Source organism: Ruditapes philippinarum, unplaced genomic scaffold, assembly GCF_026571515.1.
Source record: "Ruditapes philippinarum isolate M1 unplaced genomic scaffold, ASM2657151v2 ctg535_1_1_1_1, whole genome shotgun sequence".
In the NCBI taxonomy this organism is placed as follows: Eukaryota; Metazoa; Mollusca; class Bivalvia; order Venerida; family Veneridae; genus Ruditapes; species Ruditapes philippinarum.
Window position 1 is genome coordinate 3,496 of NW_026852088.1, and position 60,948 is coordinate 64,443.

General features: G+C 32.4%; 2 protein-coding genes across 6 annotated transcripts; one reads left to right on the forward strand and one right to left on the reverse strand.

Moving 5' to 3' along the window:
• Positions 1 to 7,630: 7,630 nt before the first annotated feature.
• Positions 7,631 to 18,123, forward strand: LOC132748860 (uncharacterized). Of its 3 annotated transcripts, none has more exons than XM_060738524.1 (4): positions 7,631 to 7,694; positions 11,080 to 11,133; positions 13,160 to 13,290; positions 16,433 to 18,123. In XM_060738524.1, the coding sequence occupies exons 2-4, from the start codon at positions 11,090 to 11,092 to the stop codon at positions 16,564 to 16,566; spliced, it is 309 nt and encodes a 102-aa protein (XP_060594507.1). In that variant the 5' UTR covers positions 7,631 to 7,694; positions 11,080 to 11,089; the 3' UTR covers positions 16,567 to 18,123. The 3 variants fall into 3 exon arrangements, with proteins under 3 accessions (XP_060594507.1, XP_060594515.1, XP_060594501.1); XM_060738532.1 differs by having other exon boundaries at positions 7,631 to 7,664; XM_060738518.1 differs by having other exon boundaries at positions 7,671 to 7,823.
• Positions 18,124 to 20,768: 2,645 nt separating this feature from the next.
• On the reverse strand, positions 20,769 to 43,130 carry LOC132748879 (uncharacterized). Of its 3 annotated transcripts, none has more exons than XM_060738558.1 (11): positions 42,823 to 43,130; positions 39,499 to 39,754; positions 35,691 to 37,372; positions 35,250 to 35,358; positions 33,923 to 34,129; positions 33,063 to 33,166; positions 32,734 to 32,867; positions 30,824 to 30,989; positions 29,651 to 29,929; positions 26,118 to 26,237; positions 20,769 to 25,576 (listed from the first exon to the last, which is right to left on the reverse strand). In XM_060738558.1, exons 2-11 carry the CDS (start codon positions 39,717 to 39,719, stop codon positions 23,934 to 23,936), a joined length of 4,665 nt encoding a protein of 1,554 aa, XP_060594541.1. In that variant the 5' UTR covers positions 39,720 to 39,754; positions 42,823 to 43,130; the 3' UTR covers positions 20,769 to 23,933. The 3 variants fall into 3 exon arrangements, with proteins under 3 accessions (XP_060594541.1, XP_060594533.1, XP_060594524.1); XM_060738550.1 differs by lacking the exon at positions 42,823 to 43,130 and adding an exon at positions 42,618 to 42,767; XM_060738541.1 differs by lacking the exon at positions 42,823 to 43,130 and adding an exon at positions 42,451 to 42,610.
• Between the last annotated feature and the right edge of the window lie 17,818 nt (positions 43,131 to 60,948).

Below are 60,948 nucleotides of genomic sequence, written 5' to 3' on the forward strand. Positions count from 1 at the left end.
ATTGTGTTAAAATTAGTGCAGTGATTGTAAGATAAAAGAAATAACAAATAGTGTGGTTCAAATGAGTACATCTACTGTTAAGTAAAAACTAAAAGAAAATTTAATCTATTTTTAAAAATATTTCCATGAAGTAAACAGTTGTGGAAAATGTGTATTGGATCAATCAGTGTGCTACTGGCATTATTTTGATGCATGTTCAACTATATTTGTATGTGGAACAAAATTTTGCTAATACAGCTTTTCAAATGGAAAAAAAAACATAGGTTTTCTACCTAGGTTCTACATAGGTTCAGAAACCAAGAGTTTTTGACAAAATATTACTTTCACCCCACATGATCTATGTCTGGCCCCCAGTAAAATATGCATGAATATGTTGTTTTTTTCTTGTGTCATTTAGTAGAAAATACTTACAAGCTACGGTATGTTTCTTTATGCTTAAAATTGGTTTCCCTTTTGTTTCAAAGCGTTTTCATTAAGTACTGCAACCGTAAAAGAGCACCATGATATCACACACTTTTGGTTCTTTTTTGTTTAATAGGAATAAACAGTGGCGGATACAGAACAGGGTTGTCTGGGGGGCTGACAAATGGGTGGAAGATTTTGACATAAACAAAATCAGGTGAAAATTGTGCATGCTTGAAGACAGGGCCAACATCATGGGACAAAAATTGTAATTGATGTGTCTAATAGCTCATCGTATGAGTGGCAATGTACTTTTTCTTGTATGTGTATACTACTGGTTTTGTAAATATTTAGAAGAATATTGAAACTGGAATTAAGAAAAATGTGGATAATTTCGGTACCCCATATGAGGGCCTCATAACTACGGTATTTTATGTTTTAAAACCATTTATTTTTCCCCCAAAAATTTCGTCGTGGAAATTTGGGGGTACCCAGGGATTTCCCTTACAACTAGTCCCGGGTTTGGACCTTTTTTCTGGGCCCGGGTATTCCTTGGGTTTTCCATTCTAAGCTAGGGTTTGTTTTGAACTTTTTTCTTGGGGAACAGTATCGCAAAGGGCATGTGTTTATGGGGCTTTATTATTTTGGGCCGTTTTTTTTTTACCTAAAAAATTAAAAGGGAAAACCCAACCTCGGTTATTTACTCATAATTTGCGACTGCACTGGGAACCATGTATTTAAAAACTTATGTGAAAAATTTGGAAAGACAGAGTTTATTTCACTAAAAAATACCCTTTACCTTTATCAAATTTAAATTTTTTTTTTTCATCTTTTACTAATGCAAAAAAATAATGTTTATGCAAGCCAATTTTTCCCAAATTTCAGCCTTTGAAAAAAACTTTTACCCGCCCTTTTTTTCTTCCTTTTATTTTAAAAAGTAAATTTATTCAGTGACCACCCAAAATTTGCAAAGTGGGCCCCCAATTTTTCCCCTGTTTCAAAAAGGGTTTAAAACCCTTTTATTTTTGAAAACGGTAATTGGTTTTTTAATTGATTTCTGAGTAAATTTTCATAAGGGTTGGGGGGGTCTGTTATTAAAGTTTTAAAAGAAAAAAAGAAAAAAATCATTTCTTAAAATCAAACATTTTAAAAATCTTTTCTTTACACCTTTTTATTTTAAATAAAATTTTTTTTAGCCCCTAAGACAAAAAACAGATTGCTATTCATCCCAAAATTATTGGTTTTAAAATGTTCAAAACTTAAAAAAACAGGTGCACCTATTAAGACGAATGCCAGGGGTATGGCATTCCCAAAAAATGGACAGTTTTTTATGAAAAAAAAATATAATTTAAAATTTTTACCCAAATTGTTACAATTTAAAGTTTGCTCATTTTAAAAACTTTTTTTTGGGGTTTACATAATTTCATTACAGGGGGAATTCCTTTTTTAAAAATAACCCGCCTAAGAAAAGGGCTTAATATTAAAAAGAACAAGGGGTGCCTCCGGGGCAGTTTAAATTAAGGGACAAAAATTTTATTTATTTTAACTTTTTCAACAAAAAAAGAAAAGGGTTTGCAGTGATAAAAACATGCCAATGAGTAAATTTATATTTTTATTTTTTTAATGATCAAATTTAAAAAAAAAAATGCACTGGGGTTAAAAAACAGGGTTAAAGGGCGTTTAAAACTTTAAAGACTCTAGGAATATAATGGGATGATAGTTTAAAAAATTTGGAAAAAGCCCGGGTTTTCCACGGGACCGGGTGGCAATTTTATAAAGGGGGGTTTTTTTTTATAAAAATTTACTGACTTGAAAAAAAAAAGGAATAAACAACTTTAATTAAAATTTAATCCTCTTTTTAAAATTACCCTTTCAGGTTTTGTTACTCTGAAATTCTCGGGTCATTTCGAAAAGTAAACAAAAGGGTCGGGCCCAAAATTTTTTATGAAGTAGTTAAAAAAGAAATTCAAAAGCTACCGGTTTCACTGGGGAAAAAATTTTTTTATATGGAAAGGGGGCCATTTCATTTTTAAATAGCAAAATATATCATTTAGAATTCTTTTTATTTTTTATCGGGGAAAAAAAAAGGTGCTTAAAAAAAAAACATAAAAAAAAGGGTGGTTTTAATAATTTATTGTTTATTTTTATGACTCCCAGGGGTCTTTTGTTTTAGAAACAAATTTTTCCCCCCCAAATTAAGGTGAAATAATTTACCATGTGGCTGGGGTTCAAAAAATAACCCCTTCACTTAATTTTAGTGTTTTTTGGGGATTTTCTGGGGCCTTTTTTATCATTGAATCAATTTTTTTTCTTATGGAAAGGGAAAAAAAATATCGATATGGCCCCTTTACACAGGCTCCCCCTTTTTAAAAATTGAATGAAAATGACTTTTTTAAATTTTTATAAAACTATTTTTTAAATGCAACTTTAATGGGTTTCCAATTTTTTTAATATTTTCCCCCCAAAAAATTTTTGTCAAAAAACAAGTGACATGTAATGGGATTGAATGACCGGGCGACAAACCTTGGGGATTTTTTATTTTCATTTGGAAAAAAAAATTTTTTTGTAGAAAAGCTAATTTATGCAATGGGAAAATAGGTGTGGTAAAAAAAAATAAAAATAGGATATGTGAAATTTTCCTTTTAGAAAAAATCTTGAAAAAAGTTTAAAAAAATTTGAAATCCAAAATTACTGGGGGATGTCAAAAATAAAAAACTCGGGATGTGTTGAAAAAAAATATCGCGAGATTTGTTTTGGGGGTTTTACCGGTACCGTGGGGGTACCGGGATCCCTTGGGGGCGAATACATTAAATTTATTTAGTTTTAATGTTTAAAAATAAACAAAAATGTTTTTTTTTCTTAACTAAAAAATTTTTTGAAAACTTTTGACCCCAAAAAAAGTTACTGGGAGGGTGTTGGAAAAACCCAGGAACCCGGGGCGAGTTTAGGGCCCAAATTTTGGGGCATATTTTTTGTTTTTTACCCTTTTAAAAGAAAAGGGATGATGGGTCCTTTTGGAAAACCGTGGCCCCATTATTTATAATTAGTTAACGAGTTTTTTTAAAAATTTTTAAAAAAAATTTGAAAATTGATAAAAAGTATTAAAACCCTTTTAAAGGGGCAATTTTTTTTGTTTCAAATAAAAATTTTAAAAAAAATTGTTTTTTTATCAAAAAATAACAAAAAAGCGTTCACATGGGCCCCCCCCAATTTGTTTTAAAAAATTGAAAGGGGGACCCTCCAAAACCCCTTTTCCAAATAAATAAAGGGCCGAAAAAAAGGCTTTTCAATTTTTTGGGGTTAAAAATTTTTAACAAATGAGGTGTTGTTTTTTATCAAAAAAATTTGAGGGCATGAAGAAATTTATATTTTTTCTATACCAGTAATTCACACGTAAAAATACTTCCCAAAAAAATAATCATACAGAAAAAAATTCCTTTTTTTTTGGGGAAAAAAAAAATAAACATTTGATTCGGGAATCTTACATGTAAAATTTACAATAGAATACTGTAGAAAAAAACAGAATCCCTAAAAAAATTTTTCAACACAAAAAAAATTAAAAATTTTGCGGGCTCGGTTTGTACTGGCCCTTTTAGGGAAGGTACTGAAAGTGCAATTCCCGTTCGGCCCCCAAAGCCCGGGTTTAAGCGAATTAAAACATGACTTACACCCCCCAGACAAGTCGGTGCGTTAACAGTCCCTTCGAGCTTATTCGTCTGTCCCGGGAGCATTGTAAGTTTCTTATATATTTATCTAGTATGTAGCCCTGTTTAATGAGGTACTAAATACACCCTTTGGGCTTTTGGGTCAGTTAAGGCATCCCAAAAACCTTAAAACAAAAGTATGTTTTGTTTTATCTATCTATATTAAGACTAACTAGTAACACTCTTAAACTGTACTGTACGTAGCTCATACATAATTTTCAGAAGTAGGCCTACATGTTTGATGATTTATCCCATCAAATATTAAAAGGTAATGTTCAACAGCAATTAAGTGCTTAACACATGAAAAGAAATAGCTTTTGACTTTTAATCAAATGATCACTGATAGTTTATACTATTTCAGTAAATGGATAGGCAATACCATACCAATGAAATATACCTTCATAATATGTACTTTTTATACGATTTATATATATTTTAAAGATGAAACATGCGGTAATAATTTGGTGTTACGGAAATGAACAATCTGATACGGTAATAAAGACAAGAATTTATTCAGCTATGCATTTTATTTTTATAACACGACAACTGTGAGAAAACTGATAAAATCGGACGACGCGAGTCTTATAAGGATTTTGTAGCTGTGCACAAGTTCAATAGAATCAGAAATTTTCTTAACATTATTAGTCATATCACCATGTTATGCTGACAGGTGGCAACCTTTTCGCTACTTATAAAGAAAAGTCTGAACACTGTTACTTAGAAAATTGGTTAAGTATATGCCACCGAAACAAAGTCAGGCTAGCAGCTTATTCGTAAAATGAAAATCAGGCAAAATAATTAAAGAAGATGGAGAAAAGGTAATCTCTAAAGAACGCTAACAACGGCAAAATCGAAAATGTTGCGGGCTCATTTTGAATGTGCCTGTTCAAGAATGGTACTTGAAAGTGCAAGCTTACATACTACATGTAACTAATGAACTGCCGACGTTTGCACTGAATCCAATCTGATCAACCACTCTCCTTCCTCGGTACGTGTCTGTTAGCACATCGACAGAGTATTGAAAAACCATTGAAGACGACAAGTCCGCATTTGTCTCCAGCTCGAGGTTACGTATTTTTGGGCGTCACGACATAGCTCGTATGAAGTTAGCTGCCAGTGTAAGTAGACATTACTAGGAAAATAGAGAGAAACGGAATCACTAAAGAAAGCCCAACACGGTAAAATTAAAAATGTTGCAGACTCGGTTTGATTGAGCCTGTTCATGGACGGTACTGGAAAGTGCAAGTTACCGTCCACGGCCCCTAGCAAGGGCTTAAGCTGAATTCAACATTTAAACATGAAAATGGTGAAATTCCCCATGCCAGTAAATGAATGCGTGTGCCCTAAACGAGAAACCAATGAACGGAACTAAATAAAATGGAATTTTGAATAGGGATCTGAGGTTAAGAAGCCTGCATATCACAGACAAGACGTCAAAAGACAAATTTAAAAAGAAGGCAACATATCCCAATGTTACTTGGGTGCGTGAGCCCCTAGAATCAAGAGACAGCTTGAAACTCCCTAATTTTTGAATTTTTCTACCCTTCTGATATCACTAGGGAGGCTGTTATAGACCTCAAAATGGAAAGGGTTCTGACAATACCTGGTGGTTTGTATAGCTACAGGATTTGTAGCATACATGACCATACTTGCAGTTGAAAACAAAATTGGCAATATTGAGATATTGTACAAACATTGGCAATTGTCTTTAACTTAAATCTTCTTAAATGGAATGTGGGAAGTTAAGCTTTTCAAGATGACATTAATATGATGATGTCGTGAAGTGAAGTGATTAAAAACAATGCATAAAGCCCTGTATTTTTTTCAAGTTTTACAGTGTTGGTTTTCCTACAGAAATGCCACGTTACTGGACAAAAAGCAATGTAAAATAAGAAAACCAGCATAAACTACATATTGACATGAAATTAGTTTTAAGTCATATTAAGCAAAAAATAGAAAATACATTTTTTATAAAAAAAAATTATTAAAATGAAGAATTATAATCTACAAAATCAATAAAGTATTTTGGAATTCACACCTACAGATGAGCCAAAAATTTTCAAGAAAATCAAACTTGAAAAAAAATATTCAGATTTTAAGAAAAGTAAAAAGATTCAAGATTCAGTGAATGATTTGCATATTTTGTGCGATTTATGACTTGATTTTGTATTATTATCACCATAATTCTACTGCGTTACTAACGTAATATTTTTACCTCTTTTTGGTAATTTTGGTGTATTGTTAGTGCTATTTACAATGTGTTAATTTCTTCCTTTGTTCACTTCACAATATTTTGCTTTTAATACCTTTTCAAAATTTTCACGAAAATTAGCAAGAATCTTGAAGTATGCTGCTTTAATCTTTGAAAACATTTAATTATCGCTTATGCAAATAGTTGATACATGTACTTGCATTTGTTTGGATTTAAACCAACTTTCATCCTCTAGGATAGAATTGATTACTATAGCATTTTATGTCAGAATGACAGATTATTACCATTAGCATAGATTATTACCATTAGCATAATAATAAAGAGTGGGTTTTCGATGTAATAAAATATTATCATTAATAAATATGTTGAAAAATCAGGGGCTTCATATTAACTGGCTGGTATATTATAAATCACCAAGTAAACCTTTTGTTTCCTCTTTTGGAGATAACTGCTCATAATTTTACAAGCGATATCGAACAGACCATAACTTATGTTAAGACCGATTTAGTAATGTGTAAGAGACAACAAAAATGTACATGCAAAGTTGTTGTTTTTTTTTTTTTTCGTTTTTTTTTGTCTGTTTGTTTGTTTAATATCGTTCGCCTTGAAGGACTCTCATTACATCTATATCGTACGTCGGCGCAATCACACTTGATTATAACGCGACGGGAATTAAAAATAGACAATCTGATCAAGTTAGCCTTGCTTTCTTTTTTTATTGTTATTTTTAGTCTTTACAGTAGCTATACTGTCTTGTTATCCTTTTTATTTTTTCTCCGGGTGTAAAAATTTTTTGATATTAAATTGGCGTAACAAAGTTATGGCAAAATGTTTGGATATGTGAAATAAAGAGGTTATTAATATTGTTGAGTATTAATGCTTTCGATGGATCACTTTGTTTCCAGATTTTTATACTTCACAACAGCATGTGTCAAGTGTCGTGTGGCAGCTGTAAAAAGTTGCCCCGTACTTCATATATGATGCCAGCACTATAAGTGTTGAGAATTGAGTACCGCTCTTGATGCCAGCACTATTAAGTGTTGAGAATTGAGTACCGTTTCCAGATTGTCATTAATGATTCTATTGAACTCGGACACAGCTGCAAAACCTACTGTACATTACTGATATTTAGTGTATATAAGAATGTCAAGGTATAATGACCACATGATATTTAACTTGAGACTTTATCAAAATGATAAACCCACCCAAAGTATGAAAGACATTAGTGTTATCTCAATTAAGCCATACAGTACAGTATAGAAGTATTTTTTGCATAAATATTTTTTTCGCGTAAAAATGTGAAGAAGGCCTCATGCTTGTCCTTTACGCACTTTACTCAACTTTAGGTTGAAATGTTTCTTACTTACACTTTTGAGGTCAAATTTGTTTTGTAATCTTAATCTTTTTGAACTGCAGTTTGTTGTTAAAATTGTGTGGTGACAGAGGAGCACCTGAAATATTTTGAAAAATATACCCGAGGATCATTTGGAATTGCATGTATAACGGTAACATTGCGCAACTAACGATTCGCCCCAAAGCGACTCGCACCACCATGACCACTTGTACAGTAGTCCAATAGATTAGACGTTACAGGCTTGTTATAGTTTTATGTTGGTCAAGCCTTTACGTCTAATAGTTATTGCTCAAAAACGCGTAGCATTTTGAAAAATTAAAAAAATGTCTGTTGACTTGCCTTTGAAGCTTTATTCAAAAGCTTATCTTCTGTTCTTTCAATTGCATGGTCTATCATTAACAAAAACTCTTAAACAATGTACTTAAATAAAAATATTAATATCAATCTATTTTGCCTATCGGCCATACTGGTTAATAAATAAAGCGCTTTACAGATTGATTCGAATTTTTTGAACGGAAAAAATATATTTGAACACACTGACGGTGCATGGGCAATTATTTCGTTGAAAAAAATATTCCGTTAGAAACTTCTGTACTCATTTAAACGCTTGCATTTGAATTAGCCAATCAGATTTCGCGAACTGTATGGCGGCCATTTGTATATCAGCTGTACAGGGAATTTAATTAAATGAGATGACTTAATCATGATTTTTTGGATGTGACAGTTTAATTATTTTGTTAAAAGGTATTTATTTTTTAGTTTTGTTCATAAATAGGTCATAAATAATGTAAATACACGCTGTTTTAATTGTTTAAATTCATATAGATCTAAATCGATTGTCTAATGTCAATTTTTTTGCTACACGATTTTGCAAAGATCTGTTAAGACCTAACGTAACATGGAAAATGAAAAATGTAAAATATCAGATTAATGAATGATAAATATGAAATAGGTTACGTATAGGTCTTATAATTAGGACTACTTGTACAGTAGAGTAGACTATATTCGCGTCTCATTGCCCTTTGATTATTGTCATGTAAAGTAAAGTCTGGAAATAGCCTTGTTTTACTTTTGGCCATTTCTGGCAGACTTGTCATTGAAATGAATTTTGATATGCCAGAACCAAACAGGGCTTCATGACGTGAGTTCTGGGGGACACCGGTTCAGACTGGCAGGTTGTCTGAGATGTGATATACTGGTTGGGGACCACCAAACCCGAAAATGCTTAATTTAGTATTTTCTTTGTCCAGTGGTTGTCAGTCACTTTATTATCAACAATAAGTGCATGTTTCTTTTAAAATTAAGTAAATAAATTTATTTCAACCTCAGTAAATGGTAAACTATATTTTAATGTCTATTTCAAGAATGTTGACGTTGAATTTCGGGGGTCAAGAAAGCAATGCTGACCTCCATAATAACCAGCTATAAATTCATTTGCATAGTGAAATAATAGAATATCCCAACAGTGTTCAATCTAGCAGCGCGCCATTGCGGCCATATGACCCCCTGAAAAGCGCCGCCGGCGCAAACAAAATCAACTGTGGGCCCGACGGGCGCACTCATAAAAATGCCCGCTAAATGACATTAGAAATGCCTTCTTAAACCTGATTAAAGTACATAAAAGATAAGTTTCTTGTGAATAATATTAATAAATACTGAATTCAAAACTGAAGTTTGTATTGAAAAACAGAGCATGTTGGTAAGATAGTTTTAACCGCACTCGGTAACCATTTCAAACCTTTATCGCTACGCTCTCTCGGTACGCGTCTGTAAAATACTATGTAGACTTGTTCTTCGTACCGTAACTATTACTTACTTTTGAGTCACCAGTTTTTTTAAGTCAAAACAAATTGTCACAGATAATCCCAATGAACGTGCGTGTAGTTTATAGTTTTTTTTCAACGGTCAAAACAAATAAATATGTTAACTTTCCAAAGGAAAAAATATATATATTATTTTGTGAAAAGTGCGAGTTAATTTAAGAGAAGTGTGCATAAATTATTACGCAACACGCCTTCATCCAATTAAAAAAGTCTTAAAGATGGAGCAAACAAACACGATTGGCTAGGGAGTGTCTGACAATTAAGGGTAAATTAACTTTGATTGGTCTTTTGGCTGGTCGGCGCTAAAACATTGGTGCAATATCATTAATCATACAGACATCTTTTAAGCGTGACGTAAGAACTGCTGCCCAGACTAAAGATCAAAGGTACCGGTATGTCAATATACATTGTCTTAGCACACTGTTGACACTTTTTTTTTCGTTGGATATATTTGAGAAGGGTAAATGTTTTTAGCGACTATTGTAAGTTTATATTCTTCATAACCAAACTATTTCAAAATATGATTTTTTTTTATATGGGGCCCTAAAAAAAAAAACTGAACTTTTTTTTCAAAATCCTGGTTTAAAAAAATTAAAATTTAAAAATTTTTCAAAATTTTTCTTTGAAAATTTTTGTCATTGCAAATTTCTTTCCAAATAGTTTCTTAAAATTTTTAGGCCTGTACAACGCCTTTTAAATTTTAAATTTTTTTTAGGTTTTAGTGGTTTTGGGAATTTTGCATACCCGTTTTTGGGGGCTAATTTTGGTTAGGGGAACAAGTAAATTTTAAAAAGATTTCAAAAAAATTTATTTTTGAAATTTTTTGTTCATTTTTAAAGGGGTGGGCCCCCTTTTTTCTCAAATGACCCCCTTTTGAAAAGTTTATGGGCCCAAAGGGCCCCCTGGGAATTTGTTCTAGATTGAACACTGTCCAAAACTTAAGCTTTTGTTGCAGATATATTGTATATCGTGTTACAAATCAAAAATCAAAGCACCCAAGCTTTTAATCTGAATTAAATCAACGTCAATGTACATATCTGTCCCGGACACCATGGTACTGTAGTGTTGACAATTTAGGTAATTTTTTGATACCCTTGACGAGCCTCAGATATAAGTGTAATACAATCAGAAATAAACAAACGTGTTTGTTAGTAAGGAGAAGAACCTAGCCGAACTGTGTCAATTTTTTTTATCTCTAGGTTAAAAATTATGAAATCTGTACGGAAAATGTTCAAAAAGTGTCCGGTTGATGGTCCCCGACCAGTATGTATATAGTAAAAACTTAAAAAATCTTGTTATAAAAACCCCAAAGAGCTAGAGCTTATATATTAATCATGAAACATCTTCTAATGGGTGTCTACCAAGTTTGTTCAAATAAAAGCCCCTGGTTAAAAATTGGCCTTGGCCCAGGGGCCTATATACAGGTGAGCAATTTCAGGGCCATCATGGCCCTCTTGTTGTGAAATTGTTATCAAATTGGTTGAGGACAAGAATCAGACCTAGGGACATAATTATGTTTTAACCAAACACAGATTCTTGTTGTGGTTTCATAGTTTGTTGAGTTAAATTTTATTTGCCTTCCAGATTTTAAAAGATGTCATCAGATAGTGGAAAGAAGAAATATATAAACGAGAATAGGTAAGACTACTTAAATAATTATCAAGGCCCACATTCTATGATTTTTACTTAAAATATATTTTATCTATATTAAAACTTCATGAATGCAGTTATTTACAGGATCAGTAATTAAACTATGAAAGCTTATAAATGCCATGATTTCATGAAATTTTGGGGCAGAAATTTGGTCCCATTTCTATATTTAATATAATTTTATACCCCCACCACAAAATGGGGGGGGGGGGCTATAATGGATTCGCTTTGTTGAGTCCGTCTGTCCGTCCGTCTCCATTATTGTGCCCACTCTATAAATCTTATACCAATTGAAGGATTTTCTTCAAACTTGGCTCAAATGTTCACCTCAACAAGGGGATGTGCATTACCCATGTTGCCCATGTGTCAGCTCAAGGTCACAATTGAAGGTCAAATATCAAACAATCAAATATTAGACAATATGTCCTGTCCGCTCTGTAAGTCCTACACTAATTGAAAGATTTTCTTCAATCTTGACTCAAATGTTCACCTCAACAAGGTTATATGCAGAACCCATGTTGCCCTTTTGCCGGCTTAAGGTCAAGGTCACACTTGAAGGTCAAACATTGACTTAGAAAATATTCTTAAATTTTAACAAACATTGGGAAAATGAAAGGTTATTTGTAACTGTGAATATGATTTGACAATATATATTATACTATTACCTGTACAATTTGTCTTTTTTTCACCAGAGATAATTTCTTTTTATGTGTATGTATTTGTGCCACTAAAGTTATTCCCTTAACCACCTTTCCAAGTCGTCTTCTGTCAAGGACATTGGTGGGGGTATGAATTGCATTCAGCGATAGTTCTTGTTTCCCCTTCTTTCAGATTATATATATTTTTTTTTAATTTACCTGCCTAAAGCAGAAAACCCTCAACAATAAATTGAAATTTGCTTATTATATGCCGAAATAAACTTAGGTATATATTGTGGTATGGCTTTGACTGTTGTCCATAGAAAATTAGTTAAAGTCTTGATCAAGTCTGAAGGATTTCAATGATTCTGTAACTTATTTTTAGCATTAAAGTATGTTTTGTCAAAATACAGGTCACTTTTGATTTTCTCTGCAATCATTTTCAGCTATTGCTACAGTCATGTGACCTTGACTTTTGAGGTAGAGACACAGATTTTTCACATGACATATAATTTTGTGTACAGAACATTTGTGCAAAGTTTTTTTTAATGATATCCTTCAATGCTTGACAAAGTTAAAGTCTGGACATGAATGTGTACCTTCAACCTCTAAGTGTGACCTTGACCTTTTGGGTAGTGACATGGGCCTTAGACGCGACACGTTGCCTTGATGTGGTTGAAATATATGCTAGGTTATTTAAAAATCCTTCCTTGCATGACAAAGTCAAGGCTGGACACACATGTGTGTACTATTAATCTCTAATTGTAGGAATTTGAACCTTTAAACTGTGTGTGTATGAAGTGTGACCTTGACCTTTGAGATAGGGACATTGGTCTTAAGACGCTACACATATGATCATACTAATTTGGTAGACATTTGTGCAAAGTTTTTAAAATCCTTAAATGCATGACAAAGTGACAGTCCGGACATAAATGTTGTCTTGGCTTTTTTTCCTTCTATAGTATCAGGAGCTGTTTCCCTCCCCCCCCAAGCAAACTTTAAAATCATGCAGTTTTCCCCATAAATTGAATTTACATCAAGTTTTTTCTTCCCTTTTTGCAAATTTACCATGTAATTTTTTCCAAAAATTAAGGGCTTCCCTAACCTGTGAAAAAAAGCCCTGGTTGTGTAAGTGTAATTTTAATTTGCCATCCTTCCGTGGGCATAATAAACACTGTTTGCCTATTTGGGTATAGAATAGAATTATTTATCATAAGATTTCATTCATGGGACATTCCTGTCATGAGTCATCCAAATTGGCTTAATTGTTCAAGATTAGGAAAATGTTGTTTGAAGTACAAAGAACAGCAGATGGTAAGCGACCTTAATACAATGTAGCTCACTAACATTAAATAACTTTTATATGTCTTTTTCAGGTTCCGCTTCAAACTTCCACATAGATATGTAATTTATGACAAGTTACACCGAAGTACAGTATTTGTCCTTATATCAGGTTCTTTTATAATTTGTGTTAGGATGGCCATTGACTTTTACCACCAGCAGAGAGGTAATAGATATTTCCAGCTAATTACATGTATATCTGTATAATATATATTTCCAGCTAATTACATATATATCAGAATAATAGATATTTCCAGCTAATAACATGTATATCTGTATAATAGATATTTCCAGCTTATTACATGTATATCTGTATAATAGATGTTTCCAGCTAATAACATGTATTTCTGTATAATAGATATTTCCAGCTAATAACATGTATTTCTGTATAATAGATATTTCCAACTAATTACATGTATATCAGTATAATAGATATTTCCAACAAATTACATGTATATCTGTATAATAAATATTTCCAGCTTATTACATGTATATCTGTATAATAGATATTTCCAACTAATTACATGTATATCTGTATAATAGATATTTCCAGCTAATTACATGTATATCTGTATAATAGATATTTCCAGCTAATTACATGTATATCTGTATAATAGATATTTCCAGCTTATTACATGTATATCTGTATAATAGATATTTCCAACTTATTACATGTATATCTGTATAATAGATCTATATTTCCAGCTAATTACATGTATATCTGTATAATAAATATTTCAAGCTTATTACATGTATATCTGTATAATAGATATTTCCAGCTAATTACATGTATATCTGTATAATAGATATTTCCAGCTTATTACATGTATATCTGTATAATAAATATTTCCAAGCTTAATTACATGTATATCTGTATAATAGATATTTCCAACTAAATACATGTATATCTGTATAATAGATATTTCCAAGCTAATTACATGTATATCTGTATAATAATATTTCCAGCTTATTACATGTATATCTGTATAATAGATATTTCCAGGTAATTACATGTATATCTGTATAAAAATATTTCCAGCTTATTACATGTATATCTGTATAATAGATATTTCCAACTAAAATACATGTATATCTGTATAATAAATATTTCCAGCTAATTACATGTATATCTGTACAATAAATATTTCCAGATTAATTACATGTATATCTGTATAATAGATATTTCCAGCTAATTACATGTATATCTGTATAATAAATATTTCCAGCTAATTACATGTATATCTGTATAATAGATATTTCCAGCTTATTACATGTATATCTGTATAATAGATATTTCCAACTAATTACATGTATATCTGTATAATAAATATTTCCAGCTTATTACATGTATATCTGTATAATAGATATTTCCAACTTATTACATGTATATCTGTATAATAGATCTATATTTCCAGCTAATTACATGTATATCTGTATAATAAATATTTCAAGCTTATTACATGTATATCTGTATAATAGATATTTCCAGCTAATTACATGTATATCTGTATAATAGATATTTCCAGCTTATTACATGTATATCTGTATAATAAATATTTCCAGCTTATTACATGTATATCTGTATAAAAGATATTTCCAACTAAATACATGTATATCTGTATAATAGATATTTCCAGCTAATTACATGTATATCTGTATAATAAATATTTCCAGCTTATTACATGTATATCTGTATAATAGATATTTCCAGGTAATTACATGTATATCTGTATAATAAATATTTCCAGCTTATTACATGTATATCTGTATAATAGATATTTCCAACTAAATACATGTATATCTGTATAATAAATATTTCCAGCTAATTACATGTATATCTGTACAATAAATATTTCCAGATTATTACATGTATATCTGTATAATAGATATTTCCAGCTAATTACATGTATATCTGTATAATAAATATTTCCAGCTAATTACATGTATATCTGTATAATAGATATTTCCAGCTAATTACATGTATATCTGTATAATAGATATTTCCAGCTAATTACATGTATATCTGTATAATAAGATATTTCCAGCTTATTACATGTATATCTGTATAATAAATATTTATAACTTATTACATGTATATCTGTATAATAGATATTTCCAACTAAATACATGTATATCTGTATAATAAATATTTCCAGCTTATTACATGTATATCTGTATAATAGATATTTCCAGCTAATTACATGTATATCTGTATAATAGATATTTCCAGCTAATTACATGTATATCTGTATAATAGATATTTCCAGCTAATTACATGTATATCTGTATAATAGATATTTCCAACTAATTACATGTATATCTGTATAATAGATATTTCCAACTAATTACATGTATATCTGTATAATAGATATTTCCAGCTAATTACATGTATATCTGTATAATAGATATTTCCAGCTTATTACATGTATATCTGTATAATAGATATTTCCAGCTAATTACATGTATATCTGTATAATAGATATTTCCAGCTTATTACATGTATATCTGTATAATAAATATTTATAGCTTATTACATGTATATCTGTATAATAGATATTTCCAGCTAATTACATGTATATCTGTATAATAGATATTTCCAGCTAATTACATGTATATCTGTATAATATATTTCCAGCTAATTACATGTATATTTCTAGCTAATTACATCTGTGAAATAATTTAAATAAATTTCAATAATAAAGATAGCATGCTGTTTTGTCCACAGGTTTGGAAGAATGACTTAATATATTTGCTATTAATATGTACATGTACAAAAAAAAACATACATACCAAAAAGTCTTGCAGCTTGCATTGTCTCTTATATGAATGATTGAAATAATTATGTGAATGAAAAAGTCATATTAGAATAGTTACCAAGCTTCCCTTATATTGAATGTGGTACTTACCAGACTTCACAAATATATAAAATGTTACCTAGGTGTCAGTTTCTTTCTTGGACCAGTACCATGGCCATTTAATACATGTATTAAGGCATTTAAAATATGGTTTGTACATTACTCATTAGAAGATCATTTATTTATCACATGAGAAAACTAACACTGCACAAATATTAAAAACCATGTTATATCCATTCTATAAGGTTATTTGACTTTATAATGTGTGCTGAAAGGATTCATGTATTTACAAACAAAAAATAGGAAACACTAATGTCAATGAATGAAAAAATGTGTTAGTTATTTCATTTTATTTAAGAAAATGATTTGCCCCAAGACATATTACATTATTTATACATGTAGTTGGAAGTTTATTCAACATAAAGTAACTATTTATTTTGTTTATTATTTCAGTAAGAAAACCAATATTAACTGAGATAGCAAGAATAGATCAGGAAGTTGCAATGAAAAAGATGCAAGCAGAGAGAGAGGCAACTCTTAATATACAACAGAAACTACAAGACGAGGCAGATACACTTGATAAATAATATAATACAACATAGATATGAAGACAAAAAATGGTGAAACGAATATGTGATATCATCAGATCATTTAATGCTCAACTGAGCATGAAGGTGTTTTTTTAGTTGAGCTTGGAGGGGATTTCATTGTTTTTGATGACTTTCTGTCAACAAATGATCCATCATCCACAATTTGTTTGACTATCATTTCCTCTGAAACAAAGGGCACATTTGAATAAACTTGTCATGGAAATTTGCATTTATTTTGATATTTTTAAAACTAGTACAGAATGATACTTTTTAAAAGAATTTATGTATGAAACACAAGTTATTTTTAAGAAAGTTAAGCCTTATTTATATAAGCATTATGGTATGGCGTTGTCTGTCTGTTGACAATTGGTTACTGTAGCACAACATTTGAAGGTTATCAGTGATTATGTTTTGTTTGGCCTGTAATGTAAACAAGTTATATCAAAACTCTGTCAAGCTGCAATCAAATCATTATAAATAGAGTTATGCCTTTTTAAAGCAAATTTTAATGTGAAATTATTATATATATTTTTTTGCATTTTTTCTTTAAGATTTCATTGATTGTGTTTATATTTGGCATGTAAATTTGCTATATCAAAACACAGATCAAGTTACATTTTTACTAGAGTCAACTCATTATTAATAGAGATATGCCGTTATTATATAACAATAAATTTGCTATCTTTCTATTTTGCACATTTTTGTCTGTATTACTTTCTTGTAAACTTGCCTTCAGGTGTATACCTCTTGTTGTTCAACTTAGCACACAAGCTCTGATGTAAGCTGTTGTGATCGCATTTTGTCCAATGTCTGTTGCTTTTGACAGTTTCTTTTAATAATATTTCTTTGATGAACCTCTTATTTTTGTTCAAGTATGGCCCTGATAATTCATACTGGTCATTTATTTTGTAATGGCTCCTAAAAAATTACTAGGCCTAGAGCCTAGTACTTGTTATGTACCTGTATCTGAACCTCTACCACACTTGTTTAAAGCATGGCCCATGAGTCAACATTGTCCGATATTGGCACTTTAAATAAATCTATCATTTTCTGAGGGTTAGGGTAGGTCACCCAAGTTAAAAATTTCAAAAAAGATCCTTTATACATTACATACCTCCTGCATCTAGGTTTTTTCAACTGTATCAAATATTTTTTGAACTGCTATGCCAATGTTAGTACGAGTTTTATCAACTTTTTCTGTTCACTTAGGTGAGTGAAACAGACACACAAGTGTCACTTATTAATGTATGAATAAGTGAAGCCATTTTGACGAGTTACTTCAGCAAATCTTTTAAATGAAATGACAATAAGAAGTGTTCATCATATGTTTAAAAGAACTCACTGAAGTGTGAATTATATTGAGTTTCTTTTTATTTTAAATCATTGTAAATTTTGTAAAGTTTGTGATGATTATGAATGTAAAATTTGATATGTTATTACTGTAAAAACAAGATAATGTTTTGTAAATTGTTTTAGTTTCAGTTTGAAAATATAATTTTTTGTTATACAAAAAATTGTATATAAGTGAAAGAAATAAAATTCTAAAGTTCTCAACCAGTCTTGTATTCAGAATTCCATGTATACATTAACAAGCAATTATCATAGTATTGCAAGCAATCCATAAGTCCCCTACCAGTTAGAACCCATCAACATTCTGAAGGGCCGTTGGCCATTCACTAATGTTTCAATTTTTCTATACACTGTATTTTAAGTAAATTTGTTGGAAAAGTTCTTTAAAAGTGATCACAGGAAACAGTTTTTATGAACCAGACAAACTGAATGACACTTTAAAGTTAATATTTGAAACATCCCTGTTACCAAAATATAACATTTTTAAAAGCAAAATTCTTAAAGAGGAGATAACTCTTGAATTAAAGATGCAATTTCATAAAAAAATTTCAGCTCTTTGACTAATCACAAATATTGTTATATTTGCCATGTTTTAAGCCTATTTGTTGCCAAGGCAACCAATATTCATGTATAATCTCCAGACTGCCATCTACCCATATGTCAAGCTTCATAAAAATATTTCCAGTACTTTTTGAGTTATCACTGGATTCAGTTTATGTGTAAAATTTGCCATATTTTCAGTCTATGTGTTGCCATAGCAACCAGAATTTTCAACATAGGAAGAAAAGAAAAAGAGATGCATAATCTCCAGACTGCCATCTACCCATATTACAAGTTTCATAAAAATATTTCTATTACTTTTTGCGTTAACACTGGATCCAGTTTATGTGTAAATTTGCCATATTTTCAGTCTTTTTGTTGCCATAGCAACCAGAATTTTCAACATAGGAAGAAAAGAAAAAGACGTGCATAATCTCCATACTGCCATCTATCCATATATCAAGTTTCATAAAAATATTTTCAGTACTTTTCAAGTTATCGCGGGATCCAGTTTTGTGAACAGACAGACGAACGGAGGGAAAACCTAAAGTCCCCTCCGGTAAACCGGTAGGGGACTAATAAATTGCTAATGATCCACGTTTAGCTTTGATTGATTTTGTCATCAGTCTTCATTTCAATATACATTTTGATAATGTGGCACATCTTTAAACATACCCAAAATAAAAATAGGATGATGAACATTGTTGAAGTACAATGCAGACATGTCAAATACATAATCTAGAATCTCGATTGGCTAAAACACTGTATGCCATATATATATACTGCAAAGAACTACATGTGTGCATAAAATTAGTTATAACATTTTGTTTTATGGCATATTTCTTGATTCAATTACGAGTTATCCTCAGATAAACTCATTTTGTGTACAGCTTTTTTTAAGCGAGTTAAAGATTAACTATAAAGTTAGTAATACTTCCATTTGTGTTAAAATCGTGCATATGAAAATTGATACTTGTAATTGTGTCGGATAAATATTTATGATATACAATATTTAGATATTTGCTCCAGCCCACTCCACAAGATGTCGGGTTCATAAAGATGTTTACAGAAAACTTATGTGCAACTTTTTCACCCTTTCTCTATTTACACTTTCTAAACCCAGACAACATTGTGATGGTATTTACAGAACACCCATCCCATGCAACATCAGAAATATTATGAAGTTGAATGGCACCACATCAATACTAGTTCATTTTACCAGTTTCAAACCTTAGCAGAACACTTACTCGTCTCTTTCTCAAAAAGGTGTATTTTGTTTAAACATTTGAACCACAGTTTTAACGTTATTCCTTGCAGTTGAAAATAGTGATCTGGAGTAAACATTCTTAGATTTATGTCCTTTAATCGGCCCTCTCAGTATTTTGTGATTTCTGGGGGTACATTGTACAGATTGTACAAGACATTCAAATGAAGTCGACAACACTCTGATCAGGACAGTCTCCATCAAACTTTAAAATACTTGTGTCTCAATCTAACTAAAGTTCAGATCTAATTATTTTTTACATGTAATGCTTAGCATTATTTAGGAGCTGATTTTAGATAAAGAGGGGTTTAACTTATAGAAACATTGGAAGAATACACTTTTGAAGCAGATAGTTATTTAATCAGATTGACTCGTATTATCTGTATATTAGTCAAAATTTACTCAGCAGATGAGTTGGTAGGTTACTAAAAACTTATTTCAATTTTAAAATCTTTTTCAGGTGACTGTAACTACTTTATTTACTTATATCAGGATGGGCTAAATTTGACTATTTCTGTCACAAAAGCTACAATAATTTTGCCATGTCTGGTCATCAGATAAACAACAAAATAGCATTTGTAATTTCCATATAGCTATCTATTTAAATATCAATTTAATCAACATAACATTTAAAAATTGTAATTTAATGTGTAAGACAGTCAGATTGACTGACAAGAGGACACAATTATATATAGACCTCTCCACTGAAACAAATGTTTTACAACTAGTTAGAAACTACATTCATGATACAATAAACAAGATAAATCATTTCAATTAAATAAATATCATAACAATTTAACAAGAGAGCCATAATGGCCCTGCATCACATGATCACCCTGTATTGTTCACCAGGGTAAAAATTATGATTTTCTCAAATCATATGGTATGTCAAGTTATCTGAAGTTTCTATTGTCAACAAGAAGTTGTTAAAGACAATGTAGCAGTCTTCTAACAGTATAATACTGTACAATACCCTACCACAATCATTTATAAATGTAGAATTGACATTAAGAATTTGTCTCAAATTTTAGAGTTGACACATTACTAGGAAGAAATCATGCTTGAGCAATTTTAAGGAAATTGATATAATTTTTACATACATGGAACAAGTGTTAACTTTATGAGTTATCATATCTCAGTTATGCGTCAAATTTCATTTTTACTTTTTAAATAACCATAAAAACCATGTCTTCTTAAAATGACATGCATAATATCTATATCAACACACCCAGGAAAGCATCATCAACCCAGCTCTTGTTTTGTTTGAGTTATGGCAGGATCCAGATTTCTTCACAAGGACGGAATGAAACACACAGATGGAAAGATACAAAAATTAATTATAATTTGCAAAATATGCATATGGCCCTCAATCCACATACCAAGTATCATAAATTTGACTTTTGTCCTTTTTTTTTTTTTACTAATGACAGGATCCAGATTTGTTCCATCATTTTACATCACTTCCATAACCATTGCAATCACAATGAAAGATTTTTAATCTTCATCTGGTCCTCTATACACATATCAAGTATAATCAACCTAGGATTTGTTCTTTTTGAGTTAAGACTAGATTCAGATTTCTTCAGACAGGAAGTGATGGAATGAAGGTATATCAGTGAACAGTTTGGGACTAATAAGAATACTACAGACCAATTTTAATTAACTTCCTGTCTAATAAGAGTGTAAAATATACATTGATAAAATGTAGTCATAGAAATAAACAAGTAATTTTGTTGAATTTGTGATAGCCAATGATGATAGCTAATTCAACGGTTGTGTTGAGGGGTGTTTAGAAAGTTTGTTCCATTTACATGTAACAAGAGACACCGGCAAAAAATGCTTTTTTTAAGGACCATAACTCAGCAAAAACTCATTCAACCTAAACATTTGAATAAAATTGCACCAGTAGTTGAAGAGTAGACAAGACAAGTTTTGTGAAAGATGGACAGACTGACAACGAAAGCTTATACCCTGTAGCAGACAGATAAAAAAAGAGTCAAAAAAATTTAACAGTTCTGCAAAATAGTCCTTATTGTGTCTGGTTTTAATCTATATTTAATTTTTTTTGTCAGATCTGGGTGGTTTGTTCCTGGGATAACTAACTCAATTACAAATTAGTGGACTACTAATCCCACATAATTTCTCAAACAGCAGCAAGAGACAAATGATCATAAGACTCAGTATCAGAGATCAACTATTGCTGAAAAATTAAAGCTTTGCTCGAGGATCGTACCAGCGACCCCTTAATTACACAATGTAATAGTACACAACATCTATTGATATATAATAACAGTAAAATATCATTTTGTTACTAAGAATTACAGTTACATGATTCAAGCATAATGCATGCAAATTAATGCTTTAATTATCAAATTCATTAGATCCAAATATGCATCAATTAACATATAAATAAAAGGTCTAACAAAAATCTTTGGATGGAAATCATTAAATCTAAAACATTTATATACAGCTAAAAATACCTTTTGATAGATTTGTTATCCACATTAACAGCTTGGTACAAATGGCAAGTTATGACAAACTCTGTTTAAAGGTCACTATAAGTTAAATAACATGATTTACTGTCATAGAAATACAAGTAAACAATTTATTCGATATGTGTTGGCCTAATCTTTTGATAATTTATAAAACTTGTCGCACTAAATTTCTAAGATTTCTAATAAATAGAACTCTCTGATTTACAATGTAAAAGGCATAAAAAATAAGAAGTAATGCTTCTTTTAGTGTCTTGCCCAATAAGCAAGTTCAAGTTAACTTATATCAGTCTATCTTCTTAAAAAGATTATTTCAGAGACTTATTTAACAAATCAGTCAACCTAAATGATCTTCACCTAAAAATGACAGTTGCCTCAAAAGCTGACTAATCTCCCTAGACTAGCCAGAAAATAAGTAAAGTTTATACAAACTAATTTAGTTATTCATTTCAGGAGCCAATTAAATATTTTGGGTAATTTTAAGAACAAAGGCATCCAAGGAGAAGTGTGCTCAACTTTTCTGAGTACTTGACAGTATGATAAAAGCATAGTAGAAAAATGAAGACTGATTAGATAGGCAAAAAGTATTTAAAGTTTGTAAAAAATATCTTTGAGGATTTTTATTTTCAGAAAATTAATAAATATAAAAAGGAAGATTAATCAAGCAAAAATTACCTTCAGGGTTATCTGCATTTTAAAATTGCATTCAAATTTGGAAAGTGAACAACAATACCAATTTTCATAGTTTTAGAGAAACTAACCTTAACAAAAAAGTTAACAAGGACACAAAAATCTATGTGAATGAAAGGCCCATAATGTTGCAAAATATATTTTCATGAATATCTGCCTTTGTGATATGTTGTTAATGAACAAGTATACAAGTTTGAATTGATTAACTTAAGCAGTTTCCAAGAAATTGGATCTTAACCTATTACAGGTGACAGTACCCTTAGACCTTTTGACCTCAAAATCGGTGCGACTCATCAAGGTGCATCAACATATAAAGTTTTAATCTTTACGTTTCTTTAATATTGAAGTTAATGATCATAAATGATCAAAAAGTTAACCAATGACAAGTGGATCATGACACTTCCTCCAGCTAAAAATGTTACCACCCAGACTTGGTAATGTTCTATCCATTGGACAATATTTATATATTTTTTTAGCACTTGCAGCTAACCAAATCTATTTTACCAAACTTGATAAGACAACAAACTAATGATGTTTTGTGTCTCAAAGAAAATGTTTCAACAGTCCTAACTTACGACACCCAATTTACAACATATTACATATTAAGAGGATTAAGCTTATACCATTGTTTTTTGGTGATTGAACTAGTTCTATGCTTTAAGTCTATTGAAAATGTAACAGGTAAAGATGGAAAGTGCAAACACATCAGTCTCCCCGTGTCCTACTACCTTATGACCTTTTATCAAACACAGCCAAAAAATTACTCAAGACTGCCAAAAAGGATGCTACATACCAAATTTGAAATAAATCTAGCAAATTGTTTCAGGAGAAAAGACATTTGTTGACACAGGGCACTAGAGCATCCCCTTCCCAAAGTTCCCATACTAATAAGTCACCCTGAACCTTTGGTTCTGATCAGCTAAATAGAAGTGGACTTGGTCCCAGCAATATTAATATCTTTTAAAATTGTTTCCTTTATCAGAAAAGAAGGAAAATTGAGAAATAAATATTTTGAATTAAAATTATTGTCAAGACTTTCCAGTGACAACTGTGTTAGTACTAGTCTGTGAAGGGTAAGTAGGCGGAGGTTGTGACTTTCCATGTGATGAAATAGTTGCCTCATAAGGTGGTGGATCATTTGAATCAGTTAAATCAATGAATGTATCATTTATCTGGTTTACTTTATTTTTTTTATTTGTTTTAGCACTTATACCCGAAACAAAAGTTTGCGCAACATTACTAGGTAAGCCATTAGGACTTGTAATAGTCACATTTGGCGGTGAAGTCCATACTATGTTTTTTGATGGCAAACTTACAGGAGCACTTGTTTTTTGTGAGGTAGGTACTGTTGTTTTGATCATCTGTGTTATTTGTCCAACGTTCGGTATTGCATGAATAACTCCCTGATTGAATCTTCCAAGCTGAGCTACTGGTCCCTGATGTAATATTGTGGAGAAACCAAGGTTTTGAGTAGACGGGAGTGTAACATTCACAGGCATAGGATGCTGAGTAAGAATTGCTAAACGTTGTTGTAAAATTTGTTGTGCCAAAAGATGTTGCTGCTCTCCTAATTGCTCTTGTTGCTTAGCCAAGTGTTGGATCAACTCGTCCTGGCTGAGAGGACGAGAGTTTGGCACAGTTACTGACTGTGGTGGTTGAGAAGAATTAGAAACAGTAGATGCAGGAACAGAGTTCTGTTGACGAGGTGTATATGGAGGTAATGGTGGAAGATGGGCTGTTGCTTGTTGAACAAGGGCAGATAATTGCTGTGCTGTCAATTGTTGCTGGACTGGAAGAGTAATAATACCTGCAGTCTGGTTTCCAGTCACTGTTGTGTTGCCAATTGTTACAGTCTGGGAACCAGGGCCAAGTCTAGCTGAGCCTAAATGAGGGGTAATGATGCCTTGAGGTGTAACTGTAACATTCTGTGGAACTAAATTACTAGGTACTTGTCCAGCAAAAGAGACTTGACTCTGAGTTATTTGTCCTGGAGGTTTAGACATAACACAAGTAGATACAAGTCCTGCTCCTTGCTGGCTTCCTGATAACTGTGAACTTTGCATGGCAACATTAGGCTGGTAGTACATAGATTCTAAATGCACAGACTGAGGCCGTGAAAGACTTTGGATGGACTGGTTTGTGGATGACACTTCCTGAGACTGAGATTTACTTTTAGTTTCTGCTGCAAGCATCATTCCAGAATTAGACAGACTCCTGGCAATAGCTTTTATACTTTCTTCAGCATCACCATTACATAAAGCTTCACCAATACTATTACTAGGACCAATGTTTTGTTTCATGATTTCCTCAGCAATTTGTCTTGCTAGATCATCACTTTCCTCTAATATAGGTGCAACTGAGGTTTGAGGCTGGTTAGAAACATGAGGGTAGGCATTCTGAGATTGTTGAGCTATATGAGTCTGGGTATATAAAGGTGGAAAGACCATCTGAGACTGTGCATCTTTCTGATTTGATTGTGAAGTTCCTTGAGGAGATTTGGAATAGTGTGGTATCACTGATGTCTGGGTTTGTTCAGGCTGCATAGCTGTTACAGGTAGGTTAATAGCAGACACATTAGGGTCTTTTGTTATTTTCAGTTCTCTGTTGGCCAAAACCAATGACTCCTCAAAATCTTGAAGTTCATCTGTGCCTGGCAGTCCGCTGTTTTTACCTGAAGTTGACATTGCAATATATAAATGCAAATTAAGCATTGAAAATATCTGACTCTTCAGTCTGAATACAATGAAGGTATCTTATCAGATTATTTTAAGGCAAGTTTCTACAACATCACTCACCAAGATTAAATGTGAGAAATAGTTACTATAATTAGAACAAATTGAATGTGTCTTTTTTTGACCCCAGTTACATGATATTAATTTCACTTGTAGAAGTCCACTTTCAAATGAGCTACATGCCAAATATCCAAGTTTCAGGCATTGCAGCTTTCCACAAGCTTTAAATGTGCTTTCTTATACATGTCTACATTCAAAAAGGGACCCATAGGGCTGGGCCAATTTTGACCCAAGGGTCAAGATTTATAAAATTTCAGTAAAAGACCAAACAGTAATGCTACATGTCAAATATGTAAGCTAATGTTACATAGAGCACAAACATCATATAATCACAAAAGTTCACTTCTGAGCTGTATGTGCTTGACTGAGTTTATAGAAGGGTGAAATGTGATTATTCCGATAACCTAATATTAAACTTACTGTTAAATATGTCAAAAGCAACATCTGGCAGCCTACTGAAAACCTCCTGAAAATCATTCTCCTCCAGTAGCTTAGAAGCTGTTGTGTCCAAATCTCCAAACATTTTCACATTTTCTAATTCTGGAAGTATATAAAAATTCTGCTTACTTTATCATTTATCAAAAATATATGATTTAAAATAGGTAAAAAACTAGAAATGTGTCGTCATGCCACGGATGCCCCCGCATTCAGCCAAAATTTCAGATGTTACAATATTTAGTTCCAAATTTGTTTGCACAAACTATTTTTTTCATTTTAAGTTCAAAGCCCCTAAAACTATTCAATGCAAACACAAACCGTTTTATACAAAGTTCAAGGTACAGAAACTATTCAGTGTTAACCTTTTGTAAATTGCATACTGCATATTTGTAGCCAAAATAATGACTACATACATTTCTACAAAAGTATGACTGCTGAAACTAAAAATTCAACATTTTTCCAACATTCAAGAGAGATAACTTTGTCCAAAATCATTGAACCACGACCAAATTCGAACTTGAACTGCTTATTCCTAAGATGTATGTATATGTCAAATTTGAGTTGAATGTGTACAACCATTGGGGAGATAATGAACGGAAACTAAAAATTTCTGATTTTTTTCAAAGTTCAAGAGGGATACCTCTGTCAGCTATCATCAAACCATGACCAAATTCAAACTTGACCAGTGTATTCTTATGACATATCCATATGTTAAATTTGAGTTGAATATGTACAACTGTTGGGGAGATAATGAACGGAAACTGAAAATTTCCTTTTTTTTTCAAAGTGAAAGGGGCATAACTCTGCCAAAAATCATCGAACCATGACCACATTAAAACTTGACTTGCGCATTCTTTTGACGTCTCCATATGTCAAATTTAGTTGAATGTGTAATACCATTGGGGAGATAATGAACAAAAACTGAAAATTTCATATTATTTTCAATGTGAAAGGGGCATTACTCTGCCAAAAATCATCAAACCATGACCAAATTCGAACTTGAACAGCACATTCCTTTGACATATCCAAATGACCAAATTTGAGTTGAATGTGTAATATCGTTGGGGAGATAATGAACGGAAACTAAAAATGTCATTTTATTTTCAAAGTGAAAGGGGCATAACTCTGCCAAAAACCATCAAACTATGACCAAATTTGGCAGTGACCTGCACATTTCTTTGACATATCCATATATTAAATTTGAGTTAAATGTGTAATACCGTTTGGTAGATAATGAAAGGAAACTGAAAATTTCATATTATTTTCAAAGTGAAAGGGGCATAACTCTGCCAAAAATCATCAAACCATGAATAAATTCGAACTTTACCAGCGACTTCCTTTGACGTATCCATATGTCAAATTTGAGTTGAATGTGTAAAACTGTTGGAGAGATAATGAATAGAAACTGAAAATTTCATATTATTTTCAAAGTAAAAGGGGCATAACTCTGCCAAAAATCATCAAACCATGAATAAATTCAAATTTGACCTGGGCATTCCTTTGACGTATCCATGTGTAAAATTTGAGTTGAATGTGTAATACCTTTGGAGAGATATTGAACGGAAACTGAAAATTTCATATTATTTTCAAAGTGAAAGGGGTATAACTCTGCAAAAAATCATCGAACCATGACCAAATTCGAACTTGACCTGTATTTTCTCATGATATATCCAAATGTCAAAGTTTAGTTGAATGTGTGCAACCGTTACTAAGATAATGAGCAGAAACTGATGATGACGGAATGACAGAATGACGGAACAGGGTAACACTGTATGCCCCAGCCATTATATGGTGGGGGCATAAAAACGTGTTAAGAACAGAAGGCATAATTTGACAAAGGCTCCATCTCATCAAATCATAAATATAAACACACTTAAAACATAAAATCATTATTTTTTCATCAAAATTGGTTAATTTAAGATCCTGTTTTATGTTTGTCTGATTTTTATGCTCTTTTTAACACGTTTTTGGAATTATTGTGGCGATAAGTACACTTAACCAACTTTCATGAATAAATAATCAGAAATTACAGATTTCTCAGCAAGTGACCAACTACTAATTCTACAGTCTCATGATTCTTGAATGTGGTGAGAGACAAATGTAATTTCATAAGATCATGTCATTTATTTAAATTGTAAGCTAGTTTGTAAAGTTTAAAGTTACTGATTAACTTCAGGGTTGTTATTAGTTAGGCAGAATACTCAAATGTATTTTGGTTCCCCTTGAAACTTAGAAAACATTTGTTGATGCATGTGATAAAACCAAAAATGGCCACCTCAGAAAATTTTAATAACAACCGTTTTACTAAAGAGAAATTCAACTTAAGGTGGCCAAATTTTTTTCAAACAAAGAAACTCTGAACATTATCAAATTTTCCCTGACAAAAAAATGTGTTTTTTCCCCTGAAAATCTTATTGCCAAAACCTTGCTTATATCCAGCCCTTAATCTATACCTCTAAATTTACAGCACACATGACATCTTTACTTTGATTTCAAGAAATTATATTTAGAATATGGTCAATAATATCTATGGGCAGGGATCTGTTAACTGGCCATAAATAAGATAGACCTTCACTTATATGAACTAAACATTTCCTGACAATCATTGGTTTTATTTATTTTGTATTTTTGGTTTGGTTTTTAACATAAATAGTAGTATATATGGTAATTTTCTAGCTATACTGGTGAAGGAATACCTCAGATGCCCTTCCATGCATTATTTCTGGCACTAGCACAGTCATTGAATTTAAGATTTTTAATTTACTGTCCCAAATTCCAGTTTTGAATTTATTCTACTATATATTTAACTAAATTTTCTTAAAATTTACACTGGCCAAACTAATTTTCACTGGCCGTGGGCAACCAGGCCAGTGCTAAATTCAATGACTGCTAGCAGGCACCTGAGAAGAACCATGTATGTTCTTTAAACCAGCTGGATAGCTTTCTTGGCATGATTTGAGCCCACAGCTGTGAGGGGCAAGTGGCTGATTGCCACTCGACCACACTCAATTTTATAAACAATTTGATGAAATGTGTCCAATTTTTTAGCTTTTATCAAAATTTTCACTGAAAAATCTTTGCAGGATTTACACAGTCCGATAAGGTTAGTAACACCTCTTAAAAAGCCAGATTTACCATTTGGCAAAAATATATATCTGTATAATCATAAAAACGATCAAACAAAGTGGTATTTTCCAGAAAAAAAAAATATGAAAACAAATGCATTCTGATACTGAAAAATGTATTTCAAATATAAGAAAGGAACTATTCAAGAAAAACTATGTTGTTTTTTTTCTTCTTCAGATCAAAATTTTCAGATTTACTTCAAGTCCCTTAAATTCTCTGATTTAAAAAAAAAAAATTAAATTCTCTTATATTTCCTGCTGGCTTTTTTCTTTTTGCCCATCTTCCCTGTTTTTCAAAGTCAGTGTTCATTAAGTGGCTTGCTGTAAAATGTTAATCTAAACTGAACAGATTGTTCAATTACTACCCTTTAGAGAAGTAAATATATAAACCTGATAAAGTTGCGAGATTGTCTAGTTCCTCCAGCTGCATTGTTGATGATAATTTTCTCTGTTCCTTTATCACAACAGTGTCTAGTTTAACCCCATCTTTTACAACTTTAGGAGATGGTTTGTTGGTATCTAATTCTAACTTGTTAACTGCTGGTATGCATGGTTTCTCATTTACATCAGTATTTGAAGATTGTGATTCAGCTTTATCAGAGTCTGAGTCAACATTCATCTCAGATGTAGGCTGACATGATACCTCCTCTGTCTCACTCTCAACTGCCTCTGAAAAATGTAATAAAAATAATTGAGCCGCGCCATGACAAAACCAACATAATGCGTTTGCGACCAGCATGGATCCAGACCAGCCTGCACATCCGCGCAGTCTGATCAGGATCCATGCTGTTCGCTTACAAACCCTATAACAAGTATAGAAACTGATAGCGAACAGCATGGATCCTGATCAGACTGCGCAGGCTGGTCTGGATCCATGCTGGTCCCAAACACACTATGTTGGTTTTGTCGCGATGTGGCTCAATTGTTCTTTTATGTTGCATTTACCTAATAACAACAGAAATGCAGTGGTTTATAGGACAAAATCATCTTGTCAAGATTGTTTTGTTTACCATTCAATATCATTAGTGATTTCATACACAGTCATTATACTTTAAGTAAGCTCTGTTTTATGACCCATTGCAAGGTGAGTGGGAGACCTGATTCACTTATTATAATAATGTCTATTCTATATATGCAAAAAATATCTTAAAATTCATCCAGGATTTTTTTGACTGAAAATGACTATCAATGCACTTTTATGAAAAAAATCCTTTTTCAAGTTAGTGTACTGTAACCTTGACAATTAACCTATACACCTGGCTCTTGCATATATCATCTCAATGTGTGTTACGCATATGCAAAATTATTTCAAAATTCATCAGTGAATAACAAAGTAATGGCCTAAACAACAAGCAGAGATGTACAGCCACAGACAGACAGTTAAGAAACTATTTGTTACTCTTCTGATGCATAAAAAATAATCAGGATGGGATATGACAGAACACAGTTGTTTACACAGAAATGATGAAATATCTAATATCTATGTTTGGTGAGGGTAATACAATACAATAGCTATAAGAATTCAGATGATATTTTATCAAACCATAGAATATAAAGCATTACCTTGATCCTCAGAATCAAAAGGTAAAGGTTTTTCTGGACGGACAGTTTTCCTTTGATTTCTTTTCTTTTTACCCTTTTTTGGCGGTCTTGTCAAAGCTGATGGCTTCGTTTTCTTTCTTGGGCGTTTTGGCTTTGGCTCAAGTTCTTGAGTTTTCAAGAAATTGTCCTGAAAGGAAAAATACAATAAAACACAAAATAAATAAGAGGAAAAAAAATGCTGTTTTTTTTGTTTTTTTCATGAACTAGAACTATTGCAGTTTGTAAATCATACTCTCTCCAATGTGCCCCGATAGATGTGGGCTTGAAAATGTATAAAAGGAAGTTTTGGGCCAAAAAAGGCATATAACAATAATTTGACTCTCTCAAAAAGTGAGTAACATTGCTCTGATAATAGTATCGAAAGATTTTAATTTTCCAATCAAAGTTGTAACAAGTTACACTATATGTAAACATTTATGAAAGGCCAACAAAGTTGAGCAGTGTCAAGATAATAAAAGAGCTCTTATAGTAAATGGCACTCTTGGAAATATAATAAAACAAGCAAATTCGTTGAATTATATCCCCCGCCGAGTACTGGTTATTATTAACACAACAACTGAAGACATAAGGCTTTATTTATATATTAATCATGGCATAAACAGTAATATTCTTTGAACTTGATAAATATTCAGGGCAATAACAGGGCCATAACTTTGTGTTAAATAGTAAAATCTGGAAATGCCAATGAGATGTATGCATACTACATAACTAATCAAGGGCCATAAATCTGAGTTATAAGTATCTGACTGGAACAATGCGACTATATGCACATCTCCTCTTAGTATCCCATAAAGTTTCATTGAATTCCAGCCAGTAGTAGCAGAGAAGTAGCGAGGAAACAAATATTTTTCTATATGGATACTGCATAACTAATCAAGGGCCATAACTCTGAGTTAAAGTGTCTGACCGGAACAAGCGGACGATATGCGCATCTCCTCTTGGTATTGAAGGTTCCCATAAAGTTTCGTTGAATTCCAGCCAGTAGTTGCAGAGAAGTAGTGTGGAAATGATTTTTACTCTATATGCATACTACATAACTAATCAAGGGCAAAACTCTGAGTTAAAGGGTCTGACCGGAACAAGCCGACGATATGCGCATCTCCTCTTGATATTGATGATTCCCATAAAGTTTCGTTGAATTCCAGCCAGTAGTTGCAGAGAACTACTCCGGAAACGATTTTTACTCTATATGCATACTACATAACTAAGCAAGGGCCATAACTCTGAGTTAAAGTGTCTGACCAGAACAAGCCGACGATATGCGCATCTCCTCTTGATATTGATGATTCCCCTAAAGTTTTGTTGAATTCCAGCCAGTAGTTGCAGAGAACTACTCCGGAAACAAAATTTTAATCTATATGCATTCTACATAACTTATCAAGGGCATTAACTCTGAGTTAAAGGGTCTGACCAGAACAAGCTGACGATATGCGCATCTCCTCTCGATATTGATGATTCCCATAAAGTTTTGTTGAATTCCAGCCAGTAGTTGCAGAGAACTACTCCGGAAACGAAATTCGGACGACGGATGGACGGACTTATGAACGGACGGACAGATGCGCATCTCCTCTTGATATTGATGATTCCCATAAAGTTTCGTTGAATTCCAGCCAGTAGTTGCAGAGAACTACTACAGAAACGAAATTCGGACGGACGGACTGACAACGCCAAAACTATATCCCCTTCCCGATTCCATCGGCGGGGGATAATTAAAATGTTATTTGTTTTACACATTGCTGTCATTTGGTCATTTATTTGAAGCATGATATGAAGAATTGAAATACAATTCAAGTGTAGTGAGGCATGCAAATTTAACTTTAAATAATCAACACTGATATCACCAAAGTTCAGGAGAAGAAAGATAGACTTACAGCTTTAACACCATGTTCCATACACAGAGGCAGCTCATGTTTGGTATCTACAACAGGATGACAGCACTGAGTGTTATCAGCAAATTTTGCTGTACAATACTCAAATAACTGCTGGTCTACATTGTACATCACATCTTATACAAAGTTAAGGTCATAAACCCATTTATCAAAAAAAAAACATTGAATATAGATTTGAAATCTTGAATTTTATTGTCTTTAATTAATATAAGGTGAAGAAAAAATAGTAAACTTTTAAAAATAAAAAATCCAGATAACAAGAGTTGACAGTATATATTTAAGTTAAAATATTTTCCATGCTAAAAGGATACGTTTAATACAATGGTTTGTGTATGGCACAACGTTGTGTTTACACTGAGCTTCATTTTCATCCAGGTACAGGCATCTTCTTTTTACTAAACCTTTACTTTTCGATCTGAAACATCAGAATTTTATTAGTTTTGAATCTTATTACCAAGATGTTTGTCTACAACAGATTCTGCTATAATCTAAGGTAGTGAGGGAACATGACATGTGGGCCATGATGCTCTTATATCACTTAGCTGCACGAAACCTTTAGCTACCTTATATCTCAAGTTCATTAGAGTGTAAGTATGAACCTATGAACACATGAAGAGCAAGATATTTCTAAGTTGTTAACATAAAACTACCAAAATTCTTATTTAATTAAGCAGTTTCTAAAGAAATAACAAGGTCTTTCCTTGATTTGACCTTAGTGTTGATTTACTTTTTGACCGCATATCACAGAAGATCAGCCATGTTCCACATATGATGGAAACAAAAGGTTTTTTCTTTTATCAAGACAGACATTCTGAGCAAGCTTCAATATTCAATTCTATATATAATGAAGTTGGTTGTCCCACTTACTTTAAGTTAACAAACCCAAAGTTTTGATGACAGAAAAATGGCCAATCCTTATGGCTCATCCTTGGTGTTACAAAGTTTCAAGTAGAAATTAGAAATGTGTCAACAGGACACTGATGACGGATAATAATACACACAAGTCTGTGATAACGATCAGTTCTGTTCTCAAATATAAATATATCATGCAAAAAGAGTATTAAATATGTGACTATAGGCAGATCAGAAATATAATCTATAACACAAAAGTTTACATTTTAACTGAATAAACAAAACTTCATGAAACTAAGTTGAAAAAGATCAATTTTACCTCTCAGAAGTTTTAGATTTATCATGATAAATCTCTTGTAAACATTCAACTGCAGATTTTTGAGATTCTCGTGCTGCAGAAATAAGACATTTTGTTCTCGTAAATTTGTTTTCATTTATTACACTTGATCGTCTAGCTTGTGAACACTGTCTCCGTAATCTTGCCCGACCAAGAGCAAGTTTTGCTGTTCGTAAACCATCATCACTTCTTAAATAATTCAAAATAAAATCAAATATATATCAATACTATTTATCACAACAATTAATTTTATAGTAACAGAATAATTATTTTTACAAAAATCTCCAAATGTGATAATTTTTTATATAGCATGATGGACCTTGATAAATCACCTGAAATCAGTAACTAGAAAAGGTGAAAATTCTTCAAAGCAGAAGGTCACTGGGTTCAGATTGGGGTAGGGCCACTTTTCACATAATTCATACAATTTAAGTAAATGTCAATTAGGCAATGATACATGCCAAATATATAAGCTTTAGGAAATATAGTTAAAACTTGTATTACTATAAAATCTATGAAAATTAACTTCTTCTGAGACAGTCCGCTACCATGTGGACTGTGAATTTGAAGATGTTGTTTAAATAAACTGTGGATGATGCATGGCATCTAACTGATATCTAAAGTATCTGCCTATATTGGCCTAGCTTTCTTGTGACCCTTCAAATAATTATATTTAAACATTTAACTCCAAATCAAATGAAACTCGTTATATGTGTATTTGATTTAGAAATATTTAAGTATACAAGAAATATACAATTAAAGTATACACTTTAAAGTATACAAATGCTGAGGACACTTTAAAAGTATACAAGAGCTGAAATCCAATGCTAGAAAAGGTAAATTTTTTTTATTTTATTTTTTGTAATTCTCCTTTTTTTTTAATTCTTACAATGGAGAAATAGTCATTTAGTCACACTGGGGTAAAGTCATTTTAGAGAATAGGGTCAGGATTCTTAGTAGAGTTCCACTCAACAACACTAAATGCTAATTATTTAAGCTCTAGGCTATGTAGTTTCTTTCCAAAATAGGTCTATTTAAAGTTAGTGACCCCTGTAACAAGGCAACCTTTAGCCCGATAGTAAAGATTAAATCACTTTTGTAGAGTGCCACAATTCAAAATATCAAATCTCTTGGTATTATAATTTCTGATGAGATTTTAGATTTTTATTTTATACTATAATAATATAGGTATATGTAAACAAAGTTACACCATTACTGGCCATTTTCAGCACAAAGCAATGCATTACAATCCACAGACAACAAATATATAGCTTAAACACTTTAAATTAAATATTTCATTCTGACTTACTCTTCTTCATCTTCTGCAATTTCTTCATCAGAAGACGCCCTGAACCAATCTGGTTGCCATGGTAACATATCACAGTCAGATAATTCACTCTCATCAGAGCTTGCAACATCTGCAAACAGTTTAAAAAAATCAAATCAGGTAACATCATGAAACAAATGAAAAAAAGGTCTAATTTTTCCAATTCAAACACCCAATAGCATGTCCATTTAATTATAGAAGTTTCCAGAAAGTACAGTGTATGACATGATTTGGCCCAGTACAAATGTCACACATCAATTGATATTTTGCACTTCACAGGCAACTGCCAAAGCAAAAATTTTACATGGTATCTTTACATAACAAGTATTGTAAGACATAGAATATTTAAGACCTAGCAAGTATATAGCACCAACTTCTACATTCCAACTACACCCATTAAAATAAAGGCAAGGTAGAACTTACTAGAACAAATCATAGTGTGTCTCTCAATCCTCTTCTCTTTACTTTTATTGTAGTATTCTATTGCACTTTTAGATTTCAACTTTTTTATGTCTTCATCATCTAAAAGCTTAGGAATTTTCCTTGGTTTAACAACTGTCATTGGCAGAGAAAATAATGGAACTGGACGTTTAGATGATCCAGATGAATTTATACGAAATTTCCCTCTAGGTTTTGTGAGTTTTGATTTTGGTTGCTGAAAACCAGTCAAATTCAAAATCTGCTTAGTAGATTCAGCAACTTTCAATGAAACACTTGGGGTTGTCTGTGAAGATTTGAGTAAAGTAAGTTTAGAATGTCCAGGAAACTGAAGTAATGGTGATGATAAGGAAGCTGCAATTGATGAAGATGATGACAATAATGCTGTTGTTGAAGTTGATACTACCTTATCACCACTTAGTGATGCATCAGGTACAAACTGTTTCTTCACAATAGGAACTTGTGAAACTGATGAAGATTCTGATGTTGTAACAGGTCTTATTTGATGTACAGTGACACAGTCACTTTTCATGACCTGTTTATTGACTTGTCCAGTTTGTGTGACTGTATTTGATACATTAGAGACTGGTACAGTCTGAAGCAACTCTCTTGTTGGTTTATGATGAACACTAGAATATGGTGGTGGTGGTTTAGACTGTGGAGTGAAAGTTTGCGCCAGTAAATGTTGTAATTCTGGTTGCAATATAGCCCCTACATGTGGTTCAGGTACAACAGTAGAAAGTCCAGTTTCATTACTAAATGCTTGACTATCTTCCACAGGAATATTAGCTGCAGAAGCTAGCTGTTTCAAAGTTTGTTCAATGTCACTTACAGTGGGAACAGGTAAACCTAGCTGCTCTAAACTCATATTCAATGTCTGTAGATTCAGACCATTTAAAAGATTCAAATGTCTAAGACTAGATACTGGAGCTGTATTTGATGATCCTACTGCTGCAGATAAGTTAGAAATAGAATTTGTTCCATCTTGTATCACAGTTACATTGGGTGGAGCTAAATTAGCTGGAGAATGAGAGAGATGATTTGGAGAACTTGAATTTATTTGATAACCTGGTGAACTTGTGAAACTGTGGCAAGGTGACTGTGACTGAGAAGATGTATTTGATGAACACTGATTCCTCCTTAATTTATCCTTAATTTTATTTTGTGCAATTTTTGTTTGCAAGCTATTCATAGTTCGTGAACTTTTGACTTTCCCTTTTGTTTTTGTTTCAACTTTGGGTTTAACTTTCTCCAGCTTTTCTGCCAGCTCTGGGTAAATCTTAGCTAAAGAAGACTGACCAGCATCAACTGAGGGTTTAGTCACAGAAGCACTGTTCACTGGTGTAACAGTTACAGACACAGTTGGTAATGCAACATTAGAAATCATAACTGTAAGATCTTTCACTTTCCTTTCTGTACTATCTGTGGGGAATGCATATACATCATCCATATCTTCCCCTCCAGATGATAGTTTATTTGACATTAGCTTTGATTTTATGCCACTGACAGACAGCCTTGGTCTTATTTTGTTCTGAAGAAGACCAGGGTCTGATTTAGCACCAAGATGAATTTGATTTGACAATGAACCTGGTCTTTCTTTCTCTTTCTTTGGTTTCCGTTCTTTCTTAGGCAACATTCCCAGCACTTGCATATGGTTGTTACAATATCTGAAAATATATAACACATCAATTTATATTTATAAAATGAAATTGTTCACTAGTCACAATATCCAATTTTTGTGAAACTTTGAAGGTCCTACTGATTAATGCTATAAAGTCAGCAAAGGGGTATTACGATAATCTAAAATGTGCAGTCATTTATACAAAACTGTAATGAAATATCAATGTAGTACAGTCAAACTTGTATTAAGCGACCGCATAAGGGAAACACCAAAAACGGTCACTTAATGAAATGGTCTCTTAAGACAAAGCATGACATAAAAGTCAAAATTTACAAATGACATCTTTCTTATGCGGTGGGAATGTTTAACAACTTCATTTTTATATGAATGTTGAATAATTAGTACACTCGATAATCTAAATGGATGCCAATGTAAAAATAACTTGCTGTTATTTTATTGACAAAACAGTTTTGATCCATTACGTACATGTTTGACATTTTTTCCAGAATTTTTCAACTTCTCTGTTGTTTTTCCTTGTCTCCAACACGAAAACCCTATTAGTGAAGATGTTTTTCTGTTGTGCATTTTTCATTCAAATAAACAAACTACATCTAATTTAATTGCTGATCAAGTTCAAGGTCAATTCAATGCAGTCTTAATGTCAACACCACATCAGTAGGGGCGGAGCGTTGCATTGTTTAACCAATATTATTGGATAATACATGTCACGCGTATCAGGGCCAAAACATCATTTTTGGGGAAGGGGCCTCAGCCTTTTTCTTGGGGAAAATATTCGTAATTTTGGCATATCTTGGGAAAAGGGGTGTCAAATTTAACACAAACTTTTAACAAGTTCTTCAAAATAGAAAAGCAAAAAGCACTGGGATATACTAATAAGGCAGTAAAAGACCTTAATTCAACACCATGATTTAATTTTGTTCTAAATTCTATGGGAAATTTCAAAAGAAGGGGAATTTGGAGGACCAAACTGGGGGGGAAAAAAGAGGCTAGTTTGGTTGGGGAAGCAGCCTATATTCGGCCTCTACAAAGAAGGGTTTTTTGGCCCTGCGTATACCTAACTTCATTTGCTTACGCTAAAACGGTTTGGGAAATAGAGTTTTTTACACATTTATTTGTTGTGTTTTGATTGTTGACACTTACGAGGCGGCGTTATCTAAAAGCACAAGTACTTGACAGGTTAAAGTGGTCGTTTAATGAAAAGATTGCTCTCAATTAGGTGACTAATTAGCAGTGCTGGTGTTGAGCAAAAGTCGCTTAATACATTAAAAATATAGAGAGAAAATGATCGGGGGGAACTTAAAGTGGTCGTTTAAGACAAAAGCTATGAATTGATGATGTGGATCATGTGATGTGGGTGAGAATAAGCTTAAGTCTGAAGAAAATCCATTAATTTACAAAAAAGATAGATGTAAAGTGAAATAGAATTTTAAAATAAAATTCTAGGTTCAATAATTTTTAAGATATGGGTACTTCAGTTTTAAACAAAATCTTACATGATGTGGGTGATGATAAGGAACATCTTTTTGAAATTTAAATTGTAAATCCCTAAGGAAATGAAGATGTAAATGACTGAATGCAAAATATAACAATTTTTAAAGAAAATTCTAAATATAAAGGAGTGATAATTCTGTAAACATGGGTTTGTTCGAGTTATAAAACTTGTAAAATACAATGTTGGTGTGATCTTAAGTCAGAAGTGATTCCAACGTGAAATTAAGAAGTAATCTATAGTAAAACATGACATTTTTCATAAGGAAGATTTTTAATTTACAGAGGATATAATTCTGAAAATACAAGCAATAGGGTTATTAACCTTACCACATATGTATGATGATTGAAGTTAATACCTCAACAATGGAAAACGTTAAATCAAAAATATTTTACAGAAATTCAAGTACAAATACTGAAATGATGATCAGAAATTTGGATGCAGATGAGTCATGGAAAGTAGGACAGTACACAATTTCCAGATAGATGTCTTTTTACAAATTGAGGTTCATCAATCAAATGCACACTTTTTTTCAGTAATCCCATGATAAAGATTTCTGAACAGACAGTGGCCAGAGCTACTGAATGTCCTCTTACAAATGTAAAACCAATAAAGGAATATTAATAATATATATATGTACTTATCTATCTGCATTTACTTACTCTCTGTCTTCATTTTTCGGTATTGGCTGTGTACATGTCTGTCTACTTGACTTTGCAACATAAGCACATCTTTTAAAAGGTGCAGTTGGGTCTTCAAGAATATGTCGCACACAGAATCCAAAATGATTCAGACGTCTCTGATTACATATTTTACCACTGAATGAACATAAAGGCTTCTGGTCTGATGATGGTGAATAATGGATATTTTTCCCTTCATACATTGCCGGATTAGAGTTTCCATATAAACTGGTATTTTCTGAAAAGAAATGAAATATTTTATGAAACAAACAATAATAAATCACAACATTGAAGTGGGCCATCTTATCTCTTTTAAGGTTCACCTGAGTTAAGATTGTGTGTCAATAGTCCAAAAAGAAAGCATCATTCCATAAAACCATAGCTCTCATTATAACAAGAGCACTGCATAGGGAGGAGCTTGAATGCAAATTTGAGGGAGGAAAAATTAGCCTTAATGGGGGGGGGGGGGGGGGGGATTTTGCAATTTGTCTGAAAAATTTAGTATACAAAACAAAATGTGCCACTTAAATGTGCTTAAAATCAATGGCCAATGAAATTTTCTGTCTGAGATTTTGCTGATCAGATCTTTGCTGCCTATATACTAGGCAGAGCTTGAGAGGTAGAACTGACCAAGAAGTTACTAACTTATAAAATTAACTGGTAGAACTTTTGCTAACAAAAATGATAGAATTAGATACCATCTGTAACATAATCTGCGATATTTTTATCTATGGTAATCTGCGATATTTTTTATCTATGGAAACAAGGTAAACAGTGTTAATAAATCAACTGATTTATTGTATTGTCATTATAATAAACACTATCCCCTTAAATCAGTGTACCATATGTATAAAGTGCCAAGATTCAAAATACAATTTCAACCACTAAGTAGATTCGTACTGTAGGACGGAGTGGACTGTGAAACAGGACTGACCAAACCAAGGCAAACAGTTTATCAAGGCAGAGCAGACTGTTTTGGGACAGGGCATACTATGACTCAAGACAAGGCAAACCATAGTTTTTTGTCAAATTAAATACTTCTATATCTTAATTTTAAATCTGAGATCAATATTACCATCACTTAAATGTCAAATAGTCTATCTTAGTCTTATGAATCATTAAATTAAACTTATTGAGATCGAGTTGAACATACATGTGTGAATTTAAAACATATGTACATGACCCCAGGAAGACTGTTCGATTCATAAGGGTTGTATAAATTTTAAACATAATAATGTCATGAATTATATGTTCCTGGATTTATTGATGTCATGTTTTAAATTTCTAATTATAAATCAGTGTGCACAATTAACAGCAGAGATAGCTAAATAAAATGGACTGAATACAGAAAATTGCTAAGTAAAATGTGTGAATAAAAAATTATAGAAATTGATTACCATCAACTATTCAGAGACATTCCAAAGTGAACTGTTTTTTCGATGATACTAATAAACTTGAATCTATTAATTATCTTATTTCTAAAACCTTTACATGTAATATCATCAACAAATTCTGAGAAAGTAACTTGTGCAAGGCTTTATGACTTATATATTTCATTTTATAAATTGCAATAGTTTGTATGTTTCTGTTATATACTGTAAACATGTCATGTTTAACTTTAATTTTATCTATTTTGAAATATCAAAATTTGAACAACACAACTTTTTTAATAAATGCTCATTACAATGATTAAACTTTCATTTAAGAGACATTCTGCTCATTTTTACGTCAAGTTGAGCTGAATTAGCTATATATCAAAAAAGAAATTATTTGTATGTATTTGTAAATTGTATTTGCTTTATGAGTAGTTAACATTTAATGTTATTAATTCGTCATTTCATCTTTGGACATTTTTGTTTTGTAATTAAAAAAATGTTGTTATAACTGAATTTGTTTATAACAATTATATAATTATGGCGACTGTAACTAATTTTATTCTCTATTGATTGGTACAATTATCACCAGTTTGTTCAAATTTTTATATAAAAGCCAACATTAAATTTAACCATCATCTATCCAACTCAGTTGATGGTTGATTTTGGATGCATTCTGTTCAGAAGTAACAAACAACTGAAATATAGCCATCTTTATAAGGCTAGACTTTAGAATATGTCCGCAGCTACATGTGCGTTTTTAGCATTTTACACAAAATTATTTCTACATCTACATCTACATTATACTGCTTAACAATCAATTCTGATTATGACTAGCAGGCGCGTTGTCAGGGAACTGTTAATAAAAGAAATTATTTATATGCAAATTAAAAAGTTAAAAGAATAAAAGTACTACAAGACTATTAATTTAAAAGACGTAGTGTGCAATTTAAAATTTATAGAATGGGTCAAGCCTCTCAGTAAAGATGTTTAAACTGGGGCTAGACTGAACAGTTAGAGGAAGGGTATTCCAAAGACGTATGTTCCTAGGAAAGAAAGAATTTTGATGATATTGTGTCAGTATTTATCATTTTATGTTTCTCTCAGATTACTTCTTTGGTTACCATTATGGGTAAGGGTATCTGTATGTATTTGTAAATTGTATTTGCTTTATGAGTAGTTAAAATTTAATGTTATTAATTCGTCATGTTTTGGGTGAGGGTTAGTGTTATGGGTTGGGGTTTATAAGATTATAACTAACACATGAATTTAATATATAATGTACAATAGTTTTCTTTACGGAAATTCTACTTGAATGGGATAAATTTGAGTGTGTCTGCAGCGATTTACTGCAGATTTTAATGGCATATTTTCATATATATTCTCATCAAACCTATCAAAATTGCTTTTCATTTTTAAATGGGCATCGTATGGGGACTGCCCTCAATATCACGTTACCAAAAATAGATACATTGACCTACTTATTATACACTTAAGACAACCTGTCGTTCTTTTCCAAAGTTAATTAATTAAATACGTACGGACATTATTTAATTCTTACCAAATTTTTATTTTCTGTGTGAAAAACAACATGGCGGCCATATTTGTTGTATTTTTTAAGCGAGGCTAAATAGATGAGTTTATTCGGTCGCTGTAGACTTAATAAGCAATCAAATTTTGGAATTCCCTGAATGGGATCAAATTAGGTCATTAATATATTGCTACAACCTATCTGATGTTCATCTCTAGCAGCTATTAACGACGATTAAGCCGCTCTGAAATATATTTAACTGCTCTGACAGGACGCGCACTTATACCATACATTCATTACTACGCCCTAAATAGGCCACGTTTATTCAACAAACCATCGAGATCAGACCGACATTTTGGTCTATTTTCAGCCATTTTGTCGCATAAAAACACATGATTTTACCTTTCTTAATGAACGTTAGGCCAAAAATTGATCAAAGACAATAATTCAATTGTGCCAAGGCCTTAAATAGTACCATGAATGTGTAACCACAGCCCATGAACAAGTACTTGCAAACCCTGAAAACACGAAGCTTTTCAAATATGCTAAAAATAGTAACATAGCCATGTTGATGGGTCAGTCTTAAAACATCATATTTAACTTATAAAGAGCACGCTGCATTCTTTGAAGAACATAGATACATTTAAAAAAGATGTTGATGTATGTTTTTACGATGTTCTATAATTTCTTAAACGATTATTTGTTGCATTTTATAGATTTATAATTGACCAAAACAGAGGTCTTATTCAACAGAATTGTGTTCAGTAAACTACAACGTTGCGCTATGTTATCTGATTGGTTAAAATTACTGAGGTCATCAGCGATCGCAAATTTGATTGGTATCCATTCATGCACGCACCTGTTTAAGAGATTCGTTGGTTTTCGTTCCCACCGTCGCAAGATTTCGGCTCAGTCCGTCATTCTTCGCTAAGTGCAGATAATGTGGAATATTCAGTACTCATTTTATAAATAAACTTTTCTCTCATTGTGCAATCTGAAAAAATTCCCCACTGGCTGAATTTAGAATTCGGCAAGACAATACGGAAAATGAAAATACGCATTTTCATAAATATTTCTCAATATTTCAATTACAAATAGCTATATACATGCATACTAAGCATACTGTAACTTATTTAAGCCTATTTATCTTCTTTTTTCATTACTGTATCAAACTAATAATTATTTCAGGGGTGAGCGTTTAGTTTAAAACATAAGACTGCAATAAGATACTTGCGAAAACTTCCGAGGATGATAAAGCACCCGTTGTACATAACAAAGAGCCGTCCGTAATCAATTGCAAAGTCTCTGGTTATAATATGGTTTACAAGAAAAGCATTGATGCAAAGCATCAAAGGGCGTCCAAGCAAGAAATGCAGCAAGTGAAGATGAACTAGTACACATATGATGACAAGATATTCTTTTAAACTACCAGAAATGTATACCACTTATGAAAGAGCGGACGAAAGACATTGTTCATTATGAACTTTGATTGGCATGCTAGAGATTAGAATATTACTTGTTATTTCTTTATGATCGTGGTTATTAATAGCAACGGATATACATGTATGCAATCATTTATAATCCATATGTGTAACGCATGATCAACACGTACCACACATTTGTCCCTTATTATGTACATGTTATCGCTATTAGCGAAGACCCCCTTAAGGTATCTGTTCACACTTTAAGTTAGTAAAAATATGACACTGGTTATATTACCATGTTGATCATGTTGAGCATAATTGTTTATTATACAATAATTGTAATATCTATTAATTTTAATTTAAAAAAAATACAAATTTTATGAATATTGTTTTCTTTTATTCTTTTTTTGTGTTTATGTGCTATTTTAATACTGAGTTTTTACTACTCTTTTTTATTAAAATTGTAAAATAAATTTTAAGAATTCAATTGTCATATTGACCGACGATTATAAGTCAAAGCTTAACTGGAAAAAGTCAGTAAATTATGGTTTATCTTTCAATATATAATATTGTTTATTCTTAAACCATGTACATGTACATTGTATTTTTCTTTATCATTTTTTAAATTATCGATCAATTGAATAATTCATAAAATCTAATTTGTAACTTTGAATAATTCCTCGGCATCTTTACTAAACACGGATAACAAATTGAATAATTAAATAAAATGTTTCAAAGTTGATAATGTCATTTTAATACCATAAAAAATGTACCTTTTTCTCAATTATTGTACATAACACGGATTTATATTACATATAAATCCGTGTACATATTTATTGTTTTATCTCATATAGATAAAATGAAACATGCTATTGTTGTTTTTTTCTAATTGTAACGATATCAAACATCTACTCCAAAACCGGGAGAGACCGGACAATATAACGTGTGGTACTATTCGCCGGTCACTAGTAAATCCTGGTCAAAATAGACCGGGAGAGACCGGCATTTACCGATAGGATTGATAAAAAGATATATCTATAAATAGGTTTTTGGAATATTTAGGTCATCAACTGATCATTCTAGGATACATGTACAACAATAACATACCATGACATGATAACCGACTGTGTACTACAAAATGATAAATAAAAAACCCCGAAGAGCGCGATTTATTGACGGAAAAGGTTATTTCATTTGTAAATGTTAGCATTGCGAAAATTCATTGTAACATATCGCGACATTTCATTCTTATTTAATAATCAAGCACCCTCATACCGATCGGAATTTTCGGCTTTTATTATGACCGACTAAAAGGCTCGAGAAGTTGCTGTCGCCCTTTCACAAAATCTGATCTCATTCCATAAGAGCGCCGCGCTTCGGCGCGGACGCCAATAATTGTCATTTGACACTTATATATATATAGGCCTATATATACATTTATATGACATTGGAATTGGTTAGAAATAGAGGATATTGAATGAGTGTAAGTTCAATACTGAATTTATTGCACGAGTTGAATAATATTATTTTATTCAACGAGTGCAATAAATTCAGTAATGAACTTACACGAATTTAATATTCTATTTATATCACATACCCAAAATAAAGACCGTTTAAAGTGAAATAAGAGTCATTTTTCAATGACGCGTCTATAGTATAACGCTAACATTTAGCGCGTCTTTACACTATGTTTGTATAACGCTAATGACGTCACGTCAAAATATATGCACGGCCGTGCAATACCATATTTACGGAGTCGCAAAATCGGCACGGGTGTGTGATAAAATTAGGAAATACATGTAGATATCAATTCTGAGTGCATTGTTGTAGAATAATGCACGGTTTGAGTTCAAATGCGTAGTAATATAATCACGAAGGCCGATAGGCCTGAGTGATTAATTACAAAGCATTTGAACGAAAAACGTGCATTATTATACAAAAATGCACGATGAATTAATATCTATGTCCATTCAAACTCGTCAAGAAAAAAATATAATTATTATTATAAAGTTGGTGGTTAAATTTGTTTTCGCCTCACAGTTTCCCATAGAAACGTTCTTTAAGGGTTGAAAAAAACTGTCGTTAAATCTACCGTGTGTAGAAACATTTTGAGAATAACAAATTTTGAAAACGTTGATAAAACTTTGTTTGTTTATTTTCTTTCACTCTATAATTTTTCAAGCGAAATACAAATTATTAAAAGTTAAATAAATGTAAAACTTAACTCGTTTGCGACATTAAAATAGCGTAATTGATTTGATTGTTTTGCACGTGCTGCTTGGCGCTACATTGTGACGTCACGTAAAGAACACTTTAAACGTCTGTACAGCGTTAGTTAACGACTGAATTAAAGATATTGGTGATCGGATTCATTTTCTTAGTTACACCATTTTCATTCATTCTAGATAGTTTTCATAACAAAATTCGACAAAAATTGTTTTTATTTATCAGATTTTATAAACAAAATGGCGCCCTCAATGTGAAAATACACAGGGAGATAATAAGAACGGCGAGTGCATTGTTGTAGAAAAATGCACGCTTCCGACCTTCTTTGTCTATAGAGGAAAATTTCCGATAGTGTTAGAATGATTTATTACATGTTTTGCAGTAGATTACTGAATTATAACGGTTAATTATATTCTGATAATTTCACAGTAATGATTACCAAATATAATTTCACAGTAGCCGAACTATATTTGGCGTAAAAATAAAATATTTATCATTAATGAATGTTTTTTTCAGCGGAAATGTAGTCAATCATAATAAAAAATGTACGTGATAACTGTAGTTCGTAAATATTTACGAACGTTGTGCTGAAAAACATCTAAAATCTAAAAATAATCATGGAATTATATTTTGCTTCAACATTGTGACGTCATTATTTGATTACGTCATTAAGATAAGAGCATGACATTACGCGGCAAAAATCAGTAAAATGGTGTAAAAATCGTTAAAAAAATCATGAAATAAACAGAAAATTTGTTTGTTTTACATGTAAGATCAAATAATATTTCACTCGTGAACCCCAGCTATTATATTTTCACTCGTGGCTACGCCACTCGTGGAAAATATTGCATCTGGTGTTCACTCGGTGAAATATTTTTCAATCTTTCACTGAAACAAACAAATATCCTCTATATATTTAACATGACTGAATAGGATTTTTTCCTCTCAAAAAATGTTCATCGTGATAAACATAATATTATGGGACAGGGTAGAATTATATAGAGGATATTTGTTTGTTTCAGTGTAAGATTGAAAAATATTTCACCGAGTGAACACCAGATGCAATATTTTCCACGAGTGGCGTAGCCACGAGTGAAAATATAATAGCTTGGGTTCACGAGTGAAATATTATTTGATCTCACATGTAAAACAAACAAATTTTCTGTTTATTTCATGATTTTTTAACGATTTTACACCATTTTACTGATTTTTGCCGCGTAACGTCATGCTCTTATCTTCATGACGTCATCAAATAATGACGTCACAATGTTGAAGCAAAATATAATTCCATGATTATTTTTAGATTTTAGATGTTTTTCAGCACAACGTTCGTAAATATTTACGAACTACAGTTATCACGTACATTTTTTATTATGATTGACTACATTTCCGCTGAAAAAACATTCATTAATGATAAATATTTTATTTTTACGCCAAATATAGTTCGGCTACGGTGAAATTATATTTGGTAATCACTACTGTGAAATTAACAGAATATAATTAACCGTTATAATTCAGTAATCTACTGCAAAACATGTAATAAACTATACTACAACTGTCCTGGTGTAGGTTCGTCAATTTAATAGATTGATACTAAGAAAAAGAAACCTTAAACATAATTATAACAGAAGTTGATTATTATTAATAAATAATTAAAATACAACATTACAACAACTGAGCGCTGCAAATAAGAATTATTTCATGTAAATGAACGAATTGAAAATAATGTTACCGAAGCATGAGCAGTTAATAATGAAAATAACAATAAGTTATACATGTATCTCTAAATTAATATAGAATTCTATCAATCAAACGTATAGAATTATATGTACAGTAATTAGAATTTATGTATCTATACTCGCAAGAGAATATCTATAGACTAAGGATATATATAGTTCGCGGGAATTTGGAAGAAAGGAAATGATAAAAAAAAAAATGTAAAACTTTCTCTCAAATCTCTTCTATACAACGTACAACACAATTGGGCATACAAAAACAATTCACAAAATTGAACGAGATGCCAAAGTCAAAGTAAAAAAAACAGTAAGTTCTCTTATGATTCCATGCATGTACAAATCAACATGACACAATATATGAGGTGATAAAAGTACAATGAGCTCAAATAGCAGTTCAACATAAGATAGATAAAATCATATACATGTACTAACCAAAAACTATAATAGTACTGTAATTAATTTGATATTTAATGTAAGGTTTGTATACTTTGTAGTTTCAAGTACGTGGAAAACCAAAACTTTGCATTATCTCGGACGGACGTATCCGTAAATGTCCGTTAATTTTTAATAATTATATAAAAACTGCCTTATCATAAATAACTGTAATGTAGCTAACGATATATTTATTTATTTAAAGAAAACATTATGCCAAAGCGATAAAACAGTTTTAGTATATGAAACTCGTTAGTTACGAGAATATAACACTGGCTGGGCGACATCTCGGGATGTTTCTGCAAAAAATGTCTCGGTCTAACGGCCTCGCCATTTTTTTAGCTGAAACATCCCTCGATGTCGCCCTAGCCAGTGTTATATCCTCGTAATTAACGAGTTTCATGTACTATAACTATTACATACACCCTTGCTATCTTGTTTGACGTCATCTTTATAGCGATCAAAAGTAAAAAATCTTTCAACAAATACCATTTAGTTTAGTTTATTCAAATTTATTTTAGTTCGATTGTGTTGGAAGCCATAGGCCTACGCTTGTTGAAACACTCTCGAATCCGTTCCTGGAACCAACTAGTACTAAGCAATGAATGTAATGTTTCTTGCTTGAACCCACACGATCAGCAATCCTTAGTTTACTAGTCCGACGCGTTAACCACTCGGCCACGCCGCCACCACTGTTAGTATGAGGACAATTGAATTAAAATGGAAATGCATGTCAAACAACATATGAGCCGCGTCACGACAAAACCAACATAGTGCGTGTGCGACCAGCATGGATCCAGACCAGCCTGCGCATCCGCGCAGTCTGATCAGGATCCATGCTGTTCGCTATCAGTTTCTCTACTTGTAATAGAGTTGGTAAGCGAACAGCATGGATCCTGATCAGACTGCGCGGATGCGCAGGCTGGTCTGGATCCATGCTTGTCGCAAACGCACTATGTTGGTTTTGTCGTGTCGCGGCTCATAAGATGTTACAGTTACAAAAAATCTTCATAACACTTTAGTTTTAACAATATATTTATATTCTTTTTTTTTTCAGTAGATAAATATGCATTGCATGTATTAAAGTGGCATGCCTGGTGAATATTCTGATGAAGTGAAGGTTTGAGCCTCATTGTACTTTTATTCATGTTTGTGACCTCACTGTGTGGTGTTTGTACATGGATTGAGATAAATTGATATTTTTTTTACTTGACTTGCCAATTGTTTTACTCTTCATCGGCATCATCACGACCAACCAGCGAAGGCGAAAAGAGCACACATTGTAAAACCCGGTTACCAAAAAAACTGGAAAACCATACAAAGGATACATGCTCAGGACTGTCAAGCCAGTGTAATTTATGGGTTTACACTGGAAATTCTTTCACGACCAATGTTGAACACTTATATATTTTAAGATATTAAAATTGTTAAAGTAACTGCACGGACTTTTTTTTGGACACGGCAGGAATGAAAATATTTTTCGAGATTTGAGACCAAAAATGAAAAGCGTTGGAACGTTGATAACTAAGAGGAAGTTGGCAGTTACCGCCTATCAAAACAAAACAAAAATCGTGCCAAATATTGATTTTCAATTAAATACTTTATTTTTGTGTTGCCAGCTACCGAGTAGCGGCACTTCTGCGTCGACATGCCCGGACCTCTGAAAAACTACTGATCATGCGCAGCCAGATGATTTTTGTCCGAGTTTTGGCCCTTGAATGATTTTTATTTTTAAAGTTTGTTCGCACTACTTCTCATATACTATTAATGCTATTTGATTGAAACTACATGATTGATCGGTAGTTATAATACTTCCGCACACAACACAGGTTTTCCGATTGAATTATTTTTACTTAGTTATGGCCCTTGAATAAAAACAGTGCTTTGACCTATTAATGATTTTTGTGTCAGCTACAACATGCTTCAAAATAGCTGTGACAATTGGGTAACAAACTGGTCAGCCACCCCTCAATACAACTGTTACATTGGCTATTATCAGGCGACAGAATGTGAATACTGAAATCGACACATGTGATCACTAATTGCTCTTGTTTACATAATAGGACTGTTTTTTTAAAGATCTGTATACCATTTGATGAAGTTCTGAACAAATAACGTGTTATGTCATTCGTCCACTCAGTTGTTCCAGAATTCTTTATATTTTTCTTTGCTGTGTAAAATGACCTTTAGCTAAAAAAGTGTGCCTCATAAATCCATAGCAGAAATGTCAAACATGTGTTCAATAATGTTTCAATAATAGATTTACAGGCGACAGGATGCGATTACTTTTGATGTGATTACTGAAATCGACATGTGATCACTAATTGCTCTTGTTTACATAATAGGACTGGATTATTTTTTTGATTTTAGGACTAGAAAATATTTATACTCGGCATTAATACAGTGTCACCTCGATTATGCATGTTTTTCTTGGTACCCGAGTCTGAACAAGTGTTTTAAAAGTAAGCTTCAAATGTGTCAAATAAAATTGTTAGATTTATGCACGTATGGGACTTAGAGATAGTGTCAATAATGTTATTCTTGCTAATATGTCTTTATTAAATGTAGACTAGAAATCCGCCAGTCGGATGTGTCGCCTTGTGAACAATATAGTTTAGGAGAAATGGCCAGGACAAAAATGATATTTGAAAATCAACAAAGGGCAATAGCTCAAAAAATAAGAAATGCAGAGCAGCAGTTTCTGTGCATTGCACTTCTTATCAATAAGATCTATCATCCTACTAAGTTTCAAGTCTAAAGCTTTTATAATTAATGAGAAATGGCCTGGACAAAAATAAAGTTTGAAAATCAACAAGGGCAATAACTCAAAAAATAAGAAATGCAAAGTACCAGATCTTGGGCACTGCACTTCTTCTTAATGAGATCTATCATCCTATGAAGTTTCATGTCCATAGCTTTTATACTTAAGGAAAAATGGCCTCGACAAAAATAAAGTATGAAAATAAACAAAGGGCAATAACACAAAAAATAAGAAATGCAGAGTACCAGTTCTTGTGCACTGCACTTCTCCTTAATGAGATCTATCATCCTATGAAGTTTCAAGTCCATAGCTTTTATACTTTAGGAGAAATGGCCCGGACAAAAATAAAGTATGAAAATTAACAAAGGGCAATAACTCAAAAAATAAGAAATGCAGAGTACCAGTTCTTGTGCACTGCACTTCTTCTTAATGAGATCTATCATCCTATGATGTTTCAAGTCCATAGATTTGATACTTTAGGAGAAATTGCCCGGACAAAAATAAAGTATGAAAATTAACAACGGGCAATAACTCAAAAAATAAGAAGTGCAGAGTACCGGTTCTTGTGCACTGCACTTCGGGTCATTGTAAGAAGCATGCATACCATGTTTGAAGTCAATCCGACTTATAATGACTGACTTATGCTCCGGACAAGCTTAAGGGGACGCCGATGCCGACAACGACGCCGACAAAAGTAACCCCTATATGTCGCCTTGAAAAGGCGACACAAAAACAGAAATAAGCAATTACTTCTTAATCATGTTTTTAAAATTGTTAATAAACAGTGCCCTTCATATATGAAAGACAATTTTGTACCTGTTAAAGACATTCCTTCTTATTCAACTCGGGCGAATCAGTACAATTTTATCAACAATTTTATCATGTTTTTAAAATTGTTAATAACCTTGCCTACATGCATTAAAAAAACTAGAAATGTGTTGTCATGCCACGGATGCCCCCGCATGCAGCCAAATTTCAGATGTTATAATATTTAGTTCCAAATTTGTTTCCACAAATTATTTTTTTCATTTTAAGTTCAAAGCCCTTAAAACTATTCAATGTTAACACAAACAATTTTTATACAAAGTTAAAGGCACTGAAACTATTCAGTGTTAACCATTTTGTAAATTGCATATTTGTAGCCAAAATAATGGCTACTTACATTTCCACAAAAGTATGAGTGCTGAAACTAAAAATACAAATTTTTCCAACATTCAAGAAAGATAACTTTGTCCAAAATCATTGAACCACGACCAAATTCAAACTTAAACTGCTTATTCCTAAGATGTTTCTATATGTCAAATTTGAGTTGAACGGTACAACCATTGGGGATATAATGAACGGAAACTTTCTGATTTTATTTCAAAGTTCAAAAGGAATAACTCTGTCAGCTATCATCAAACCATGACCAAATTTGAAATTGACCAATGCATTCTTATGACATATCCATATCTTTAATTTTTTAATCTTTAATTTGAGTTGAATATGTACAACTGTTGGGGAGATAATGAATGGGAACTGAAAATTTCCATTTTTTTTTCTCAAAGTTTTTTTGGGCATAACTCTGCCAAAAAACAACGAACCATGACAAAATTCAAACTTGACCTGCGCATTTCTTTGACTTATCCATATCTTAAATTTGAGTTAAATGTGTGATACCCTAGAGGAGATAATGAACAGAAACTGGAAATTTCATAATTTTTTCAAAGTGAAAAGGATATAATGCTGCCCAAAAACAACAAACCATGACCAAATTCAACAAACTTTACCTGCGCATTCCTTTGAAATATCAATATGTCAAATTTGAGATGAATGTGTAATACTATTGGGGAGATAATGAACGGAAACTGAAAATTTTATATTATTTTCAAAGTGAAAGGGGCATAACTCTGCCAAAATTCATTGAACCATGACCAAATTCGAACTTTATTTGTATTTTCTCATGACATATCCCTATGTCAAATTTGACTTGAATGTGTAATACTATTGGGGAGATATTGAACAGAAACTGAAAATTTTATATTATTTTCAAAGTAAAAAGGGGCATAACTCTGCCAAAAATCATCACACCATGACTAAATTCAAACTTGACCTGTATTTTCTCATGACATATCCATATGTCAAATTTGAGTTGAATGTGTAATACTGTTGGGGAAATAATGGACGGAAACTGAAAATTTCATATTATTTTCAAAGTAAAAGGGGCATAACTCTGCCAAAAATCATCGAACCATGACCAACTCTGCCAAAAATCATCGAACCATGACCAAATTCAATCTTGACCTGTATTTTCTCATGACATATCCATATGTCAAATTTGAGTTGAATGTGTAATACTATTGGGGAGATAATGAACGGAAACTGAAAATTTCATATTATTTTCAAAGTAAAAGGGGCATAACTCTGCCAAAAATCATCGAACCATGACCAACTCTGCCAAAAATCATCGAACCATGACCAAATTCAATCTTGACCTGTATTTTCTCATGACATATCCATATGTCAAATTTGAGTTGAATGTGTAATACTATTGGGGAGATAATGAACGGAAACTGAAAATTTCATATTATTTTCAAAGTAAAAGGGACATAACTCTGCCAAAAATCATCAAACCATGACCATATTAGAACTTGACCTGTATTTTCTCATGACATATCCATATGTCAAATTTGAGTTGAATGTGTGATACCGTTGGGGAGATAATAAACGGAAACTGATGATGACGGAAGGACATTCAAACTCGAGCTAGACAACCTTGTTGACAAATTTCCAGGATATTTGGGCTGAAAGTATTTCATTTATAGCATTAACAAGGTTTTTCCATATTTGTGCTCTCAAAGATTTATCATATTCAAAGTTGAGCGAGCAATCAACTTGACAACCTTTCTGACAAATTTCAAAGATATTTGGTCTGAAAATATTGCCTATAGAATGTTATCTAAGCTATTCCATATACCTAGTTTTTGACCCCAGATGGCCCATATTCAAACTTGACCTAGAAATCACAGAAGCAACCTTTTTGACCAATTTCCATTATAATTATTTGGACTGAAAAAGTAACCCCTAAAGTACAAGTTTTTTCCATATTGGGCGCGACCTAATTTCGACACCAGGTGGGCCATCTACAACCTTTCTGACTAATATTTAACTAGGAAATTTGGACCAATACAGAAGCCACTAGAGAGTTTTTCTATTTTTAACTTCTGTGACCTAGTTTTTCATCCGAAATGACTTTCGAATAAAAACTTGGACAAACATCTTAACCAAGTTTGAGAGAATTACAGTGTTAACAAACTAAATGTGGATAGACAACGGACATTTAAGGATTCTAAAAGCTCAACCTGAGCCAGCTCAGGTGAGCTCAAATAAAGATTCCCATAAAGGGGTCAACACAGAATAAATACAGCATGTTTTGTGTGTCTTTACATTTACACAATATTTACCCAATGCACAACTACAAAGGACTTTTAAGAAAAGATTTCCACAAAGGGTAAAGTAAATCTACTTAAGCTTGTGTTTTTCTTTATTTTATGTCTAATACATGTTTATATAGAAAAAATATCTTTTTTGTTAGTTTTCAAATTTCAATACATAAAATGATTTTTATGCCACATTTTATGAATCTTCATGACTGTCTCCAGACTTTTGGAGGGCACTGTACGAAGTTTCAACAAAATCGCTTGAATAATATAGAAGCTATGCTCCCGACAAATTGCGATGGTCACACACAATGCAGATGAAGACTATTTCTAATATCCCCTTTGCCTTTGGCGAGTGGATAAATAAAAGCCAAAGTGGAAAAGAACTGGTAGATTTGGCAAAATGTTATAATACTTTTGGTCACCTTCAGGTAGGAATTAGCAGATGATTGATTGATTGGGTTTTACGTTGCACCGACACAGTATAGGTCATATGGCTACGTTCCAGCTTTACTGGTGGAGGAAGACCTCAGGTGCCCTTCCATGCATTATTTCAGGCACGAATGAGCACCTGAGTAGAACCACTGATGTTCCGTAAGCTAGAAATTAGCAGACTTTGTTAAAAATGTAGTAGGCTCTTTGACATTAGTTAGATTAAGTTATTATGTTATTTTCAATGAAATATCAAACAAATGGAATCGGGTTTTTTTTTTCTGGAAAAAAATATAAGAAAAAGTTCATAATTTCCTTATTGCTTTAATAAAACCTTGTGCGGACAAATCAATAAACTTTCTTATACTTAAATAATGGGACTAGCACAAACTTCAGTGTCATACAGTACAATAACATTACATAAGTAAGAATACATTGATATTAATAAGACAACACATAAGTTGAAAATATTCTTTCTACATTGTCTTGAAAAGTTCTACTTGATTTAAGCTAAACCAAACTCCCTGCCAGTTAAGTATGTAACCATGTTTGTGCAGTAGTTTTGTAAACATAGGTCCATTTGAACCATTTGCAAATATGTATGTTAACACAATCTTAAGTTTCCAGCAGTTTGCCTTGGTAAAAACAAACAGAACGGAATGTACAAATAGAATGATATGGTTTAAGCAATGGCCAGTAATAAATTGCTTGCTCAAAAAAAGTCTTCAAATATAAGCCGATCAAAAATCCATTTAAAAAGTATTTCAACTTTCATAATATTTCAACAATCTATGGTTGATTATATTATCACATTTTGCTTAACATTTTAATATGATTATTTATTTAGATTTTAATATAATCTTTTCAAGTAGCATAAGAATCTTGTCCTTCCTTGATTTTTATCCTTTTTTATTTCCATCACTACATTTCCTTTCCTTTAGAAGAAACGAAAAAGTAAATGGACCAGAAAAAGCAGCATCTTTTACCCAAATTACCCAAAATGTTACTGGCACCAATTCAACTTTAACTATTGTTCAAATCCAATTCTGTACTCCTATTTTCTATTCCTTCAACCATAAGCATTCTTTCTTGACGATACCTGAAATAAAGTTGCATTCTATCACTATCTATTGAAATGATTCAATAATAAAACATCAGTGTTTAATTTACATGTATGAAATTATCATCTTGATATCTGCTCTTAAAAAGCTGAAGTTTGGTTCACATTCATGTCTCTTGTATGCATCCTTGATAACATGAGGGAGCGATGGTTAGAAAACTACCCGCCTATATGACTGAAATACTGTTGGGAAAAGGCGTAAAATGAAACAAACAAAATGATAACATGAGCATCTATCAGATTTTAAATCCATTATTGATACAAAACATTATCAATCACATTCACACCTTCTTCTGAAGGAAAGTCCCATTGATTTGTTGAAACCTAAATAATTGGGTAATGTTTAGTATAGGCAGATATTCCTAATGACTATGTTCTTAATTTTCCAAAGAATAGTATAATGCTCAAGCCAAACATTGACTATAAAAAGTTCTTTAAAGCCCAGAACCAGGGTTCCAATGTAATAGTTGAAAAGAACAGAGATTATCATGAACTAAATATGTCTGTCATTGCCATTATTCTAGTCAATGATCTTGATGGTCTGTAAATAAATTATATACCTAAACATTGTACACAATGATGCCGTCTTTAGGCAGACATTTGCCATGACATCTGTGATGGTGACATCTGGTTCCTGCTCTTTAAGCTGTGTATTCATCCATAAAATAACTGGATTTTGGAGTCAGTATCAGTGTTTCTCAGTATCAGTGTTTCAAAACATCTCCTCTATTAACTTGAACATTTCTTGATGCTCCTTCCTGACAAATTAAAGTAAGCAATTAAAATTACTGCTTAGATGATGAGTGCAATATCTTGTTTAATTTTGCATTGTGATTCATGTAGTCTGTAATAAAACTAGAACTGCCACTGTCTTGGCGTGAATACCCACGCATACCACTTTGTCAAAATCAACAGTGGCCATTTAGAGCTCAAGGACAACCTCCCTGCCAAATCTGAGGTTACTAAGCCAGTGCATTGCTAAGTTTTGTATTCTCAATGTAAATGCTTCAAATGTGAAAATGTCAAAATCAATAAACTGCAGACAGGCATTCTTAAGCATTTGAGCAGATAAGCTTATTGTAGTAAAAGCCCGTGACCTTAACCTTTGACACAGTCACCTAGAAATCAATAGGGGTTATCTACTAGTCATAAACAACCACAATACCAAATATGAAGACTGTTGACCAAATAATTCTTAAGCAATTGAGCCAACAAGCTTTTTCAGTCAAGACCCCTGTGACCTTGACCTTTCTTCCAGTGACCTCAAAATCAATAGGGATCATCTACTAATCATGACCAAGCTCCATGCCAAATATGAAGACTGTGTGTCAAAGGGTTCCTGAGTTTTTGGGCGGAAAAGCTTTTTTTTAGTCAAGGCCCTTCTGACCTTGACCTTTGACCTCAAAATCAATAGGGTCATCTAATAATCATGACTAACATCCATGCCAAAAATGAATACTGTGGGTCAAAAGAATATTAAGTTATTTGGCAGACAAGCTTTTTTATTCAAGGCACCTGTGACCTTGACCTTTGACCCAGTTACCTCAAAATCAATAGGGGTCATCTGCTAATCATGACTAACCTCCATGCCAAATATAAAGACTGTGGGTCACAGGAATTTTAAGTTATTGGGCGGACAAGCTTTTTTTATTCAAGGCACCTGTGACCTTGACCTTTGACCCAGTTACCTCAAAATCAATAAGTGTTTTCTACTCATCATGACCAATCTCAATACTAAATATGAAGATTGTGGGTCAAAGGATTCATAAGTTTTTTGGGCAGACAAGCTTTTTTTAGTCAAGGCCCTTCTGACCTTGACCTTAAAATCAATAGGGGTCATCTAATAATCATGACTACCCTCCATGACAAGTATGAAGACATTGGGTTAAAAGAATATTAAGTTATATGGCGGACATGGTTTCTTTAGTCAAGGCCCTTGTGACCTTGACCTTTGACCTCAAAATCAATAGGGGTCATATACTAATCATGCCTAACCTCTATGACAAATATGAAGACTGTGGGTCAAAGGAATCTTAAGTTATTGGGCGGACAAGCTTTTTTTAGTCAAGGCCCCTGTGACCTCAAAATGAATTTTGGTCATCTACTAATCATGACTAACCTCTATGCCAAATATGAAGACTGTGGGTCAAAGGAATCTTAAGCTATCAGGCAGACAAGCTTTTTTATTCAAGGTCCCCGTGACCTTGACCCAGTTACCTCAAAATCAATAGGGGTTATCTACTAATCATGACCAATCTCATTACTAAATATGAAGATTGTGGGTCAAAGGAATCTTAAGTTATTTGGCGGACAAGGAAAAACCAACTGATGGCCGGACACCCTGACCAACAAGCTGATTCCAGTATAGCCCCCTTACAACTTTGTTGTGCAGGGTTATCATTATTAAAACATAAAGCCTCCAAGATTTATTTCACATATGCAAGCTCTATTTCATGTCATACTATTTCAGTGAGCTATCAAAATATTTCCTTTCTAACATGTTTTGTTAGAAGAACCAAGCACCAGACCTGGGGATGATTACATTGATCAGTAATTGATTTAATTACAATTACTTTCAGATTTAATTGTAATTGATTATTATTGATTACTCAGACTTGCCTCTAAATAAATTACAATTACTTTATCCTTTTGTCCCATGAGCATATTGTGAAAAATGGCCGTTTTCATTGAAAAGCCTCCTGTTACAAGTTCAAACTGCTATAAAACTATGAAAAATGCTTCAATACTGATGAAACTTGGCACATATGTTAACTGAACCATAACCTCTGTAACAACATGCTCAATCTTAAATTTCATGTTACCATGGCAACGGGGGACGTCTCAAAATTGCAAAACACTATTTTGCATTGTTTTTTTCCATCAAAACTTATTTAAAGTGCTGCAACTCTTCAATGCAATGAGATAGAGTAAAAGGCTTTTCAGCGTTGGTTTCAGACCCGAGGCCATTTTTAGTCAGTCACATGTCCAAAATTTTCTTGGCGATGAGATGGACTGCCGCCCCCATTCAAACCCCCCAAACAGAAGGGGGCACATCCCCCTTCTGGCAACCACCTGATTTATCATTTTGATGGGGGGCCGCGCCGGAAAAAAGGTCACTTTTTTTAACATTTCTCAAACAAAAAACAGTGTTTGGGGCCTAAATAGGGCATTTTTTCACTGAGGCCTCAAAAAGGGGGGGGGGGTGACAAAAAGCCGTCAAAACATGCTAATATAAGGGAAAAGGTTAAGAGAGTAATTGATTCGATAATTGATTACATTCAATATCAAGTAGAATCCCTACTTCACACCACCCCTGAATTAAGACCACCCCCTTAATAAGACTATTTTTACAAGGTTCTTTATGTCAATGGTTACATAATCTAGAATTAAGAACAACCGCTTATCCACTTTCAAGACCACCTGATTCAGTCCAAATTCTTTGCTTTATTCTTAATTAGACCCAACTATTGAGACTACTGATATTAAAGTCAACACCTATCTAGATCTTAAATTTGTGGTTATGATCTGCTTGAATGCTTTGCATGACACTTAATTTCACAAGGTGTGAAAAACTATTATTATTGGGTTATTGTATGAAATAAGATGAGAAGGTAAATTTTAGTGGTTTAATGTTGCTTTCAGCAAATTTATATTGTGAAGAATTAATTTTTATTTGATAGGTGATTTTATGTTCATCATATAATAATTGATATTGAAATCTGACAAAAGAGAATTTAATGTTAAATTTCTTCAGAAATATGTTTACCTCTCATTAGATATCAAAGCATACTTTTATAGTGTCTTTTATATTGTATTTGTAGCTTAAAATACATACTGTTTTTCTTTCCATACAAAATGACTAAAACAGACCATGGTCATAAAGTATGTAAGCAATGATAAGAATATTCACAATTAAGACCACCCCACAATTAAGACCACTTTGGTCCAGCCCAGATGATGGTCTTTATTAAGGACTTAAGGTACAATGTATATGGAAGACGGACAAAACCCCACCAGTTAAAACCCCACCACTCAAAATTTTATAGAGTGGACAAAACCCCACCACTAATCACATTTTATTTTTTAATTTCAATATAACATTTGTGTTACATGTTATGTATGGATGAGACTCAAATAAAGAATATATATAAAATATAAGAATGAACAATTTTATTAACAATGCATGTACATCTTGCATGTGCAATATGCAAAAAAGGTGTTACAAACTGTACACAAAAAACTTAATCCAATTCCCTGAAGAACAAAACAGATTATTTATTGATGTTTTGATTGCAAAAAAGGTGTTACAAATTGTACACAAAAAACATCCAAATCCCTAAAGAACAAAACATGATAATTATAGCATATAGCATTTATTCTTTTGAGTTTCTGCTGATGCACAATTGTTTGTTTTTTAACATGTTTACAAGAAAGTTTTGTCCACTCTATAAAACTGAAGTGATGGGGTTTTGTCCACTCTATAAAATTTAATGGTGGGGTTTTGTCCACTCTATAAAATTTTGAGTGGTGGGGTTTTAACTGGTGGGGTTAAACTGTATCGTGTAAAATTAAGGCATCCTTTGAATTAAAAAAATTTCCTGTTAAATCTGAAAGTAATCAATGTCAATCAAATTGTAATCATAATTACTGACTGAATTTTAGCTGTAATTGATTAATTACAATTAATGAGGGGCTTTGTTTATACAAAACTTCAAACAAGAGGGCCAAGATGGCCCTAGATCGCTCACCTATTAAACTCATCCGAGCAATTACCTAGAAAAGCATCCTGACCAAGTTTCGTGACAACTGAGTTGAAAATTTGACCACTAGGTTGTTAACAAGGTTTTTCCATATTTGGGCAGTTTGACCTAGTTTTTTGACCCCAGGTGACCCATATTCGAACTTGACCTAGAATTTATCAAAGCAAACTTTCAGACCAAATTCCAGGATATTTGGATCAAAACAGTAACTAGAGTGT

Bases quoted from the DNA above. Each gene is read 5' to 3' on its own strand.
- LOC132748879 (XM_060738558.1), bottom strand. From the start codon at position 39,719: ATGTATGAAGGGAAAAATATCCATTATTCACCATCATCAGACCAGAAG. The intron at 29,930-30,823 runs GTAATGCTTTAT...TACATTTTTCAG, and splicing joins TTTTGATTCTGAGGATCAAG to AGGCAGTTGAGAGTGAGACA. The intron at 26,238-29,650 runs GTTTATATATTT...ATATACTTCCAG, and splicing joins CAATCTCGCAACTTTATCAG to AATTAGAAAATGTGAAAATG.
- LOC132748860 (XM_060738524.1), top strand. From the start codon at position 11,090: ATGTCATCAGATAGTGGAAAGAAGAAATATATAAACGAGAATAG. The intron at 11,134-13,159 runs GTAAGACTACTT...TGTCTTTTTCAG, and splicing joins AAATATATAAACGAGAATAG to GTTCCGCTTCAAACTTCCAC. The intron at 13,291-16,432 runs GTAATAGATATT...TTATTATTTCAG, and splicing joins CTTTTACCACCAGCAGAGAG to TAAGAAAACCAATATTAACT.